Raw genomic sequence first — 63,592 nt, forward strand, 5'->3', positions numbered from 1 at the left:
ATGTACACGAGTTTTGACGTCACATAGCCCGCGAAGCAGCCCCCTACGGATGCCGTGTTTATGAAACAAATATACAAATAACGTAAAATAAAAGGTATAACAGCTTTTCTTGCCGTCTGCGCTGTTTTTCTCCTCCGTTTGCCTCAAATAAATAAGCAAGGAGTAAGCACCTTTGGCGCTAGAAATGATTGTAAATGAGCATACACCCCATAAGGTCCGACATGCTTTGTTTACATCAAACTACCACACAATTCCTTGCGCTCAGGCAGTTTGGCGTGACTTTGCCTGGAACACTACAAAGTCGTGAGTCGTGGTTTGAAGTTGTAATTTACGGGCTCAAAAACCTGCCTGGAACGCAGCAGAAGTATCATATAGATTCTGTAAAACGGGAACCAATAGACTAGGCTACTGTAATGACGCTGGCTTGTAAACGTGAGCATCGCGATCATTTGGCGTTTGAAAAAAATAAAACCCATGAAATTATATTCATATGACATGCTGAAACATATGCCACTGTACCTGGGATGAAGACATTTCACACACGACGCAAGCAGAACACCTGCATGTGAACTCCTGCAGTGTTCAGGGCTATCATAGTTGTCATGTCAACAAATGCACGTGCAATGCATCCGCTGATGTAGAATGACAGTTTACAACAGTAGTTGAGGACAATACTGTTTCACAACTGTAGGGGGAGCCCGAGAGCAAAAGTTACCTAGTGCTGCTTTAAAGCAATGTAAAGGCAGACTAATAGATTAATAGACAATTTGTAGCTAAATATTTTTGACATTCCAATTATTGGTAAAAGTGATGACTTGTAAATAAATAATCATACATTTCTCACTTTACACTACATATTACATATTGCTTAGCCTATCTGCACTTTACTAGAGCACCCTCAGTCATTTCAGAAGCACCCTCAGTGATTTGATTCTGTAACCGGGCCTGTAAGGTCCCACAGTTAACAGTGCATGTCAGAGCACAAACCAAGCCATGCAGTCCAAGGAATTTTCTGTAGACCTCTGAGACAGTATTGTATCGAGGCACAGATCTGGGGAAGGGTACAGAACAATTTCTGCAGCATTGAAGGTCCCAATGAGCACAGTGGCCTCCATCATCCTAAATGGAAGAAGTTTGGAACCACCAGGACTCTTCCTAGAGCTGGCCGCCCGGCCAAACTAAGCTATCGGGGGAAAAGGACCTTAGTCAGGGAGGTGACCAAGAACCCGATGGTCACTCTGAAGGAGCTCCAGTGTTTCTCTGTGGAGAGAGGAGAACCTTCCAGAAAAATAACCATCTCTGCAGCACTCCACCAATCAGGCCTGTATGGTAGAGTGGCCAGACGGAAGCAACTCCTCAGTAAAAGGCTGCCTGGAGTTTGCCAAAAGGCACCTGAAGAACTCTCATACCACGAAACAAAATTATCTGGTCTAATGAAACAAAGATTGAACTATTTGGCCTGAATGGCAAGCATCATGTATGGAGGAAACCAGGCACTGTTCATCACTTGGCCAATAACAACCATACGGTGAAGCATGGTGGTGGCAGCATCATGCTGTGGGGATTTTTTCAGTGGCAGGAACTGGAAGACTAGTCAGGATCGAGAGAAAGATGAATGCAGCAATGTACTGAGACATCCTTGATGAAAACCTGCTCCAGAGCAATCTGGACCTCAAACTGGGGCGAAGGTTCACCTTCCAACAAGGACAATGACCCTAAGCACACAGCCAAGATAACAAAGGAGTGGCTATGGGACAACTCTGTGAATGTCCTTAAGTGGCCCAGCCGGAGCCCAAACTTGAACCCAAATTAACATCTCTGGAGAGATCTGAAAATGGCTGTGCACTGACGCTCCCCATCCAAGCTGATGGAACATGAGAGGTCCTGCAAAGAAGAATGGGACAAAGTGTCCAAAAATAGGTGTATCAAGCTTGTAGCCTCATGCTCAAAAAGACTTGAGGTTGTAATGGGTGCCAAAGGTGCTTCAACGAAGTATAGAGCAAAGGCTGTGAATACTTATGTACATTTGATTTTTTTGCATTTTTTTATTTTTAATAAGGCTGTAACATAACAAAATGTGGAAAAAGTGATGCTCTGTGAATACTTCCTGGATGCACTGTGTGTGTGTATATATATATATATATATATATATATATATATATATATATATATATATATATATATATATATATATATATATATATATATATATATATATATATATATATATATATATATATATATATATATATATATATATATAGTTTTTGCATCAGGGCTATTGCTAAAAATTCAGGGGGGCAGGTACAATTTGTATTGGTAAGCCGCCTCTCCCCTAGGCTGATGGGTCCTGAGACAGTTACTGTCTTTGTAAATAATCAAATTTAAACTAAATGAATAGTTAAAATGACAAGACGTGGCTCAGTAGCTAAACATGACACGTGTTCTATGCAAATGAGAGAGTTCTATGAGGGTCTCCATTTGACTGCATGTGTCTCTGAATGACTTGAAAGATGTGAATCAATGATGCAGGCAGCAGCACTGAATTCATTCGCTACTCACATCCTGTCTGACAGACACTCCATCATTCTGACAGCTGTCGCTTTATCGGCTTCCACTTGGCACACACCCATAAACACACAGACACACACAAACTGCCTGTTGTGGATGATAGATGTGGATGTTGGAAATACTGTAGAAATAAAATGGAACTGTGCTCATGTTGACGTGCTTTTTTGCAAATATGTATCTGTGTTTGTAAATGTGTGGGTTTAGTTGGCTATCATTTGCGTATTTTGACAATTTAGTTAAATAATTGAATAACCGATGACTGACAAAGCAGAATCGCAGTAAAAGAGATTTATCTGAAAGGTAAAATTATTATAACTATGACATATACAAGCATAGGAATATTTTCATATTTAATTGCCCATATTTTAATTGAAGATGCACTATATTTGCAAAAGTTTTGGGATGCCTGCCTTTACATGCACATGAACTTTAATGACATCCCATTCTTAATCCGTAGGGTTTAATATGGAGTTGGCCCACCATTTGCAGCTATAACAGCTTCAACTCTTCTGGGAAGGCTTTCTTTCCACAAGGTTTTAGGAGTGTGTTTATGGGCATTTCTGACCATACTTCTAGAAGCGCATTTGTGAGATCAGGCACTGATTTTGGATGAGAAGGCCTGGCTTGCAGTCTCCGCTCTAATACATCCCAAAGGTGTTCAATCAGGTTGAGGTCAAGACTACACCAAACTCGCTCATTCATGTCTTTATGGACCTTGCTGTGTGCACTGGTGCGCAGTCATGTTGGAACAGGAAAGGGCCATCCCCAAACTGTTCCCACAAAGTTGGGAGCATGAAATTGTCCAAAATGTCTTGGTATGCTGAAGCATTAAGAGTTTCTTTCACTGGAACTAAGGGACCATGTCCAACCCCTGAAAAACAACCCCACACTATAATCCCCCCTCCACCAAACCTTACACATGGCACAATGTAGTCAGACAAGTACCGTTCTCCTGGCAACCGGCAAACCCAGACTCGTCCATCGGATTGCCAGACAGAGAAGCGTGACTCATCACTCCAGACTCCACTCCAGAGTCCAGTGCCGGTTTGCTTTACACCACTGCATCCGACGCTTTGCATTGCACTTGGTGATGTAAGGCTTGGATGCAGCTGCTCAGCCATGGAAACCCATTCCATGAAGCTCCCTCTACGCACTGTTCTTGAGCTAATCTGAAGGCCACACAAAGTTGGAGGTCTGTAGCTATTGACTCTGCATGCGCTGACCCCGCACTTCCTGGCTGAGTTGCTGTTGTTCCCAATTGTCTTGTACTTTGTTATAATACCACTAACAGTTGACCAATGAATATTTAGTAGTGAGGAAATTTCACGAATGGACTTGCACAGGTGGCAACCACTGTACCACGCTTGTATTCACTGAGCTCCTGAGAGCGACCCATTCTTTCACAAATCTTTGTAGTAGCAGTCTGCATGCCTAGGTGCTTGATGTTATATACCTGTGGCTATGAAAGTGATTGGAACACCAGAATTCAATGATTTGGAGTGGTGTCCCAATACTTTTGGTAATATAGTGTTTATGTCATGATAGCAACACTATGAATACAAATTAAAGGAGTTCACTCAACTAACCAGGTTTTAATGAAAAGTTAACTATCTTCAAGTCATTGATTAGGATATTCTTTCATGATAGTCTATAAATCGCTCATGTGGGAACCGTTGTAAAATGCCAACAGAGCCAGAGAATATATGCTGCATGAAGATAGAACAGGTATAGTTTAGTTTAATTACAGTTATAACTTATGTTGTCATCTTGCTTTTATGACATGCTATTGCATTTGTGTTATTTACTGTATTGCAATAAATGTGAAAATATGGATGCGACAGCTTGAGCAGACTCCTAAATGTGCTCTACTACAACTCTCAACATCTTCTCAACATGGCCTAACCCCCTTTGTTGTGTGTTCTCCTGGGGGCAGGGTTTATGTAAATTTAAGAGTTAGTGATGTCACTTACCCTGTGAAGAAGCTCATTGTAGTCCCAACCAGCCATTTGTTGTAGTCATAAAAAAGCGATTTCTTTAAAAGAAAATATCTCTTTGCTTTGAACTTTGAGTGCTGTGAACACAGATGATATTTTGAAGAATGTCAGTAACCAAACAGTTGATGGACCCCATTGACTTCCAAAATATATTTTCCCCCATACTATGGAAGTCAATGGGTCCCATCAACTGTTTGGTTACAGACATTCTTCAAAATATCTTCTTTTGTGTTCATCAGAAGAAAGAAATTCATACAGGTTTGTTACAAATTGAGGGTGAGTATGTGATGACAAATTTTATTTTGGGGTGAACAGTCCCTTAAATTGTAATCTTTAGCAAATCACAAAATATCTTTAAATGTTAAAAATTACAATGTTGTAATGTTTAAATGTATATAAATTAAAATGTTTTACTGTTTTAATTTAATGTATTTAGACAGAATTGTTTAGAATTTACCTTTATATAAAAACAATAGAAGTCTATGCTATGTCCTCTTTTTTAAATAGCTTGTTTGTGTAAAAGACAGGCAGCTCTACATGTAGCATGAGGGGCTTCAGACTTCCAGGAGCCCCTTAGGCCAGGGGGCTCGTTCCTGTATCCTGAACTTTTCCTTCCTTTTTTTCTTATGTCTTATCTCCTTTTCACTTTAACTTACTCTTTCCCTGATGTGCTCCTCCTCTAGCTGTCACTCTCACAGCTTTCTCACTCTCACCTTGTCTATCTCTTTTTCTCCTCTGTGTTTTATGTGGCTGAAAGAGAGAGCACAGTCAGCACAGGAGAAGTTAATGCTGCACTATTATAGCTCTGCCACCTATTGGGGAGCTTTCCAGCTGCTGACAGGGCAGTTTTACGCCTGCAGAGAAGCTGTGTCTGAGAGAAGCTGACCTCTGAATGACATTGCATACTCATTGTAAATGTATTATGATAATGAGCTACAGAAGAGCACATTGTAATTATTTCGACAACAGCAGGGGGAAGCAAGTTATTAAGTTCATTCTGTTACCACTCCTCCCCCTCTGTCTTTCACTCTCCAGATCTCAGTCGTCCTCTATCTCTCTTTTCCTCTCTGAAAACTTCCGTTTGAAAAGGTTTAATCAGCAAGAGAAAAATACAAACATATTGCTGAAAAAACTGATAGCCCGCAACATGATGTAGCGTTTATGTGTGAGAGAGAATGAACGTGTGTGTGTGTGTGTGTGTGTGTGTGTGTGTGTGTGTGTGTGTGTGTGTGTGTGTGTGTGTGTGTGTGTGTGTGTGTGTGTGTGTGTGTGTGTGTGTGTGTGTGTGTGTGTGTGTGTGTGTGTGTGTGTGTGTGCACATTTAAGTATAGAGTGATAGATGGTCGACAGGCTACATGGCAGCTCATTTCCTCCCGACTGGCAGAGAAAGATGTTACGGAGTTGCCACAGCAACTGCAGCCTGTCAGCTTGACAGACACAAAGATCTCTCTCTGTCTCTCTCGCTCTCTTTCTTTTGTTCTCTCCTTCCCTCTCTTTTCCCTTCTCAGGTAGGTGATGAAGTGTTGCCGTGAATCAGAGGATGACAGATTGATGGGAGATTTAAAAGGCTGCTGTACAGCCTAAAATTCCTATTTAAACTGACCCATGAATAATGCATTCATGTGCACTCGCCTTCACAGACACACACAAACACACAGACAGAAAATCTGTACAAGCTCTGTCTTGTCTTAATTGTCTTAATTGTACAATATGACAACAATATATTTGTATACACTTTTTGTGCAAAATAATGCCCATGCTGTGACTGGTAATGGTTGCTAACTTTATGCACCAGCCCATCTAATCAAAAGCTGTTTGCTTTGGAATGTATGCTTGTATTGTTGGAGCATCGCTTTAATTTTCAGCCTTGGCTGAATCTTATAGAATGTTTATTTAGCTCACATTTGCAGGCTATGCTATGAAACTGCTTTTGCATGAATTATATTTCCTAGAGGTATAGTCTGGCTGTGAATGGCATGGTTCAACTCCCACCCCACTGCACAAATCACTTCTGGGACTTTGTATTTAGTTGTATGTGTGATATTTACATACGTGATGTGATGCAGAGACTCTAACCTTTAGGTCTTCCTTCTGCTGTACTTTCAAGCACCTGATCTGTATTTTGTAATAAATAAAATAAAAATCTGTTATTGTCATGCTGTTTGTACATGATTATTTGTTCAATAAAAATAAAACAACAACAAACAAACAAAAAAACCTTTAGGTCTTCCTGCAGGAAATTGACCCCTCCCCTCTTCCTCCACCAGTGCCCTCTAGTGGTCTGGTCGTATTTCATGTCTCTGAAAGACCAATTTGTCTTGTTAAACTCTTTAAAATTAACATAAGGCTAATCGCTAAATTCATCTTTCACTTTCAGGCTTAACATATTCAGATCATATATTTAAAACATTTTTAAAACTTGTAATTCATGTCTCAATGGATGTATTTTTGGTACAACGATTAGAGAAATTGCACGTCTAAATCCATTTCCTTGGGTGTGATTCCTATGTGCACTGTAGGCTATGTGCTGTTGCGAAAATGAGGCTACTTCTATTGGTGTCATCCATGTCTTTAGGTTGTTTTAATATTAAGAATATTACATAGCATTAATTTTGACATTAGGCCTAATTTAAATGTTACCATCATTGACCATATTTATACTTTACATATTTTTTCAGCAGGGGTTTAGACTTAAAGGCACAATATTTAAGATTTTTGGATTTAAATATCCAAAAACCACTAGAACAATGTTATATATTTTGTTGACTTGTGTACTTACATTATCCCAAATGTTTCCAACAATGTTTAAATCCAGAGAAATAAGCTATTTTAACCAGGACATGGACCATGTACGTGCGTCACCTATCAATGACATCATACTGTTACCTTCGATTTCCGGTAACCAACATTTTTTGTTACCCTCAATTTTTATTTTGTTGAAACCATGGAAGCACGCTTTAATATATTATGTGTTTATGAGAGGGGCACAGCCTAAAGGCCTGTTCACACCGGGACGATTTTCGCGCTCGTTTATCGCCGACGTTTAACGCCTCGTGACTAAACAAAGGGCGCCATTGTGAGTGCACACCGACGTGCAAAACGGCAGGCGTAAAAGCGTCATTTAAAAAAAACGCCTCGGGTTAGTTTTTTTTTTATTTTGACGCGGCGCGTTAAAAACTGCCCGACCAATGAGATCAGCGCTTTTGTTCACGTGCCTGGAGCTGCTGAAGTGACAGTAAAACACGACTTGGTGGCGCTCAAGCACAAAACGGTCTTGCCGAGCACACATTGATACGACGAAGAAGTAGTGTGTAGACAAAGAAGAATATGAGCTGCTAATGCTGCCTGCCAGTTAGCAAAAACGTGTGTGAATGGTTTTGGCCATAGACATAATATGTCTATGGTTTTGATAAGCACGTAAATACTGTCTCTCTTCTTCTTCTGTGTGACAAGCGAGTGTCAGAAGCGTAAAGTGCTGCAGCACCACCTTGTGTACCGGGAGCGCATCTACTGAATGTGCACGTTCACTTGGCGCATCGCCAGTGAAAATCGCTTGGGTGTGAACACTCAAGACGCGCCGAAAAAACGTCACCAAAAACAGGCCTTAACTCTTTTTGTGGTTATGTGATTTTGTTTCATTAATACAGTGTATACTTTTTTCTTGATTTACACCGAAAGAATGGAAGAGAAATGTGACAACATGACCCATAGTTGTTGATATGGCAATTAGTAAAGTTTCATCATGCTAGAATGTGTGAAAAGTTTTAAACCATGTGTGTTACAACTAGTTAGGTTCTGCCGCGCTCACCCCTATTAGACAGGTGAGCAACTGTTTAGATACATTTATCAACAAAAAACTAATAAATGTTATATAGCTCAATACAGTTAGTCTTATTGTTTAAACCTCTTTTTCTTGATTTACCATGAGTATGTTTTACCATGCCTAATTATCGATCTAGTTTTCTGCAGTGTGCAACACTTAGTCGCCGCGTGAGCGCACTGAGTAGCATTAAGAGAAGTGGAAGCGGTCATCTGCTGCGCAATAAAAGCTCCGCGAAATGGAGGCGTCATCAAGCTACACCTTTGTTTTGAATAAGTGACCTCTAGCGGCGAAAAATTACACATTGTGGCTTTAATGTGACTACATTTTCGTGGCTTACCTTTTTATTTTTCACAAAAGTTCTCTAAAGACTTTCAGTTGTATTCAAAGCAGCAAATAAACTAAAAAAAAACACTGTATGTTGCACTTGAAGGAAAAGTAAAATACAGTCCTACCAGGTCTATAATGGCCACATTTAAAGACACTCAAGGCTTCTTGCGTCACAGAAAAATAATAGTGAGTCTACCAAAAACTAGCCCCACTTTTGCATAGTTTAACCTTTTAATACATCTTTATGTATCAAATCTGTCGGTGATAGCCCGTAAGACCTTCTAGTAGGCTAACCATAGCCTGCTGCCATTTCATAAGCCGATATTAAAAGCCTTTTAATTATTCGCTGACACTATGTAGCCCTAAAGAATATTCCCCACAACCCCTAAAGGCCCGCGGTCATATCGCCACGGTCATGAACTGATTTCATATGAGCACGCAGAGACAATTAAACCTCATCTGCCGCTTTGCCTATCTGCTGTGCGGGGCTTCATTTAACGACCATTTGTCTCCGTGATGGATTTCCTATTTTTACCGACAGCAACCCAGTCGAGGGACGCGTGAATTATAGATGTGGGGGGCTTAGCAGCTCGCGGTGAAATACTGTCAGGGTGAAAAAGAGAGAGAGGGCCCTTGCAAAAAAAGAAAAGTGGACAGCGGCTGTTTTTTAGCCCACGTTTCTCTTGAGAAGGACGTTTATCACCGGGGTCGCGGGAGGTGATGTATCGTTGCGAGGACGAGCGAAAGAATGGCAGCGTAATTATGGCATTAAAAGAGAGGCCGGACACAAAGCGAAAGGGAACGTAATTTAAATTGTTTTGTTTCCCTGGAGCTGGATCCTGCCCTTGAGTGACACACTGAAATTGGAAGCAGTTATTTATGTCTTCACACTAATTGGAGAATTTAATAGGATAAGGTCTCTGAGAAGCAGTCTCGATTTCGTCTGTTAGTAATAGATCGTCTGTTCCTTCCTTTCTCATTTTTTTTGTTTTGCCTGTTTTTCTCTTCTCTTCTCTTCTCTTCTCTTCTCTTCTCTTCTCTTCTCTTCTCTTCTCTTCTCTTCTCTTCTCTTCTCTTCTCTTCTCTTCTCTTCTCTTCTCTTCTCTTCTCTTCTCTTCTCTTCTCTTGTTTTTGGTGGTAGTCTATCTCTGAGTGATGCCTGCCATCAGGACCCATCTGTGCGGCCCAGCCCACAAATGAACGTCATTTCCTAAACTTGTCAAGGCTGTCATACTTATTCTATTTAGCTTGATGTTAATCATGAATTCTCTTTAATGTATTGTAATTGAACTGGCTGTTCTGCAGCATGTTTAAGTGTGTGTCTATCTCCCATCATGAATCTGAACTGAAGCGAGAGAGGGTTAGTTATTAGAAAGCAGAGGGGGTAAAACAAGGAGAGAGCAGAACAGATGGTCTCCCTCGCCTTTCCTCTCTGCGTCCCTCGGCCTCTCTCCGCCATTAGTCACTCAGTCGGTTATGCACATTTGCTCTTCCTCTGTCTGTATCCCTCTCTTTCATTATCAAATAGGAAATAAGATTACATTCTGCTGCCTGCAGCTGCATCATGCCCACTTTTATTAATATGTTTGTGCATGACTAACAGCCATTACAAGTCACTTTGTTACATCATTAACTAACCATGAGAATAATGTTTGTCACAATAAAAGCTGCTGTAAATATACTTGTATTTATTGGGTACTGTTGTGCAGTGTGTGAGGGATTGCTCATGCCAAAGAGGAGCTGTAATAGAATATATAACCTCTTTAATGAGCGCTGAGTCGGAGTTGCACTTCAAGCTAATGCTCATCAGTATTTTTATGCAAGGAAAAGTAAATGAAGGTAAACCAGTGCCATCATCAAGGGGGAAGCTGAAGCTGTGATAAAAGGCACCTAAAGAGTTCTTATATATGACACAATGATTTCTAACCAGAAGTAGCCTACTTAAAAAACATGTAAATTATACTTAATTTACTGTTTTGTTATTCTACATGTTTGTTATATTAATTTTGCAGACCTACATGATATCAACGTAAACCTATAAATTACAAATCAGTTAAAATTCTGTTTGAATTTACCACAGCTGCAATGCATGCTGGCTAATAGCACCCATTATTAAAGGAATGTTCCAGGTTCAATACAAGTTAAGCTCAATCGACAGCACTTCTGTTAAAGAATATTTGAAATGGGCTTCTCCCTCTTTTTCTCCTTTTCTTACCATCCCCAACTCAAATAATACACCAGTAATTGCTTTTATAAAATTGTAAGCTTCACATTTCTGCTTTGGTTCCCATTTTAAGTTCCTCACAGTAACCTTTGCTGTAGCAATGTGTCTGATTTGTCTTTGCACGGCTGTTAATATTCAATATTCCAATAATTAAGGATGTTTGTTTATTGACCAAATAAACTTAAATAAACAAAAAAAAATACACATTCGAAAAATGGACATCGCAGGAGATCATCACCATCATTAAGCTATATTATTGGAGCTTCAATTTCAACATTTTTGGAAATATTTAAATATTACATAACACGTATTAAATTCACAGTAATTGAATCAACATAAAATAAGAAATAAGTAACTTGCGGATCATACAACCTTGATTTCTGCTTTTAAACAATTAAATAAAATCTAATTATGCTAAATTGCTAATGCTAAATTATATGATATCCAATATATCACTTAAAAAAGAAACGCATTTCAAGTTTGATGTTGATGAAGCCGTGCCTATGGGAGTAGATCAGGCAAAAAGGTTGGGAAACACTTGTATAGCCATCCACCCCTTTAAACCAGCCCTCAAATAAATCACTAAAACCTTAAAAAGTAAAGTGCACAATTTCTCACTCACTCTTTTCTTTGCTTTTTTATTTTATGGGTGATATTGCCCAAGCTGCAGTTGGGTATATCCTACATGCCAGCACACTCCTGAACTCAGAGCAGTTGTCATAGCAACAGAAACCCCACCTGCTCAGTAGCTGTCAACCCAAGGTTAAGAGCCAATAAACCAGAGAAACATAGCAATTACTGCACAATATAACACACATGCACATGCACACACACAAAGTAATCCATCTGTTCCTTCTCCCCAGTTGATCAGTGGCAACTGGGTTTGGATTAGGTTCACCCATCAGGGTCCATTAAGGAGTGTTCATTTAGACCGGTTATGGCAGTTCAACCAATGAGCACCAGGGAAGTCTTTATGGGAGGTTTGTGATAATACCCTTGCCAATGGAGTGACCGCCATGTGCTATTTCAAAGCAAATGATTAAAATGACAGGTAAGGGTAATCGCAATGGGGCATGTTTTGATGTAACCTTAAAATATGAAACACAGATCACAATATAAACACAAAATAAATGTATCTCAAAATCCCACCAGACCTAAACAGATTAAAGTCTTCTCATTTGCAACAAACACAGCATGCTCATAAAATAAAGTTTTATTTGGCCAATAGGCCTCATGTTGTTTCTGATATTGGGTATAAAAGGGCAGATGTGGCTGATTTATCACAGTCTCTGTTTTACTTGATGGTTAGCTTACCAGACAGCCAGTAAAAATGGCCAATCCTTGTCATCTCAAATATCAAAATCAGACGTGGCAGTGATTGGTGGGCTGAATAGAGAATATGAGCGTGTGACCGCACTGGAGGTGCATTTTATTGCTGTGTGTGAGGAACGATTAGCTGGCGTTGCACAGCAAGAAGAATCCGATTCGTTCAGTTGTTTAATCCATCAGCCTGTGCCGAGTTCTGATCACTGTATTGACGGACCGCAGGGCAATGACAGCCATTCAGTGGTAATACAAGACTCTGCTACTGGCCTCTGGGACATGGCACTCATATAAGTGGTTTATTTTATAGAATATTAGAAAAATGAAACAAAAAGTGACATGTCTAGTTTAAAGAGCAAGTCCATTCAGAGTGATCAGATACTCCTAATTCGCTGCTTTTCTTTGGATCTGGCTCCGTCTTTCCTTTCGGCCATATTTCCCCTCTCACTCTCCCTCTCTCTTTGTTTCTCTAAGCCTCCATTATCGGCTGTGGGGAGTCAGGTAATCAGTGCTGATTAATTCTCTTTATTGTTGGTCGTTTGTCTGCAGAGTCTGCGCTGTCTTTTCCACTCAGCCTCACTATGAAACAGCCGGTGATAAATGACCGTCTCTTCCCTCACCCAACCCCACCATCACCACAGCAACCCCTGCTCAGCCTAAGTGCTTCTGATTAGTGACCCATGACTTGAAGGTAGAGGTGGCTCTTTGTTTTATTTCCTAATGCGACCAGTTTTGCCCCCCTACCGTGCCCTTAAGGACTTATTTGGTTCTCAGATGCTTTTTGGATACATTATACACAGTCCTGTCATCACTGGTCATGAACAGGAAGATGAGAGAGATGATTGTGTGTCTTTATGACTAAAGTGGAGATATTTGGCCATAATGCACATCGCCACGTTTGGAGAAAAACAAACACAGCATATCAGCACAAACACCTCATACCAACTGTCAAGCACTGTGGTGAAAGGGTGATGATTTGGGCTTTTTTTTTGTTTTGAGCATGAACTCCTCTGCATACTAAAGTATTCTAGAGTCAAATGTGAGGCCATCTGTTCGACAGCTAAAGCTTGACCGAAATTGGGAAGTGCAAAAGGACAATGATCCCATGCACACCAGCAAATCTACACCAGAATGGCTGAAAAAGAAGACCTCAACCCGATTGAAATGCTGTGGCGGGACCTTAAGAGAGCTGTGCATAAACAGATGCCCACAAACCTCAAAGAAATGAAGCAACATTGTTAAGAAGAGTGGGAAAAAATTCCTGCACAACGATGTGAGAGACTGATAAAGTCATACAGAAGAGGATTATTTCAAGTTATTGCTACTACAAGCAATTCAATCATAGGGAGGACTTAGTTTGTCACACATGGTTTCCTGTTTAAGACTGTGAAGCTGCTATGAAACAATCTGCATTGTAAAAAGCGCTATACAAATAAAGTTGACATGTTTTCTACATTTCAGCTTTATTTTTGTTAAATAAATAATGACACGGTTGTATGACTGAGGTTGTATTTACCTCATTTTAAGACCAGATTGTATTTTTATTATTATGGCCTGATACTAAAAACCATAGAATTCAAAAGGGCGTACTGTCTTTTTCCCAAAAAAATTTAATAGTATTTCTTATATTTTTGCATTGATAATATTGTTATACATTATGTAATACAGGCCTAATAAGTATACTTTATATTATAACAGAATGGGTTTTAGTCTAGTTTGGCCACCACAGTGATGGTGATTGGCAGCGGCAGAGATTGGTGGGGTTTTGTGATCCTGGTGATCTGGATGACAATACTGAAAGTGTTTATCGGCTGCTGCTAGATGCTGATGAATCTACACCTACGCAGATCGAACAGAACCCCAATCAGACCACCGGTTTCAACAAAACATTTCTGTCAAAAACTTCATCCCTCATTTATAGAGAATTTAATCTCTCTCTTAAACAACGATTAGATACTGGAAAAGTGCTGTGTTGTGCGTGGAGAGAGAGATAAAGACAACCATTTAGCATGTGGCCAGGTTAAGTGCAACATCTACCCTTAATCTTTCAAACAAGCAAGTCCATGTTAGAGGAAACACAGTTGCATCCAGTTCTTATACACCAACGACCTTCGCAATTTTTTATGTTGCTCATACTGATGATGCCCTTTATCCTTAAATGATCAATCCTAAAATTAAAAAAATTAAAGGCATTTAATATAACTTAAATGTTGTGAACAGGCAGAAACTAATCTTTTTCTGAAAACGTATTTTTTGAAAATTAATTTTAGCATTTATGTTTTTATTTAGATAATAGCAACATTTCCACAACATTTCATCAAAAGTTCTATATGGCACCAAAATGGTACTTGGCTCGTAATCATAGGGGAACCTTTTTAAGTGCTATATAGTACCAATTTTGGTGCTTAAGTGGTTCTTCAGCAGTTCTACAAAGGTTCTTCACCGGTTCTTTGACTAAGGTGCTGTATAGCACCGGTAACTATGGTGCTATATAGCACTGCTACCATATACAGAACATGTTAAGATATGGTGCTATATAGCACCAAAAGTGGTTCCTCTATGATTACGACAAAGAACCATTTTTGGTGCCATATAGAACCTTTTTTTTTTGAGTGAACAAATTCCATTCACAACTAGATAAAAAGAAAACATTTATTTGTTTATCGGTAAATATACACTAAATCATCATAAAAATTTACTTAAAACACTTTTCCCTCACACATTTTCAGCAATGTTAATATAAGATTTTTTTAAGAAACATTTAATGTAATAAATGATATTATACAACTTTCTGATATTTTAAAATCTGTTAAACAAAAGCACATCTTTAAAGAAAATGCTGAAGCAATTTAAAAAGCTTCTTTTTCAGGCACACATTAAACGCATGCAATGGACTCCCGTCTACTTTACTCCAATTGTTGTTTTTTCTTCCCATGTCAGCACTTTAGTTATGGAGGATGATTTAATATGATGACCAAAGGAAATTAAATAAAGAAAATATATATAGATTAAAACAACAACATGGACACAAATACAACATGTAATAAAAAAAATAATCAAGACCTTTTTTCACTCATTATCCATCCAAATATAACTCTGGAGGCTGTAAGCAGCAACTGGGGCTCTCTTTGACAGAGTATATGTATGTGTGTGCGTGTATATGTACATCTTTTGGTTCATATAACCGAGTCCACATCAAGGCTGCAGGGTTGCGGGTTGCTAGGAGATGAAGACAGGCTGCTAAAGAGTTCTGCCTCAGAGGATGAGTTCAACCCAGAGGATATTGTACTGCAAAAAAGAAATAAAGTGCCATTAAAAAAAAAAGAACTGGATTGGATTATTCATGTTGTGCATCACAATTTCTGTATACATGTATTGAAAGTAATCCATACATACATTATTTGAATCAATCTACATATTTAAAATGCCCCTTTTATTTATTAATGGCCAAATGTCTCTTTTTCTTAACATCTATGTATATATGGTTGTAAAGTTCTGCCATAATTATAGATGAATAAAACATTTTACATTAAAATAAAGCAATTTACATATCTAAATAATACTGCGGAAGTTTATGATATTTGTGAGACATAGGCACGCACCTGTCACAGTCTGAGTCGCAGCATATTTTGTTGTCTTCTTGATTCTGTTCCTCCACAGGGAAACGTGCATCGCCGATACATCGCTGTATTGCCTGTGCAACGGTGTAATGCGTCAGTCCCTGTGCACAAGCGTCCATTTTTGCAATGCTCAGTTGTGACTGCAAGAACAGGTGCAGTCGACTGTCTGACAGCAGTAATGGTGTCTGTAGAACTCTGTAAACACAAACAATTCAATAAAACTACATGGAATATAATGATTTTTAGAAATTGGTGATGAGGCCATTTAAAGAAGAGCAGTTAATTTAGAAAAAGAATAAATATCAAAAAGAGAAAAGAATAAAAAGGTTCCCAATAAAACAACAATAATGCTATACAATAAAACACTGCATTAGTATAATTTCTATATTGTTTTATATGATTAAATATTGGACAAATATATACACTGTATGTTTGAGGGAAAAAAATATAATATATAATCTTCTATACATTTCTATTATATTCACTCTATCTAAAGGTTTATAGGGAATGTGTCTCTTTGAAGCAGCCACTAGATGGCAAAAAATACTGCATTTCCTTCATGTCTAATCGACAACAGAATGTATTAATTACTGAATGTTGCAATTATTTTTATATTAAGTTCATCATAAATGATGACCAAAATAAGAAGACTGCGTAAAGGAGTGACAGAAGAAACTCACGCCTCAAGAAACTGTTGCAGCCCCTGCATCCGTTGAATGATCTGAATGTCATTATTGAGATTGAAGAAAGGATTCCAGGGAGGGAGTTTAGGTAACTCTCTACAGAAACAAAAGACATTGCAAAGAAAGGGAGAGATTAGACTCATATCCTTAATCAAATTTATACATGCAGTTTTTATGGCCCCGTTTACACCTGGTATTAAGAAGCATTTTGGTCGGTCGGATCACAAGTAAGGGCCTAGACGAAGGGAAACCCATTCCCGTTTACACCAGGGGCCGTATTCACAAAACATATTAAAGCAAAAAGTAGCTCTTAACTTGCAGATTTAGGAATCTTTAGGAATACTCTTAAAAATAATGCATGTGTCAGTCCTAATTTTAGGACTCCTACATTTTTGTTCTAAGAGTTTTTCACAAAGCATTTTAGTGCTAAAACCAGCTCCTAAATTAGTGAAAAGTTAAGAGTAGTCAAGAGGACTCTTAAGTCACTAAGACCAAATCACAAACAATCCTTCCGATCCATGGAGGCCCATACTCGCAACTTACAGGACTTAAAGGATCTGCTGCTAACATCTTGGTGCCAGATACCACAGCACACCTTCAGGGGTCTAGTGGAGTAAATGCCTCGACACGTCAGGGCTGTTTTGGCAGCAAAAGGGGGACCAACATAATATAAGGTCATAATGTTACGCCTGATCGGTGTATAGTTTGTAAGCTTGATGGCATCATTCATAGCAATGAGGTCAACCCCACCCTTACTCTTAGCTTAATACTTCTCTATTCTTCGAGGGCAGGATCTATGGGTGGGTAAATCTATGGGCTTTTTCAGATCTTTCGATCTAATGGACAAAAGCTTGCACAATGTACATTTGAACGCGAACAGAGAGGACAGAAACAGACAGCGGTACGCGAGTCAACTTGCGCTAAAAGAGTTACCCCGACGCTACGTTTTGTTTTGCTCTATCCTTAGCGCTTCTCATTCATCAATAAGCATGGGTCAAGGCGGGTTACTCTTTTAGTGCAAGCGACTCGCATACCGCTGACCGCCAAAAGCGAATTATTTTAGTCTATAAAGTTTTAAATATATTTGTCTACTTTTATGGACTTCAAAAATGACATAACCATTCACTGCCATTATAAAGCTTTGAAGAGCCAGGACACTTTTAATATAATTCCTAAAAAAAAATTTATAAAATATAATCATTTTATTCGTCTGAAAGAAGAATGTCATATACACCTAGGATGACTTGAGGGTGAGTAAAACCATGGGCTAATTTTCATTTTTGGTTGAACTATCCCTTTAAAACCTGGTGTAAACAAGGCCTATAAGACCCTTAATAATGGCCAAATGACTATGCAGTACTGATTTTTCTGCATTTCTTTTCTTTTTTTTAAATAAAAATATAATATTCTATTGCCCTGAATGTTGTACCCTCAAATGTACTTACATGAGCGAAGCGTTGTTCTGTAGTTTCTGCCGCAGCCAAACAAACTCACTATACCTCCTCCTCACACAAGAGGTCTTCTTCCGGAAACACATACTATTGGTCTATAATCAAGAAAAATATATTGAAACGAATGTTCTCATCGGTAAATGTGGCAATGGAAAAAAATACAGACAGAGAGCCAATCATCCATAAGAAAAAAATGTCTAATCAACAACATTCCCCAGTAACAACAGTGCATAGTAAACATGTGGGTACTGCACTCACGTGAAGACCGATCTCATAGTTGATGTACGCATGCCAGAAATCCTCCTTGTGTATCTGAGGATCTCGTACCCATACACTTATAAACTCCTGCAACAAGAGAAACAGTCAGAGTTAAACGTTTATGATCACTTATGCATTTCATATTGAACAAGGAAGTGACTCAGCAGAAAGTGTGCTTGTACTTTTTCCCATTAAGACTCTGCCCTTTCAGCCACCTTTCACACTAACTGGAATTTTGGAGGGTATTTGGCACGTGTTTGTAATGTGCAATTGGAATTTCTCAAATAAACACACTTTACTGTATCACAGCCAACAAATCCACTTGAGGTCAAACAGAACACTTCCCAAAAATACCTTCTTAGACATTTCAAGGGTTTTTTTTACAGGAACTTACAAAAAAAAAAAAAAAAAAAAAAAAATCACATGAACAAACAGGAAAACAGGTCTCGTTGTAACTGCTTGTCAGAGAAAGTGTTAACAGCAGTATAAGCTGATGGTGATATCAATGGACTTTTAAGGCAATCAGCTAACCTAGCTAGTCATTTTTATTGTTGGCATTTTATTCAGTTTTAATATTTTAATATCCATATGTGATGGACATTGTTTATGCTCAACTTTGCTCGCCACTTTGAAAACAGCTCTATATTTAATAAAGCACATACAAAAACTATGGAAGAATATGGACGTTTGTTGGGCATAACCCGTATTGCACCTTAGAGACATTTAAAAAAAATAACTATTATTTATGAATAAACATATCCCAAAATGTAATAATAAAAAATAATGTTGATGCAAGCAAGCCTTTATAGTATTGCATGGTTGTGAAAAAAACATTTGATAAACAAATGAAACGTTGCTAGTGAAATTATGTGCTGCCAGTTTCCTCTTGAAAAATTCCAGGCATGATGCAATTGCAGTTCAGTTACAAAATGTAATTAAAAACTTGTTTCCACCAAAGCAGCTTTCATTTTCTTTTTCCCTTACAATGATCAAGTGAACATTTATCTAAAAAGGCATTGGGATTAAAGGTACTAGTTAAATGCTGCAAACATAGGGATAGTTCACCCAAAAAATTCTGTCATCATTTACTCACCCGCAAGTTGTTCCAAAACTGTGTAAAAAAAAAAAATTCTGCTGAACACAAAGGAAGATATTTGGAAGAATGTTTGTAACCAATCAGACCTCGGCAGCCATTGACTACCATAGTATTTTTTTCTCCCACTATGGTAGTCAATGGCTGCCAAGATCTGCTTGGTTACAAACATTCTTCCAAATATCTTAATTTGTGTTCAGCAGAACAAAGACATACAGGTTTGGAACAACTTGAGCGTGACTAAATGCTGACAGAATTTGTATTTGTGGGTGAACTGTCCCTTTAATTTTAGCAACAAAAAAAGAATCCATTTGAGTAGACTTAATCTGTATTTGAATATAATTTTGCACATCAGAACACCAACATGAAGAGACTAATTTCAAATGACTGTTTATGAAAGTTGTGGTTTCATTTAAAAAACAAAAACAGCTTACCAAGGATTGCCGAGTCATACAAATTAAAACCATAGATGAACATGCAATATAAAGAAAAACAAGACACTGACCTTCTTCACAAGGCTTGTATTTTCCATCTCAGAGATTTGACTGGGGGAGGCAAAGAAAGAGATTTTGAGTGTTGGAACATTTTAGCAGGTACTTGGGTTGTTTTGGTTCTCTTGGACTAAGAGTAGAAAACATGACTTAAATTAGAAAATGGTCTAAAAAATAACAACTAACAAGTTGTTGTGCAGCAGTAAACCCAAATATAACTCTTTCAGTGAAATCAGGCTTTGTTTTGCTGAACCATAAAGCAGATCACTTTTTTTGTCCATTCTAAAATGGAAGTTCTATCAGCATTTGTCCAAACAAACATGCCAACTGTGACTTTCATTCATACTCAAACTAATACGCTATGATGATAACTGAATTACTTAGTTTTACTATGAATCCCAGACTACTTGACCAGCAGACAGCAAATATATACACACATAATATACATACACATACACACATACACACACACACACACACACACACACACACACACACACATATATATGCATAGCCTACACACATACATAGACTGATTTATACATTGTGACAACTTAAAACTAATGACAATATATTCTAATCTGCGTTTCTTATTTTTTGTGATTATAGATCAATCATATGGACATTTTTATAAGCTGAAACCAAAGCTGGAAACGTGGCATTGTATTTTAAAGAAAATTCCACATTTTAAAGAAAAACAACTTAACTACAGAGTGACAAAAGAACCACCCCACGGTAATGTTCTGTTAGAAAATCATGTTTCACTGAAACTCTTGAACAGCAGCTGTAGCCTACTTCGTGTCAACATCACAAGCGTTATCTGCCGTTTCTATACTCTAGTGTTTCGTTCACATTCATTATGAATAAATTCATTAGTAAAGCCTATGTTTATATATAACTTCACGTCATACAAACTGAGATAGCCTACATTAGTTTGTTATTCTCACCTTTTCTGTCGTGTTTTACGGCTTGGTGTTTTGTAACTCTTCCGCTACTCTCCAGGTGCTCCTGAGACTGATGTGATTAAAAAGTGGCAACAAGATCGCATGGGGAAATGAAAGTTTTTTCTCGGACTTTCAGACTTTGATGTGCGCATGCGCGGCTCTCAAATCTGAAAATACTTCTCTACTTACGTTTGTTGTTCATGTATAATATCCGCAGGTGCGTCAACGTTGTTATTGTTACACATAATAAAGGTGGTGGAGATTATGATAATAATAATAATTATTATCATTAATAAACAAATGTTAATATGTGAGTTGGTAATATTTTCGGACATTTTCAGAAGCAAACCACTATCAATGACTCCTACCAAAACCATTGGGCTTGACTAAGTACTGATATTTAGAGAACCTCTTTCTAAATATAACAGCTGTTTTTTAATAATGTTTTACACTGACTGCCAATTGCTCAATAAATTACTAGGAAAATTCTGGAAAATTATAGTCGAGACATCTGCCATGGAACCAGGTTATTATTTGTTAATCCATACCTTGAAAAACAGGTTTTTCTTGCTTTTTTGATCATGCTGAACATTCAAAATAATTTGCGCCCTCCCTAATACACCCATACTGGAACAAAGTTACAAAAATGTTGATATGACCATATAAACAAAAGGCCTTCTACTTTTACATGTTTCCATCTTATTACTTCATCCCAAACAATAAAAAAAAAAAAAATCCATTATAGATGTGGGATAAATCATTGTGATGTTCTTGCCAGGAGATCTCAGCATTAGACTCAAATGGCCATAGTTTATTTGACCAATGTCCCTGATCAGTTCAGTCTGATGTCCAATGTTTATGCATATTGTTTTGTTAACCTGTGACAATGTTGTAGGACTTGCAAAGAGACCCTTAAGGAAGGATGGGTCGTTACAAACTAAATGGGCAGTATAAAGCCACAACCCATAACTGTTATTAGCCTACTTAGTTCACATGCAAAGTCAATCATAGCCAAGGATAATGAAGGCCATTTGCATGTAGAAATATTAAAAAGGCTGATATAAGCAAAAATAGCCATGCAGTAATAAGAATGTTTCCAGAATTTCAGAAGGCAGGTCACATGACAAGTTGTGGTCTGTGGCTGGTGGTGGTCCAAGTGTCAGAAACAAGTAGAATATTCACTATTTTGCAAAACCATTCTCCAAAGACAAAAAAATACACATCATTTATATTTAGTCTTAACAAAAAAATAAACCATCAAAATATTTTTTATGTGGAGTTTAGGTATTTACTATTATGTACACAAACATTTCTTTCATAATTGTATATATTTTCAGCAAGCATATTAATGTAATGTATTACAGTAAGGAACTTCTTAGTTAATATGGTGACTGACAGACATATAAAATAATATATGGTATATCTCAAGGATCAATTCTTGTGCCACTTTTACTTTCATAATACATGCTCCCTTTGGGCGACATAATTCAGAAATATGACATGAATTAGCATTTTTATGCTGATGATATACAATTATGCATTTCAGTTGAGTGCAGAGATACTGTTTACAACCTAAAAAAAAAGTAAAGAACTTGGGTGTCATTTTGGACTGTGACCCGAGTTTTAAGTCTCAAATTAATCACGTGGGAAAAAAAGTTATCTTTGAATGATGCTAAGGAATTAATTCATGCATTTATCTCTCCTCCTCTTGATTATTGTAATGCTACTGGCTTGCCTAAGGGTTATAAAGCTAAGCTACAATTTATACAAAATGCAGCAGCCAGAGTACTGATGAAATTTAAAAGGATAAAGCATATTACACCAATAGAATTACATTGGTTGCCAGTTCACCAAAATATTGTTTTTAAGGATCTTTTATTAGTTTATAAAACACTGCATAATCTGGCACCTTTATATTTTACTGACTGTCAGTCAAGATTTGTTCCAAACATGTCATAGACATATCCTTTTAAAGTCCTTTAAATTGAATAATTAGTATCCAGGATTCTGCAATCTGCACATTGTAGATTATCTGATAGAATGGATCATTTACCATAAAAATGTATAATCTAAACAATAGCACATTTTCAGATGTAGTGGGCAGTATCAGGTATTTAAAACAGATTGGAAGTTTGAGGTCTATTTGAGATATTAATAGGCTGTTTATTAGATTTTGCATAGTTCATATACACTTTCATATTTAACATATAGTTTTTACCTTCCATTGTCTTGGTCCTTGTCTTGATCCTCCATGTGCTGATGTGCATGACTGGTTTTCAGTGGTTGGTCGCTTGCAATATTCCTCTCCTCTGGTAAGAGCTGACTCTGCTGCTCTCCAGAATTCTCTACTTCATTTGTTGACATTGTCTATCACATTCAGCTATTCTTCAGCTATGCATGAACAAAATTCTAATAAAAAAAGATTGATTTGTTTTGAAATTCCATTCCACTTTCATTAATAATTAGATGTATACTTAAAAAAAATGTGAATAAACATATAAAGCATTTTTATCCTGTTCAGTTCTTTAATTTTGCAATTTATGTATTTTTCTTACCCTGTCTGGGAAATCCACATGGGAAATAAATGTGCAGCACGTCTGACACAAACATACATTCACTCAGCAGACCCAGTTTACATAACTGTTTTCTGACTTATATACGGTTAGAGGAAGGGATACATGGGCAGCCCCAGTGGGTGGAGTGTGTGAGTTAAAATGTAGGACATACAAAACTTGAGTACTGAGTGCTGCTTTTGACATTTTCCCCCCTTAATATTATTTTTTCCCAATATAATATTTAACCGAAAAACATTGCTAAAAATCACGTGGAGTTGTTTAAAAGTAATCGGCTATCGGATTGGATCAAATCTTGAAAATCGGTTGTTCAAAAGAAGAAGAAAAAAAAGGATTCTGAAATCAGATTAGATCACAAAATCCAATATTGGTTTTGATCTGGATGAAATCATCAGTTTGTGTTACATTTTTTTTGTAAAATTGGGACCTTTGATCCAAAAAGATTATACTGGATTATACTGATCCCAACAGAAGGGTGGATTTCAGGGACAAAAATGTAATAAACCTTTGAAACTGGTCAAAACATACAACATTTGTATCATCTAATGCACACACACACACACAGACACACATGCTCTTGATAAGTTGAACTGTTAAAGTAATAAATTAGAAATGGACATTAGGCTACCTATTAAGCCTTTCGTTAGCCTACAGTAAATTAAAAAAATCTTTATATATTTTGGCGCCTGCCAAAACGGAAATCACTGTTTGTAAACTATATTGGCACAATCATAAGAGATGAACCAGTAAAAAAAAAAATTGCTAACACAAAGTTTCTCAGGTAAATGGTATGTGAAACTTTTCTGAAAGAACACAAAAGCATTGAAGTATTTGCTCAATAGTCCGGTTGGAAAGCTGGACTTTTCTCTATCAATACCAAACCCAGTGACATAATGCAGTCGAGACATCACCTCTACCACAACATCCAAAATGATTTCCTAATTCAGAAATCAATAAAGTACTTGTGTCAATAAGGAAGTACATTGGATTGTACCCTTGTTGAATAGAGCATACGAGACACTCAGGACTGTCTGTCAAGATGTTATATAATATAGGGCTTATTTTAAGTAGCCAGTCTAAACACACACACACACACACACAAACACACACACACACACACTCTCAACCACACACACACACACACACGAGCCAAGAACCAATGGAGTTATTTCTTTTTTTTAAATTATAACTGTAAAGGGTGTTTTCAGTTTGTCATCTGACCTGTTTATTTCAGGATGACTTTACAAAAACAGGTTCTTGAGAGGAAAATACCTCAGAACTCAAAGTTCATCTCTATACTGCTAATCTTGGTCATGAGACCCACAACCGATGGTAATAAATGTCTCTTCTGTGGTCATAATCCTTTGTTAGTAGGCAGTGAGGTTACAGATGTCAGGCAGCTATTTTCCCTTTTCTTGTTTGTTTCAATATATACAGTGGGGAGAACAAGTATTTGATACACTGCCAATTTTGCAGGTTTGCTCACTTACAAAGCATGTAGAAGTCTGTAATTTTTATCATAGGTAACCTTCAACTGTGAGTAACGGAATCTAAAACAAAAATCCAGAAAATCACATTTGATGATTTTGGAGTAATTAATTTACATTATATTGCATGTCATACGTATTTGATACATCAGAAAAACACTTAATATTTTGTACAGAAACCTTTGTTTTCAATTACAGAGATCATACGTTTCCTGTAGTTCTTGACCAGGTTTGCACACACTGCAGCAGGGATTTTGGCCCACTCCTCCATACAGACCTTCTCCTTCAGGTTTCGGGGCTGTCGCTGGGCAATACGGACTTTCAGCTCCCTCCAAAGATTTTCTATTGGGTTTAGTTCAGGTCTGGAGAGCACTCCAGGACCTTGAGATGCTTCTTACGGAGCCACTCCTTAGTTGCCCTGGCTGTGTGTTTTGGGTCGTTGTCATGCTGGAAGACCCAGCCACAACCCATCTTCAATGCTCTTACTGAGGGAAGGAGGTTGTTGGCCATGATCTCGCAATACATCCTCCCCTCAATATGGTGCAGTCGTCCTGTACCCTTTGCAGAAAAGCATCCCCAAAGAATGATGTTTCCACCTCCATGCTTCACGGTTGGGATGGTGTCCTTGGGGTTGTACTCATCCTTCTTCTTCCTCCAAACACAGCGAGTGGAGTTTAGACTAAAAAGCTCTATTTTTGTCTCATCAGACCACATGACCTTCTCCCATTCCTCCTCTGGATCATCCAGATGGTCATTGGGAAACTTCAGACGGGCCTGGACATGCGCTGGCTGCAGGATTTTAATCCATGACGGTGTAGTGTGTTGTGCTCTTCAGGTCATTGACCAGGTCCTGTCGTGTAGTTCTGGGCGTGATCCCTCACCTTCCTCATGATCATTGATGCCCCACAAGGTGAGATCTTGCATGGTGCCCTAGACCGAGGGAGATTGACCGTCATCTTGAACTTCTTCCATTTTCTAATAATTGCGCCAACAGTTGTTGCTTTCTCACCAAGCTGCTTGCCTATTGTCCTGTAGCCCATCCCAGCCTTGTGCAGGTCAACAATTTTATCCTGACGTCCTCACATGGCTCTCTGGTCTTGACCATTGTGGAGAGGTTGGAGTCTGTTTGATTGAGTGTGTGGACAGGTGTCTTTTATACAGGTAACGAGTTGAAACAGGTGCAGTTAATACAGGTAATGAGTGGAGAACAAGGAGGGCTTCTTAAAGAAAAACTACAGGTCTGTGAGAGCGGAATTCTTACTGGTTGGTAGGTGATCAAATACTTACGTCATGCAATAAAATGCAAGTTAATTACTTATAAATCATACAATGTGATTTTTTGGATTTTTTGTTTTAGATTCCGTCACTCACAGTTGAAGGTTACCTATGATAAGTATTACAGACTTCTACATGCTTTGTAAGTGGGCAAACCTGCAAAATCAGCAGTGTATCAAATACTTGTTCTCCCCACTGTACATATACATGGTTCATGACTGCTTTTTATCAATTTAATAACATGTCTACAACCCAGATATTAAATTTTTAGGCAAATTGCCCTGATGTACACCTGTATTTAAGAAGGAGGAGATAATTGTATTTCGGTATTTTTCTTCTCAAAAAGGAGGAGGCATCCTACGTCTGATAAAGTGTACAGAACATGAACTCTTGAACTCTGACCCTGAAGGTGAGAAAGCAATGCGTCAGGAACTGTAATTGCATTATTGGTCACATTGCTTTCTCCATGGCTAACTGACTATCTCTGTGTATTTTAGATATGCAGAATACATGTCTAACATATTCTAGCTAATGTCTGGGAAAGCAATTTCTGAGTTGTGTGATTGATGCAGAAGTTTTAGGAAAGAAACCTCCGAAAGACAAAACGGGCAGAAAATTAATGATTCTGTCTCTGGAAAATTTATGACTCAACTAAATTGTGCAATTAAACATTTATGAGTCATTTGTCGCTCTGATTACAAAATGTGGGAAATTTTTAATCTACTTCCTAAATTCTCAAATGACTGGATGAAAAGCATGTTGTACTTTGAAAAGAGCACAAATTAGCTTACATAAACAGTAAAGGCAATCAGAATTTGTTTAAAAAAGGCAACCCACAATTCTGTTGGAGACTATATTCAATTGAGTGAGATACACTGGTACAAACTCACTCACATTAACTTTCTGCAAAATACTCCTTAATCCTATAAAGTTAACGAAAAGAAAAACTAAATCCAATACAGAAGAGAGACTACCCCGAGTGGAAGCAATTGCATTGTGAAATAAAAACATCCTTCCTCATTAAATTACCAATTGGTAAGGAGCGTCATTTAAAGGTAGGCGTACACTATGTAACTTTTACCGCTCTGGCGGTTAAACAAAACTGCATGCGACTTGCCTAAGAACATTGTAGCCGGATCTACTTCTCTCTGTTTATGTCTTTAGTTTTTCCGAAGAAGCTACTCGCAACCAAGACAAAGCGTTAAAATAGCAGAATGCGGCAAACACGTTTTGCGAATGTTAGAGATTCTCCCATTTAATAGAGTTGTAGGCTACACACATTTAATCCCATCGGTCACAATAGTGCCAGTAAAGAGTGTTTTCATTTATAACGCTCTAAAAATTTTACTGACTGGTGTTTTAGTGCATTTCCTGAAAATATGGACAAAATAAAGGGTCTCAAATATGTGCAGTGCCATATGGTTAGTGCGAATTGTCACATGACCAGAGCAGTTTACTTCTTGTTTGCACCATGATGATAGCTGCATCTAAACTCCAAAACAAAAGTTTAATAAAGTATGTTAACAAAGATTTTTGGTTCACATTAACTTTAAGGTGCCTAGGAGTAATAGCCTATATGAATTCACAATTATTCAGTTTTGAGTGTGGTCATAGAATGAGTAAACATTTGGACGGCAACAATAGTGACCGCTGGGATAATACAGTGCATACACGTCCAATGAACTATCCAATTACAGTTGTCAGAGGTTGCACTAAAATGTTGCAATGACAAAATAACAGGGAATAATACACTCAAATGTTATACATAAGTTACAATGTTGATGTTAATACTGGTTGCACTAATATAACAATGACATGATACATGATGAATTTTGAAATGCATTGATGGTTGTATTATTTTCTTTTCTCAGTATTCCTATCAGTGTTGTATAACGGCTATGCATAATAGTATCCCTAGAAGGTGATGAAACCGTTTAAAATGTGTTAATAGCTGTGCTGAGAAGAATTTTGATGACTGATGAAATGTTAAGTCAGTATGTCCCACCGGTCACAATTGTGACCAACCATAAAACAATTTTTCACACTTTTCCATAAAAATAAAAAGTAATTTTAAGGGGTAACTAATGACACATTTGGATATTTTCATGTCTAGGAACAATTTGGGATTAAATGGGTTAATAGCAGTACCAAAGTCTGTCAAATACAAAAACAAAAGTCATGCCACTCAGTTGACATGTGGTGGAAAACGGCTCACTATAGCAAACGACAAAAAAAAGCACATTGCATGCTAACATCTCCAAGAAAAGCACTCACAACCATGTTTTAAGCCAGATAGTAAAGGCCCCATAGCCATAAATATCTGACAAAACATCTACTTTGGATAGTCAAGACCCATGCAAGCAGATTAAAAGCAGGCATATAAACCTTTATTGAACTAAAAAATAAGAAATATTTACACAAACATTTACATAAACAGACAGTTCCAATATTCATGTAAACAATAAGAATTAAAAAGAAAAATTACTACAATGACAACATTGCCAACCAAAAGAAACTATGAACATGAATAGAAATATCTCCGAATGACAAGATGAGTGGAGGAAAAACAAGCCAATGCATTAATGATGAACAGCACCGCTGTGACACCTAGTTCAAAGAAACCGTTAAAGCATCCTATATAGTAACTTTTAAAAACACTCATCTCATTTGCGCAAACTTTCATTGGTTCACTACAGTCATGCACATAGCTTCCAGCCAAATCTCAATACATTTAAAATTCCTCCACCATCAGACTATCAACACTTCTGCTAATACTGTACAGGTGGAAGACACTAACGTATGCTTCAATGAGATTTGGGGTGCTACTGCTGCTCATCCTCAGGACAGGAATGCCAAGTTAGTCTTTCCTCATAAAAGGCAATGACTATCTGTGGGCAACGAGTGTTGGCCTCTCGTGCAGGCACCAGGTCTGCCTCATCAGAGTCCTTCCTGTGAACAAAACATATCTCTGGTTAGAGAGCTATGAGATGAAACAGACTCTGACAATTAGAATAGGAAGTAGTGTTGAACGCAAGCGATTATATCTCAACTAAAGCCCTATTTGGACGGTAATTATTTATCGTCGGGTCATAAGGTATTTTCATAATTTACAGGGGATAGTCTGTGGTTTTATTGCCGTCCGAATTCATAATGTCTGTTTTTCTCCCACCACCCGCTTAAAAATCCCCGGCCGAATTACCTACTGTTTTTAGACAAACACCAGTCGCAGTCCAAATCCACCTATGAGTTTTCAAAAGAGATCGCTTCAAAATGCAGTTTATATCCTTTTTGACCAGTGCAGAGCACCGTATCGTTGCGGTTCACTGTAATTTGGATGCATTTTAAAGATCTAGTCTATTCTTTTATTACTGAAATGCTGGAAAGTATTTACAAGAATAATATTTTATTGCCCCTCAAAAGAGAACGAAGAAAAAACGCATAAACATTTGAAATGGGCTGTTATTACGGCAGCAAATTAACATTATATACGCTACATTAGCAGCCTTATGATTACCTCATGTAAATAAGAGGCTGTATTAACTTATTTCCACAATTAAAATTACATCCCATCTTCCTATTTTTTAAACAGGAGACTTAGATTAAAAAATGTCCTATTAAATTAAATATGAATTTATTCTCATTATTCCAAGCCGACATTTTATTAACAGCAAACAATAATTTGACTGACCACGTGAGCAGCACGTTCCCAGGATCGTATCATAAAACTTGCTCCTCCACTGTGTGAATAAATCGCCATCCGAATGCACAAGTTTATTTTTTACGGATGTCCACATGAGAAACCATTACCATCAGAATCGGGCTTTAGAAAAGCTTTGCATGTGGGCATGCTGCCCCCTACAGGTCTTTATAAGTATCTTAACGTGATAGTTCACCCTAAAGTGAAAATTCTGTCATTTTTTCCTCATGTTGTTCCAAACCTGTATGACTACATTCTAACGGAACACAGATGTTTTTGAAAGGAAGAGGGGGAAAAAAAAGTATATTTGCAAATACAATTAAGATAAAGGAGAACCAAAATAGTTTGTGCCTTAACTCTTTTTTGGGACAAAAACAGTTGAAACATTCCTCAAAATAGATTTTTTTATGTTCCACTGAAGAAATACAGGGTTGGAGCAACACAATGGTAAAGAAACTTACATTTTATTTAAGGTTATGTTCTAATTCCCAGTGAATTAATTTAGAAAACGACATGGGTTTCTTACCACTTCATGAGGAACATGAGCTCCCCACTGCTGTCAGTCGCCCCAATGATCCTCTCTGGCTCAAGGTTTCTTGCAAACCCTCTTGGCTTGTCAGACTGCAGCAACACATTAGTTTTAGCAATAAGAAGCCATGTTAAAATCAATCACAGCAGCTAGATAAGAGCCTTCAAAAGACAAACTAATAAATTGATGACCAACACAATCTTACCATTTCCTTCTTTCTCTTCGCCTTGCTCTCCTCTGATTCTGGTTCATCAGTGGAGGATTTTCTTTTTACAGCCTCTGGTTTCTCCACGACTCCTTTCTGAGACTCCAGGAATGCAGAGATCAGTTCAGGACAGTCTAAATTCTCTTCAGGTTCCCAGGTATTGTCAGCACTGAAAAAACATCAGCATATAGTGTTACTCTCATCACATAAAGAAAAATTCCATTAGGGGTACAACAGCTTTTCGCTGAGGGAGTACCCTTAACAGGGCTTTTTTTTTATCACAAAAAGGTTCATAATACCTTAAGGTACGTAGTTGTACATAATATGCACTTTTAGGAGTAAAAAAGTAAAAATAAAAATCCTTTTAAGGGTACTGCCCCAGCAACAAGCTGTTGTACAGCTTTTTTGACACCCTTTTTTCTGTGTGTAAAACCGAAACAATCGTTTCTCTCTTTCATTATACCTGCAAGAAATCAAAGGAACTTTAAAGAATAATTTCAAAAAGTACTCACTCTGTGAAGCCTTTCCACTTGAGGAAAAACTCAACTTTTCCATTGACCACTCGCTGGTCCATAACCTTCTCCACCACAAACTCCTCCACCTCTTGAACTTCTTTCTTTGATTTGCTTCCCTGCTTCTTACCCATGTCGATCTGAAAAGTACAAAAAGACTGATATGATGAATCAGGAACCTGATGTGCGCTTTAAATGAATGTAAAACTTAAAATATATAAAATGAATGTTCCTTTAAAAAAAAGATGCAACACTTGTGACTTGCACAACAGTGCTAAAATGGCAATTGTTTTGCACATTTACTGAAAAAAATAGTTCAAGTCCGTTCATAAATGCTCTGGGATATTAAGAATCCACAGAAGACTTTACGCTCATCGTCAAAACAAATTAGTTATGTGGTGCCTTTTATGTGTGCTAGCATGTTAACGAGCTAACTACGCATGCATGAACAGGCCAGAGGCCCGAACGCAGTTTAAACAATTTTAAATTTTAAATATATATATTATTATTATTATTATATCTAAATAACCATGCTGTCCGAAATGATGTTTGACTGTTTCACAAAATCGTTGTTTGCTTAATAGTCGCTAAAAAGAGCTGATTTTAGATAGCCAGTGTTAGCTTAATTGCTAACTTAGTTGGAAATACACACGCGCACACACACAACACTGTTATAAGACATATAGGTTATAAAACTTCGTGCATGTTTGCATCTTACATACATGCAAACTGAAATAATTAAAAACACTATACAACATTTCAAGAAAATACGTATTGCAACAAATGAGGCTGCAGTTCTAACAGCAAACTACAATGGACGCTGGTGCTGCAGCACGAGATGCATGCGCGCGAAAACTCACCCTCACAATGGAAAAGGATTGAAGTGTGATTTACAAATCTTCACGCGTCCCGGCCTACAAATAACTGCAGCGAAAAAGTATCGACCTTTAACGAGGCACAAACTTTAAAAACTTTTACTCTCTTGGTACACTATAAATCAATGAAAGAGAAATCGACTGAGGCTCGACGAAGGCCAGCCCGAATCTTACGCGAGGACGTAAAGCAACGCCTATGCCCGGTCACGTGTGTCCAATGAGGGTTTTTAACAGGGCGGGGCAACCGTGATTTAAAAAAAAAAAACATTTTCGTCCACAGGTCATTCAAAATATTTAATTCAGCACACTATATCATTTAATATCACCTTCAAGTTCCTCAGAACACTAAAAGTAGGCTCTAGTCTAAATCTGTTCATTGTTCTATTTCCAGAACATGTGAACTGCACACACATTCTTCGTGGTGGAAGACTTATTGCAATAATTAAATAACTTGTAAATAACTGAATTTTACTAACAATGCTAACAGTTTGAACATCTAAAATGTATAATGCACTTCTGATGTGATCTTGAATCTGCAAAATTGTCACACTTAAAGGGATTACAAATAAATTGGGTTTAATGAGGTCATTGCAAAATTCACACAACATATTTCAAGAACAAAACTCTTTTGCCAGAAATGTCAGCCTTTTAATGAGACTTGTTCAGATAGTTACACGGTACACCAACTACAATTTGACTTCTGACATCTCTAAAAGCGGAACCAACCATACCTCAGAATTTATTTGCGATGAAACGGAGTGAGCATTCCACGACATGAACAAGGTGGTAGTCTTTCCCTCAGCAACCTTCCAAGATCCTTTGGCATCACAGTATGAAAGTGACAGTGAGTTTATCACACCGAATTATGTCAATCCACTTTTAGCGCGTTTCCTGATCTGTAGGGAAACCGTGAAAACGTAGGACTTTGCGGAAGCTTGCCACGATGAGACACGACATTATTCGTTCGTTCAGCTATTCTCCCGATTTAGGAACTTCAACTTTTTGGAACTCATAATTTTTAGAACTTAAAGAGTTGCATTTGAGTTTGACGACTAAACCGAGATCGGTATTCCCAATAATGTTTTGCTGAAGAGCTTTATTTTGAAAGTAACAGTGTAGTAGGCTAAGTAGAGGAGGAGTCAGTCTTCAGCCACACCTATTCTTCCATATAAAAATCTACTTTTTTTATTTTTATTAAACAATTCGTCTGTACAAACTATATGACAATATCAGTAGGCCTACATCTTTGCATTAGAATATACAGAACAGGTACTTAAAATAAATACAACAGGAAAATCATAATAATAATAATAGTAGTAAAAACAAACAGAAAACAAGGGGCTATAGGGTTTTGTTTGTAAATCATATTCTTCTATAATGGAAAAAATATTGATTGCATTTTTCCATCACTTAGAGGGCTTTTGTATAAGAAATAAACCCATGAAATGCAAAAAACATTGGTTTCACCTTCAAGTAGCCTACTTAGATTTGTGTATATCAAATTTTCCCAGCATGAGAATGTTGTTAACCAGGAAGTTATCTTTGTTATTGTTCATTACAAGTCCATATATAACGTCCTTTACAATAAAGTCTCCAAGGTGAAGTACCTTTGGGAAAAGCAAGCGATAAATATCAGACCATATGCCTCCACATATATAAGCCCCAAGACTTCTTGCTTTAGGATTTTGAGACAGGTTGCATGCTACCGCCACCAACAATTACCAGGAAGAAATGACACACACACACACAATATATATATATATATATATATATATATATATATATATATATATATATATATATATATATATACACACACACACATTAGCCTAGCAGTTGGCTGTATTGAAAATGGCTGCTGCCAAATATTTTAGCTTTTATTTTTGTCTGAACTGAAATCAACTTGCACTGACATATCTTAAAACATGTCACTGCCATTGTTTTGTCTCAAGATGCACACCAGTATTTTTTTTTTTAAGGCACGTTCATAAAAAAAAAAGCTACTTAAATGGCCTAATTTAAGGCCTACTCCAGGCTTAATCTAAAACCTGTCTGTGAAACCAGGCCACTATTTCCTGGTTTAATGACCCCCTTAGCAATTGTATCGGTTTCTTTGCCTTTAATCCCAATATGTGCTGGCACCCATAAAAAACTAATGCACTGATCAATGCAATTCAATTACACATTAAAAACACTGTAGGCATGTATATTGTCACTTGTGAAGAACCTATATAGTATCTGTTATAGAGCCACCAAAAGTCACCATGAATGAATAAATGGGAGAAAAAGTCATAATTGCAATATGTAACAAACTGACCAGTATTGTGATCATATTTAAAGGAACTTTTTTATTTTATTTTTTTAACCTTTTTCACATTTAATAAATCTTTTTCATTTCAAAAACAAAATCAACATTTCAAAATCATTATTTCAAAAATATAAAAATTCAAAACCAGTGCATGATGTTGCAAACACCTTTATATTGATGATTGTGTTCATGTTTTCGCAGAGCTTTTATTATACCGCAGATGACTGCTTCCGCTTTTATCTGTCATGTGTACGCAGTTCAATTTATGTTATAATATATATATATATATATATATATCTTTTTTTTTTATATTTATTTATGCATTTTTTTATTTTTATTTTGGCAGACATGGCATTCCATATAAAACATGGTATTCACGGTAAATCATAAAAATGAGATTTAAACAATAAGACTGTTGGGCTTTATAACAATGATTCATTTGTCAATGGAGATAAAATGCAAAATTTAGAAAACAGAATTCAGCGTGATGCTGCTTTGTCAAATGCGGCATTGCATGGAATGTTTCTCTAAAAACATCTATGAAATAGGATCCATAAAACAAAAAAAAAGAATAAACTCAACAGTAACTTCATTGTCCTCCTTTATTCATTTTAAAATATATAAAAGCCAGATTTTGAATATCCTCGTTTAAAATTAAAGGTATTCCAACCCCTTACACACACACACATACATACACAAATAATTGCTCAAAAACACACAAAATAGAAAAATGTAAGAAAAACAGAGGAAAAAAAAGAGAAAGAGAAACCGCTTCTACTAACAAACACAAATCAAACCACTCTGCCAATAAAGGAAATAAACAAGAGGATCATTTGCTTGGGCCCAGTATTACTTTTTATACTAATTCACTAATTACTCAGTCATTAAGCTGATTTAGTAATTGCTTTTTCCAAATTATAACTGTGCTATGAGGTAGACCAAAACTCGCCAATGTTGTTTTCTTTTAATTAGTTCCACTTTATTTGTTTTTAGTTTGACTTCACTTCAAAGATGACCACTTCTATATGTATAATATGTGACAGTGTGCAAAAAATAAAAAGGAAAATCAAGTTGAAACCATAACTGCAATCCAACCTTATAAAGCCTTTATAAAAAGCTATCAGAACACATTATAATTGTTCTTTGCAAGTGCATAAATGTAAAATGCAAATGTAATTTGACTGTAATGTATTATACAGGAACGATTTAAGCAGAGTAATCTTGTTTGTCATGAATATACAATCACATTTTAATTGTGTATCGTTTTATTTATCTCAGTGGTGAGAAAAACTTAAATCGGGGTGTGAAGGTAATAACTGCAGTTGTCTTCTTAGATGAAAGTTGTATTTTACTAATGTTTGCAAATAGTTTAAATTGAATTAGGGTCATTGCTGTGGGGTTCTTTGTTTCCAAGGGATAGTTCACCCAAACATTTTAACTCACCCTCATGTCATTCCAAACCTGCATGCCTTTCTTTCTTCTGTGGAACACAAAAGAAGAAAGACAATGACAAACAACATTTGACTGACTTTCATTGTACGGACATTTTTCAAAATATTTTATTTTTGTGTTCTGCAGAAAAAGAAAGCCATACAGGTTTGGACCGACACGAGAGTGAGTAAATGACAGAACCATCCCTTCACCCAAAAGTGAAATAGCGAGGCACATTTTTAACACGGTCCCCCAGTGACCATATTCAAACATTCTTTACTTAGTAACTTGCCATTTAAATTAACAGTTAAAAGAAAAGCAACATGAATTTTTTTTTATTTTTTTTAAATGTGCTCTTTAGAAATACTCTTTATACAAACTCTTACTATACACAACATCCAGTGTTTTCAGTACATTCTCTCCTGCAAGCGAACAAGGCTACTCCCATCCTGTAAGTGTAGTATTTTTTACAGTATTCTTTTTGCCCTCCACTTGAGTTACGAATGGCTTTTAGGAACAAAGAAGAGCCAGAAATGCCCCAAAACATCTTCTCTCAAGGATAAAAACTCACCTTTCAGAAAACAAAAATATTTGTATGTAAACACAAACACGCATGCACACACTCAAAAATGTTTCTTAGGGTTTCTTGACTTTCTTTCTCTTCACTGTCTTACTCCCAGACATTGTCCTTGACGTTGTGTTTGTGCGAGGCTGAACCATCACCCGTCCGTTAGCACTGCAGTGCAGCGTGTAGTGCTCAGGGTTCATAGGATGTCCATATTCATCCCGGATATGGCTCAACACCGTTCTCGAGAGCGCCTCGAAATGTTCTGCAGCAGCAGAAAGTGCCTTGGCTGTGTGGGCTCTCTGGCGCAGGAGAGCATCCCGCTGCACTGAAAGGCCCTCAACCTCACCCTGCAGGCCCATGATCGCATCCAACTTCCTCTTGCGGCAATTCTGCGCGGCGAGCTTGTTTTTACCTCTTCTGCGCACATCACGCAAGAGCGTGACTTCTGATCCTGAAAGATTCTGCCTGTCCAGAAGCTCCAGGAAGTTTTCTACAGGCATGTTGACAATCTGAAAGGCTGAAAATGGAAGACCCAACGCCTGCACCCGACGTTCGTCACGACTCATCTCTTCAGGTTCAGACTCATCTTCGCTCATCACTTCCTGTTTGATAGTTGTGATCCAGCTAGATGATGTCGAATTTTGAGCCTGTGGGGCTGAATAGGTATGATCATGCCAGATGTTGTCATGAAGGTTCACAGGTGACCAATCACGGTAAGCAGCTGCACAAGCACCGCCTTTTGAAGAAAAAGACTCCACTTCACTGCTATAGCCTGTAGCTCCACCCTCATCCTCACAAAATGAATCGGACGAAGTAGACGGGGATGCGGCGCTCCTAGAACTGCTCTCCAAAGACAGGCCAGAGTCTGAATCCTCCAGCCATGGAGTGTCCATGTCACTTTGCACACCATCCAGCATCTGAGGGTCGATCGTACCAAGATTACCCAGATCCAACATATTGATGTGCTCAAAAACAGCCTCATCTAGAAAGCCTCCCATCTGTGAAGGAGAGGTTTCATTACGAGAGCTGTTCCCAGACAAACAGAAGAGCGATGAAGGGATTGCCCCTGCTGAGCTCTGAGGCGGGTCTGAGTTAGAAGAGTTTGTGGATTCCAGACGGAAGAGGGGTGCTCGGGGAGATTCCGGCCTGCAATTTGCTGAATCTCCCCTGGTTACCATGGCATCTTGAAGGCTTACATCATAGCTGATGGGATTAGGAAGGTCGGCTTCTAAATCTGACATGCGTTGGGGGACCATGGAGTCAAAATCCTGTAGATGGAATAGAAAAAGATTGTCAATGTAAACATTTTCAAAATTCTTATTCGGTACAAATGTGGACAACAAACAAGTATCAGAAAAAAAGGACACACACTTATTTGGTTTAGTATTGTTCGGTGTCTACTGGCAGCATTTGTTGCATAATGGAGATTTCCAATGAAAATAATTACATTTTTCAATAATCAAGCTTACAGTAACTAACACACTTAGGGTGGGTTGCACCAACAAGGATTAAATTAAACTCAGTTGAGAGCTAATCTAGGATTTGTTGATCTAGGCTTTATTTAAAATCGAGTTGTGTTGCACCACTTAATTTTAAACCCAGATTAACAAATCTGGGATTAGAATTAACCTGCAATTAAAACCTCCATTTACGATAAATTTTCGCCACCATGATGGCTTCACCATTGACAGCAACAATACTAATATTCAATTTCCTTCCTCTCTGACATAAGTAGCACTTGCCGATAAAGTAAATAAACTTGTAAAATGTCAGCTGTCTTTATAAAGCGCTACATAGAGACCTTTAGCCTACTGATCAAGCAGGCAATGAAAACATTGCGGCAGCACGTGCGGATTTCATAAGCCTGGAAATATATTTATAGTATCAATTAATGGAATATATTGTGGCAGCGTAATTTATGACAAAACAACTGTCATGATTGGCGGAGTGACTATCTCCGGTCTTGACAGCGCTGCCCATTCTGTTTGATCGAGTGGAGCGGGCATGAGAAACGCGAGGCACGGCGTAGCCGTGATCACTGGCGCTCACCTCATCATCTCTGCTGCCGTTAAATGCTAAATATACTCCTCTCTTCTTTTCTTTGTCCGACACCGAGGTGCACCGAGATGAGTGACGGATCTGCATCCCAGACTCGATAGCAGGTGTAAACTCACGGGCCGCCACGACCCTCACACTCTGACAGCTCAATTCGCTTTATTTTTCATTTTTATTAGTAATAAACACCTCTCTGAGACCAGACAACACACCCACTGTTTCTATCTCTGTTCAATCATCTGCATCGTTTAATTGTAGGTGCACTTTATTTTAATTAAACCTCCTCACATGTAAGTTTAAAATTAATCCATAATTGAGATTTAAATCTGAGTTTAAAATGATGGAGCTACAGGATTAAAGTTAATCTATCTTAAATATAAATTAAATCCAGGATCAAAATGATGGTTTAAATTATTACATTTTTAAACAAGGTTTAAAGTTTGGTGCAACAGAATTATTAGATAAACCTTGATTTAATCTAGATTTAAGATTAATCCTTTTTGGTGCAACCCACCCTTAGAAGTAAATGTGATTATCATATTTTAAGTGGTAATCATTCTACCATAACTGATGTCGATATAGTTGTACTGAACAACTTGAAATGGAGGACAAAGCATCCACACTTACATCAAATTCAGAGAGGAAGTCCTGCCACTGCGGAGGAAGCGCAAGACCAGAAAGAGGTGGGGGAAGGGTACTACCCAGCAAATCCTGGAAAGAGAAGCAGCAAAAAATGTTTTACATCTCACACCAACAACCGTTAATATGTTGAATTGACCAGAAACATAACCAAATGTAACTTCTCGCATTCATCATTGAGCTGGTAAAATATTAAGTAAATTACCGTTAAGAGATATACACTATATTGCCAAAAGTATTGGGACACCACTCCAAATCATTGAATTCAGGTGTTCTAATCACTCCCATGGTCACAGGTGTATAAAATCAAGCACCTAATGCAGACTGCTTCTACAAACATTTGTGAAAGAATGGGTCGCTCACTTGAGCTCAGTGAATTCAAGCGTGGTATCGTGATAGGTTGCCAGGTTGTGCAATAACTCCATTTGTGAAATTTCCTCACTACTAATTACTCCACGGTCAACTGTTAGTGATATTATAACAAAGTGGAAGCAATTGGGAACAACAGCAAATCAGCCACGAAGTGGTAGGCCATGTAAAAATCCCAGAGCGGGTTCAGCACATGCTGAGGCTGTGCGCACAGTACGCAGAAGTCATCAACTTTCTGAGTCAATAGCTACAGACCTCCAAACTTCGTGTGGCCTTCAGATTAGCTCAAGAACCGTGCGTAGAGAGCTTCATGGAATGGGTTTCCATGGCCGAGCAGCTGCATCCAAGCCTTACATCACCAAGTGCAATGCAAAGCTTCGGATGCAGTGGTGTAAATCATGCTTCTCTGTCTGGCAATCTGATGGACTAGTCTGGGTTTGTCAGCTGAGAATGGTACTTGCCTGACTGCATTGTGCCAAGTGTAAAGTTTGGTGGAGGAGGGATTATGGTGCGGGGTTGTTTTTCAGGGGTTAGGCTTGGCCCCTTAGTTCCAGTGAAAGAAACTCTTATACCCCATTTCCACCAGAATGAATCGGTGCTAGTTCAGGGCCGGTGCTAGTACCAGTTCGGAGTTGGTTCGACTGACGAGCCTTCTAAGAACCGGTTTGCCTTTCCACGGGCTAGAGAGCCACCACAGAGCCAGGTCTTACGACACTGTATACGTCTCATCTTTCTTATATGTCCCACGTTCACGACTTAAAACGAAAGGTGATCGAGCCTTTGCAGTTGCTGCTCCACGATTATGGAATCAGTTGCCACCCGACATTAAGAGTGCTCCTTCTGTTTCTGTTTTTAAATCTAGACTTAAGACACATCTCAACGTTTTAGCATTTCCTGCTTATTAAATTATGGATTAGTAACTGTTTTCTTGTTTTTTCTTATTCTAATTTTGACTGTTAATTTTATTATTATTTTTATTTTATCTTTATTGTATTTTATGATTGTGTTGTACAGCACTTTGGTCAGTGTAAGCTGAATTTAAATGTGCTTTATAAATAAATTTACTTACTTACTTTCTTTACTCAGCAACTCTAGCGAGGCAGCGGGAAACACAAACACACCAGGCTTGTTCGAGATGCATCAGCGCTGCGCAGACCGATCAGCGCATGATATCAAAATACCACATGAGCGATTCAAAAGCATAAGGAGTCGTATGCTCTCGCTGTACTTTGATGTCATTTTGCGATCGGTCTGCGCAGCACCGATGCATCTCGAACAAGCCTTCCATCAACAATGGCAAACGTGGAGTTACTACTGATGCTCATGGCTTTATGATCCTACATCTGCATCGAAACACAGCAAATCCAAAGCATTCGTGCAGCTCGCCGTAAATTGTATAGACAGAGATTACAACCGAGACGCTATTAGCTCCATTAGCTGCTATTTCAAAAATGGTGGTCACAAGTTTGTGTTGGTCTTGTTGGTCACGGTAACCCCGCCACCAGCCCCTGACCCAAGCGGTTCTTACTTCTAGTCCAGCAATGTTTTGGTGCTACTTAAGAACCACTTTTCCTGGTTTAGAGCTGGTGCTTTGGGTGTGGAAAGACAAAGCACCGATTTGAAACTAGGCTCTGGCTCTCAACCAGCACCAGCACTGCCTCGGTGGAAAAGGCCGGGTTTTAATGCTTCAGCATACCAAGACATTTTGGACAATTTCATGCTCCCAACTTTGTGGGAACAGTTTGGGGATGGCCCCTTTTCCAACATGACTGCACACCAGTGCACAAAGCAAGGTTCATAAAGACATGGATGAGCGAGTTTGTGCAGGCCAGTCAAGTTCCTCCACACCAGAGTCCTGACCTCAACCTGTTAGAACACCTTTGGGATGAATTAGAGCAGAGACTGCGAGCCAGGCCTTCTCGTCCAACATCAGTGCCTGACCTCACAAATGCGCTTCTAGAAGATTGGTCAACATTCACATAAACACACTCCTAAACCTTATGGAAAGCCTTCCCAGAAGAGTTAAAGCTGTAATAGCTGCAAAGGGTGGACCAACTCCATATTAAAACCTATGGATTAAGAATGGATGTCATTAAAGTTCATGTGCATGTAAAGGCAGACACCCCAAAACTTTTGGCAATATAGTGTAACTTGTTTAGATGGAAAGGATCTCAAGCTGACTAGCAAAAGACGTTACTGTAACTATAACCATTAATATACACAGTACTTCCTTGAAAATAAATTCCAGCACAGCACTACAATAATTAAGTGACCCTTCACAATAAATAATAGGAATGCAACATATCGTTATTGGCCGATAAATTATCATTTTTGATGTTATCGTTATCGATCAGATAAGAAAATTTGGCCGATATATAATGCATTTCCTTCAGCTGAGACACTTCAGACATGCTGTCCGCCATGATGGGTTGGAACTGCTCAAAATATGATTGGAATCACTTCAAAAAGGAAAATACAGTTATGTGCAACGTAAGTCTAACATATAAGCTACATAAAATTATGAGAACACGACTGTAAAAGAACGTTGTGTTCAGCGCATTTGTTGAGGGAAGAGCGTGTCCACTGAGTTACACCTTCATGACAAGCAAGTCAAGTTTCACTTGTGCATTTGCAGCCTTCTGTGCCCTTGTAAGTTGCAATATTATATTTATTCGGTGTATATAATCTCAACGTAGTAAAGCACTTCATTGTACCGGTCTTTAGCTTCAGCGTGCGCAGTTCAAACAGAAATGCACAGCTTTAATAACTACTGGGACTGTAATATAACACTGTAATTAGAATTTTTTTAATATAAAACGTTGTGAATTATCTGGGTTTAGTAGCTGTTATGGCCTTCTGACCAGCACAGTCAAGTTCGCTTGTGCATTTGCGTCATTTTAAGCATATATAAAGTCGTAATATTAAGTTTATGTAGTATAAACATCTGATTAATCTCATATAGGATGCGTTTCGTTGAGTTAATAACCCGCAGCGCTTCATTGTACCGGTGATCATCTTCAGTTTCAGCGCGCGCGCTCAAACGGGAAGAGCGCATCCACAGGAGTTATAGGCCTTCTGACTACGTAACTTAGTTCACCTGTGCCTGATTTTGTACAAATATAAGTTGTAATATTATATTTATTTTGTATAAATATCTGATTGTTCTCATATATGATACATTTAGTTGTTAATTAACCTTCTAATGGTGTGTTCACACCGGACGCGATTCGCGTGAGTGATTTACATGTTAAGTCAATGCAGAGACGCGAAATGGCATTCTGCGGCGCGATTCGCGCGAATGAGGCGGCGCGAAGGATGAGAGTTGAGCGTTTTCGAATCGCTCAAGTTGAAAAATCTGAACTTTGCCGGATATTTCGCGCCGCGTTAACCAATCAGGAGCTTGCTCTAGTAGTGACAACAATGAGGAGAAAATCTGTATATTAATATCTGGTTCAGACAATATGATTATCACTGTGATAACATTAAATGACATGAAACACAACCCAGTCTCTTTTTGTTAAATGCAAGTTTATGTATGATCAATAATACAAAAGTTTAAGTAATGTATAACAAGCTATACATGAAAAAGCAAACAATGCAGTCAAACATTCAAAGTTAGTGCTAGTAGGCTAACGTTACAACTGCAACGTACAGTTATAGCCTAAAAATATAAAGTAATGAAACTTCTTTGCCCTCAGCCTAAACGATTTGCCAGGGAACAAATTATAAATCCATGAGACCAAAGATCGGCCGTTACAAGACTAATTATAGCTCGAGACACACCACAGAGTCATCAGAGCCAGCGGCAGACGGCAGAAGGACTAGCCGAGGAAAGGTTGCCCTCGCCGGCTTTGACGAGCGCTGAGCGCCGCTGTCCGGCGGAGCTCACAACTCCGAAAACGGCAGATAAAATGTTCAAATAGGCACTCATTATATAAATAAACCACAGATTTGAGCTTTAAACAACTACATTATCGACTGAAAAAGTCTTAAAACAATGTTTTGTCACACATTAACAGTAGATTTTAACAAAAAAAAAGACATGTAAACACAGCTCATGTCAGCCATTTCTCAACGAGACGAGCCGATGGCGGAAGCACCTCCCATGACGCAAATTCGCGTTTGTTGTGCAGTGAATGTCACACGCGATTCGCACGAATTTCACGTGATTCGCGCGAGTAAACTCAAAATGTACAAGCGTCCACCTTCGCGCGATTCCGGTGTGAACGCCACATAAGTGCTTCAGTTCACAGTTGTTCATTCTCTTCAGCTTCAGTGCGCGCTCTAAAATAGCAATGTTATTTGATAGACTAATATTAAAGATGTTTACCATTACTGTAATATTAAACTTTTTTCTCTTTTCAAAAACACCGAAGCGCTATTAATAACTAGCAGGTTTATTGTTCTCGTATTATTTTCATCAACAAAATGGTTTGATTAAAACCATTACCTTATTTTCCGTGCGGAGGCTATTTGATGCATGGCACATGCATTTTGATTCTTTATATGCAGCCTAAATAATGCGGTCCTTAAATAACCTTTGTTAATGATAGTAATAAAATTGTGTTTATTAACAGTCCATTCACAGTGCATTACCTAATTAACACACACACACACACACACACACACACACACACACACACACACACACACACACACACACACACACACACACACACACACACACACACACACACACACACACACACACACACACACACACACACACACACACACACACACACACACACACACACACACACACACACACACACACACACACACACACACACACACACACACACACACACACACACACACACACACACACACACACACACACACACACACACACACACACACACACACACACACACACACACACACACACAACTTTGGATCTGAAAATGTTGATATATTAATAAATCCTGTAGAAGTATTTTTCATTCATTGTTGATTAATGCAAACAAAAATTAAACCTTACTGTAAAGTGTTGCCATTTTTTAATAAAGTAAGTTGTAATTTGAAAAGTTAAGGAATCTTACATTGGTTCAATTGGCTACTGTGCTGTAAAGGTTTGATTCATGTTGAAGTGTTTGTGACATGGCTTTTAATGGTGAGCCTTTTGATTTTGTAATCAGGCTCTCAAAGTTTATTAAAATTTGTATTTAGATTTATCGACATTTCTCGCCATATCCAAAAAGCCACGCCAATGTTCAATCTATATTATTACAAGCTATGTCGCAGATTCTCCTCTGTTTAGCATTTGGGTGCAAAATGGGTGAATCCCCAGAGGTTCGAGATTTAGCAGCTCCATCATGTCAACCTTTCGCACTCGTTGTTACAAATAACCTATGCCATTCCCACACCATACACAATGTCAAAGTAATCAGAGCAACTTTTCTCTATTTACGGATATTACGAGATGCACAAAGACACGTGATGCATGTACACAAATTCCCGTGAAAACCATCCCGTTGGGTCTAAAATTTAAACACTTATAATAGACTTACCACAGTAAATCATGTTAAGACAAAAACACATTTTGGAAGGAGGATTGATGATGTATCGGCTCATATAAATTATTAATTTTGAAAAAAAAAAAAAAAAAGTACATAATGTACCTCTAAGTTTTACATCTAACCTGATAGACACACCATTCCAGTTAAACAGGTAGTAAAGTTAGTGTTTGTTTACCTCCTGCTCTAATGCTGAGCTTTGTGTCAGCTGGTTCAGCGAAGCAGGGCCGGTTTCCTCCTGCCCTCTCTCGTCTTTCGCATTCTCCTCCTCATTCTCTTGCTTCAGTAAAGTCTCCTGGAGAGAAAGAAATTGTGATATCAAAAAGGCTTAAAATGTTTTTCCTTTACATTTGTTTATAAAAAATTGCATTTAAAAAAGTGCAATCAAGAGTAATTCCAACATAGTAAAGAAATACTCAAACTACAGTGCACCTGTTTAAAACAAATGTATTCTTAGTGCTTCGCTACTTAGTCAATAAATTAATTTTATTCAAAGAACTTTATGAACTTTACTTGCACCTGTGGTAGTAAGTTAGTTAAAAGAAAAATATTTGCATAACATGCATGGTTTAAATGGCTCTAGGGATAATACATGACTTAACTAGGTTGAGCTCTGTCAAGACATGATCAAGTAACGAACATTTCCGAAAGAGCAGGTTTGGGCTGGACCAAAGGGTAATTTACCACTCTTCTCTAAGACAATCTCTATTACAAAACAAACGATGTATCCATTTTAAAAAAAGAAGAAAATTCTCTTATCAAATAAATACTTAAGATTTTTTTTTAAACATGTACTTTGATAAATTTTCACATTCTTGACATTAAAACCTATGGTTTAAATTCAAAGTTTGCCTGACGCACCTGACCGACACCTGTACCTGTCTAGTTACCATTGTAAATTACATTTAAACTAACAGGTAAACAGATAAAGTTACCTCTTAAAAAACTTTTTTTTTCTTTAAAAAAAAACTTGAATTAAAAGGTAGGGTAGGCAATTCCGGAGAGGCTAACAATAGCAAGCTAGCTTTGAAAGCATTAGATCCCATCATCCCTTCAGAGCGCTCTCCAAAGCCACGCCTCCTTCAAAACATACGACTCTGCAAACCGTCACGAGACAAGAGATGCTGTGAAATTACCTTATGTCTCAATGCACATAACATTAAAATAATAGTTCATGTAAACAACTAAGCTCTTATTTATGAAAGCTGGTTTCCGGCGTGGAATAAAATATTTTAAAAAGGTCCCATGGCATGTATTTTTTATTTTATTTTATAATGTATTCTGAGGTGTACTTATATTGTTAGTAGGATTTTTACATCATAAAATGTCAATTTCGAAATAAAAGGTATTTTTTCTATACTGATGTTTGCCCTCTGGCTGAATGCCCTGTTTCGAGGGGCGTGTCTGCTGTGAGACTTCAGTAAAAACGCCCACTGTTGTGATTGGCTGACATCTTTGCATTTGAAATGAGCGGAGGGGGCGTGGTTTAACAAGGTCTACGAGGCACAAGGCTGCCAGAGAGACGGATGTCACTTCTCATCAGTTCTCTCAGCACGTCTCAGTTCAGTGAACTGTTGTAGTTACTAGCATATACTTCAGGTTATCCGTTTATTTCTAGTCGGAGGGACTGTCACTCATGTCAGAAAGTTAGTAACTTTAGTAAATGATGGATCAGCACTGACTCGAGACACGAACCGTTTATAACGATTCGGTCCGATTTGGTGAACTGGTTCGACCGGTTCACTAAAAAGAACCGGTTCACTAAAAAGAACCGGTTCAAAAGAACGATTCGTTCATCAATGGACCAGAGACGGAGAGATTGCTAACAAAGTGATATTGATATTGAGTTGTGAGAGCGCTGTCAGCGCGAGTTTATTTTGTTTGTATCAGAGTTCTGAATAAACACGAGTCTCAGTCACGCCGAGCCCGTCTTCCTCCTTATTCTACCAACTTTGTTACACATGTAATGTACCATTATAGCTGTCGAGATGAACGGGTTACGAGTAAGTAGGGCTGTAATCTCCCAGTCGATTAGTCGATTATTGGTCGATACGTTCTGGCTCGACCAAAATTTTGATTGGTCGATTTTTTTGCAGCGTTCATTTAATTAGTTTTTGCCGCGTTCATTTAATCAGTTTTGCTGCGCCGCGTTCATTTAATCAGGTGGAAAGCACTAATTGCTAATGGGGGTGTTTTCAGAGCACCCCTGTTTCACTGGTATCAGTCTGCCTTCAGAACACCCCCATTGTTTTCACTTCTTTTGGATTAGCCCAACCAACTGGCGAAGAGAAGTCTCTCGCCCGTCCTTTGTTTTTCATTCCCCGCTGGCTCAAACGCACGCCAATAGCGGTAAACTTGAGGAACGCCCATCAACATACAGCGTCACAACACCACGCTTCAGTCGTGCCGCAAAAGTGGATCTGTACTGTCCGTTTTGCAGCGTTCATTTCATCAGTTTTGCCGCGTTCATTTCATCAGTTTTGCCGCGCCGCGTTCATTTCATCAGGTGGAAAGCACTAATTGCTAATGGGGGTGTTTTCAGAGCACCCCTGTTTCACAGGTAACAGTCTGTCTTCAAAACACCCCCATTGTTTTCACTTTTGGATTAGCCCAACCCACTGGAGAAGAGAGACAGATTGAAGAAGGCTAGTTTTCTGTAACTTATATTATTTATTTAATTGTGAGAGCGTTTTTTCTGCTCTTGATCTGGCTTGTTTAATAAATATTCATTTTTTTATTAAAGTGGACGTGCCTTTTGTGTTTAAGAGTAAAAACTTTAAGTTAATAGTCTATTCGTGTCTCAGCCGCGAAGCTGAGCTCAGCTCCTGTTCGAGCTGCACAGAGCGGCTGAAATTGTACTGTCTGTCAGTTATTATAATACATATGACAAAAACAATTGTCTAAATTATGTTGCATATTCCTCAAAAGTTATTGTGATGATATCTAGCTGACAATAGTACTATATTTTGGGAAATCATAGGCTATGATATTGCGCAGGTGCACGTGATGCAACGCTGTCAGAGCCGACAGACTCGTGTGTCAGACTCATTTCAGTGCAAAATAATCAGCTCAAAAACTATTTAATATACTGCAAATAGCCTACTAGTTTTTTATGTTTATTTATAATTCATTTATGCAGACAACAAGGCTACCAAGTACTGCGCACAGTGCGCAGCTAATTAATTTAACGTTTTTTTCCCTAACGTCATTTTTAGTCGATTTTTAGTCGAAAATTTCAGGACTTCAGTCGACCAAGATTTTCTTTGGTTGATTACAGCCCTACGAGTAAGTGTTGATTATAGCATTATTTTTAGATATTTTTCTATCATATGAAAAGCGTCAGTGACGCGCACTGAGTACACAGCGCAAACAAAGACACAACAGGTCAGTAATCGAATGTAATCCAGTTTATAGTGGGTATAGCTGGCTAGCCTAGCCTGGATACGCTCACGCTTACCCCCTGTCTGCTCAATCTCGCGCCGCGTTTGGTGCCTCCGCTGTGGGCAAGATGCAGTACTGGGGATCGGTGATGTTGAAGGCCGACTGGCCAGTGCAGCCCGAGCCTCGCTTGCATGCGTGAGGTTTATCTCTAAAGATGTGGCTCTGCGGATGTTGAGCAGAAACTCACAACTGTATGCACATTTTAGAACAGATAGACGCGACGAGGACGTACAAAACACTGACTCACAAGATAGAAAACACGTAAACACCGTTCTGTCTGGAGAGAGAGAAGCCGCAGCACTAATAATAAAATTCTGTGTGAACTTGAATAATTAGCTACACATCAGAAATCACTGATCACAGATCGGAAAGAACAGAAAAAAGACTTCCGTTTTCATTTGTACATCCAAACACTGAGAAACTGCCAGCATTCACTCGTTCACAAGCCATGATCTCTTGAGGACAAACAAATATGGCGCTGGCAATTCTCTGGGCGGAAGAAAGGGAGGTAACCGTTCCTGTTATGACATCATAACAGGAAAATTCAAGATCAGCTCGTCGGGGCTGTCATTTTCTCAAAGGCAGAGAAAGACAGCCAGAACTCTGTTTACATCGATCAAAATTTCTAGCCACTTATAATCTAGGACAATATTCAGGCTAGGGGAACTCATATTAATGTTGAAAAACCTCATAAAATGAAAATGTCATGCCATGGGACCTTTAAAGGATAATTGCGCTTTTTTTAAACTCACAATTGTGACTTTTTTCTTAGAATTACTTGATATAATCTCGCAATTTTGATCCAATTCTGAGAGGAAGAAAGTAAGAAACAAGGCAGAAACAAGCTTCCATACTTGTACTAGTTAGGGGGGCAGCAGTGGCCTAATGGTAAGAGGGTCGGACTTGTAACCGGAAGGTTGCAGGTTCAAGTCTAAGGTCCGGCAGGAATTGTCGGTGGGGGAAGTGAATAACCAGCGCCCTCCTCCACCCTCAATACCACAACTGAGGTGAGACCCTTGAGCAAGGCACCGAACTCCGAACTGTTCCCCGGGCAATATGGCTGCCCACTGCTCCGGGTGTGTGTTCACGGTGTGTGTGTGTTCACTACTGTGTGTGTGCACTTGGATGGGTTAAATGTAGAGCACAAATTCCAAGTATGGGTCACCATACTTGGCCCACGTCACTTCACTTTTTCACCACCTGACTGCTGCAGATTCATTTTGGTGTTGATAGTATTGACAAGTCTGAGGAAGAAAACAGCTCCTGGTTAGTGTTGTCAAAACTACCACCTTCGGTACTAAGTTGGTACTGTAATTTAAAAAATGTGATGCTTTGAGTGCTGTTGAGCGGAATCGTAAACACCTCTGATTGGGCATTGTGTTCACGCACTCATTGGATGCGTCACATTTCAGTACCGACTTGATGGCGTGAACGCAGCGTAAACTTTCTAGTTTTTCTTCAGGAGAAACTGTAAAATGTGGCTGCTGTTTGTTAGTGGGACTGGGTTACTGTCAACAACTCTGCACATCCTCATGAAACACGCTGATGATGTGATGGAAAAACGTTTTGGCAGGCAGGTAAAACATCATATCATTGCATTCGGACCGAGTGCAATGATTGGACAAACATGTTTTGGTCCTGAGACTTCCACAGAAGATATGTACTTTTTAATATTTACCAGTTCAATTACTGATTGTTATCAGGATGTGAAGAGTTTCAATCAGTATAACAAAAATTGTTTATAAAACCTACCCTACCTTTAAATTTGCTGATGAAAAACGACGTAAATACACACAAAACCATAGCCTAAAGAGAAGTACAGATCAATTGAATCTAAATATAATCTATAGATATAGTCGATCTAATTTGACTATATATTTAACAACATTTAATCTGTAACATTAAACTGCTTATAGATGGGACACCTATTGTTTCGCTTTCGCCTTTAGTTGCTCACGAGTGCAAACACACCACTTGCCATGAAGCTAACTGGCTAACTCAGCCAAATTCAAACAAACAAATACTTAAAGCATTTAACATGTAGCTACTGTGTGTCCCATGAGGAGAAAATAATGTAACTGTTAAGTATGGAAAGTATACAATACAGCACTGCATTGTTACCTCTTTGGAAAGTTCGCCAGCTGCACAGCAAGGCCTTGAAACAGTGCAGTCCTGAGATACTGTCAGACCGAAGCCCTCTGCAGTCCTGTGATCATCCTCTTCCCGGAGATTTTCGGTATTTACGTCCTCGTTATCAGGGTCTCCTGACAGGTCGTGTGCCTCAATGACATCAGAACCATCATCAGGCACCAGGTGCACCAGCCATGCGCTGACACGCGTGGGGAAGCGGGCCGGGGACCCGAGCGCACGCACTTCATTCAGCAGCCTGCGGCTGGTGAAAAAATAGTCCAACTCGGGACATTTTGGATGCACTTGATGGCCCGCCGCGGTGTCCCGATAGTGGTGAAACGGTGTCTGTATGAAAGCCGAGCTCGGCCCTCCGTCCGTCTCTATCAACGGCGAGAAGTAGCCGCTAAAATAAGTGTCGACATCCACGCGAACACCTATCAAACTAAGCAGAATCGTAAACTGAATGAGTCCCTCTGTGAAATATTTCTTCATATGATGCATGTTTTAAAACAACTATTTCAACCTCGGGAGGCCTGACGAGAACAAAAATCGCCCGCTTGCAGTTACACAAAGACAAAACCCCAAACAAAAGAGCACGCGTTGACTACTCTCCGTGTCAGACAAAGAGCAGCCCCGACCGGCTAAACTGTTCGCTGCACTTACACACTACCGGCTTTTCATAATTTCCTGGCCTATAACATCATAATGCGGAGATATGGTGCCTTCTTCTAATATCGAAACACACAACGAGCCATTCTCATCTTATATATTCTGTAACGGACGAAAAAAGATTAAACTTTTTATCCTATTAAAAGAACAATAAAACTCCCTGGCTATCCTGAATCGAGCCTCTCATCCGAGGAGGGGAACAACTGCTCAAATTTGCATAATTCATAAAATCCCACTCACATGCGACGGAATTACCTTCGCAACAAGCCCTGATTGGGCCATTTCTGTTGTCGTTCATTTAAAGAGCCAATCACAAGCAAGCATGCTTACGTCACTTCCTTTAGCCCTTCCGCTCTTGGATAAAATATTTTTTATAAAATAATAAAACATTTAACTGGACAGTTTTATCCATCATTGATTCAAACAATATAATATATAATTGTATAATATATACTCTTCTATCAAGAACGGAAAAAGTAGCGTTTTGCGTTGATCTGTCAAAACATACTGCTACTACTCCCTCTTCTGTTTGACCTACTAAACCGGTGCACTCTTCAAATACTTTCAACGGTGCCGTCATGAGTTAACTGTCAACGAACACGAGGGGAAAACCAATTCATTACCACACTTACAGTGCGCGATAGTCTGTCTGTCTACAAACACAGACAGTAACTGTTAGCCTACCATGCAAACACCCAACAAAAAGTTGACTTTTTTGCATAAACAAAACAGATATGGGTAGATCCGTTCGTCCCATTATAAATACTTAAAAACATATCAAAGTGGCATGTTTGGTCGAAGAGATATTAACATCGAAAAATACTTTCAGGAAGAAAAATGTGAAGGTCGGACTTGGCTAAATCAACTAGTAAAGTCAATTAGTTATTCCTTCCCGCCCTCTACTGTTTTAAAAGGGAACTGCACACTATCGGAATAGTTTTCGAAATGCACTGATGATGATTATAGTTATTATAGTTTAGCCTACTTATACAACTCAGGATATTGCTAAGAGGAGGTGGTGAATGATTCGCAGTGCAGATTATAGTGCATCTCAGGAGCATATTTTGTGTCAGGTATCACTCCATAAATGATTTTTTTTTTTTTTTTTTTTTTTTTTTTTTTTTTACTGTGGATGCGATTCTATAACTAAGTGAAATATGCAGCTACATGTAAAAACGAGAAAGGAGGTTTTACAATCTATGACCATGTATTTGGTATTCTGTGTATTCCAGCATTGGTTTGATTTCCCCCCCTTTTTGCAACGTTAACAATAAGAAAGAGGATAACATCAACAGCAGCAGTGACAACAATAATTCGCCTATTATAGCCTACTTATAATCAAAGACCTCAGCTCCGAAGGGTCTTTTTAAATCCATCGTCTGATCTTCCTGTAAATAGGCTACTATCTTACACGTAGGCTACGTAAAATCCTTCATCTGAGATCTTAGAATTAGCCTCATCCTGAAAATCGACAAATGTTTGGAAAAAATACTTCTTGCACAGTTTAAATCATTCACAGCCCGGAAAGACTTTAACATCCCTCAGCTATGTCCAACACGGTGTTATCCTTTAGAAACTTCAGCTTGTGTCTGGTCTTGACAGTGAAATGACATAGGTGTGTTACAGCATCCAAAGTGATCGTTGCTTGGCATTTCTGTAAACTCACTCATTTAAAGTGAAAATTGGGAGGAGTCTCTCTCTCTCTCTCTCTCTCTCTCTCTCTCTCTCTCTCTCTCTCTCTCTCTCTCTCTCTCTCTCTCTCTCTCTCTCTCTCTCTCTCTCTCTCTCTCTCTCTCTCTCTCTCTCTCTCTCACTCACTCACACACACACACACACACACACACACACACACACACACACACACACACACACACACACACACACACTGATTTCTCATTAGTGACGATCATTTTCTCATCAGGGAAATTAATGATCTCAACTTATAATTTATATAACCGATAATCAATAGGCTAACTAATTTTACAATCTTAATATAGCCTATGTTGACTAGCATGTGTTGGCTATAATAAATTGACGATTTCTCATGGAGGAGCAAATCATATGGAGGCATGAGAGAGAGAGAGAGAGAGAGAGAGAGAGAGAGAGAGAGAGAGAGAGAGAGAGAGAGAGAGAGAGAGAGAGAGAGAGAGAGAGAGAGCGCGCATCTCTTTTCTGTTTTCAGATGAAGGATCTCTAGGATAGGGTAAAGAATTTCGACGTCACAAACGAACTGCTGGACATGCGCACAAGCTTACGTTGGCTCCGTGAGATTGTGTGGGATCGCAAATTAATGGAGAAGCGAAAATGAAGTCGTTTTCAGTGGGCCGTCTGTGGAAAAAATGACATTTCCCAAACAAAATGATACAATGTATATGCTCAAGCACACATCTTTTTTTTTCAAGACCGTTAACACCACCCCCATCAAGGCCTAGCCTATATTATGTAGGCAATAGCCTACTTGCAAAAACGGTTGTGCGTAGCCTATAGCCTACACATAAATAATGTTAAATCTTTATGCAATTCTTCGAAAATCCCAACTGAACCTAGTTTTGGAGGTTTTAAAGAGCAAAACTAAATTATGACCCTTTAAAACTTTTTATTTGTCATAAGGCTACACACACACACACACACACACACACACACACACACACACACACACTGAACACGTGTGTGTTCTACTTTTATCATTTATGCCTATTATAACTCAGAAATCAATCTTTTTTTGCAATAACAACAATTATGCTAATAATACTAATTATACTAACAATTATATAATAATTGTAGTCAATAATGGCAACAGAAATAATAGAGGTAGCATGCAACAAATAGGCCTCTTGTAAATGCAGCTGTGTTAATTATATTTGTGACAACCAATAAAATGCAACTGATTATTTTATAAAGTATTTATAATTAAAAATGTACAGAAATGTATTATAATTATAATTATTATTACTGGTTATAAAATCTAATTTCTAATCTTTTCACTAAATTCTAAAAATAAAATAAACATATTACAATATATTAATAATGATATTATATTAAACGAATAATATTGTTTTATTAATATCATTTTAAAATTAAATAAAATGTTAAATTATTTTAGTAAAGAATAACTAACTGACTAAATCTCTGCTTTGTGAGAGCGCTGAGTTGTTGCCTGTAGTCGTCCACATTTTCAACTGACGACATCATGCTTCTTTGGGCATTGCAAGCCTTGATTGACAGATCAACTATATCCAATCAGAGCTGCGCAGTTTTAGAACAATTTCATTGGTCCAATGTTGAATACGCCATCACTCAAAATAGCCAATGGCAAACACCTGAAAATGTCCGGATATGACGAATTTCAAGATAATGGAAAACTCTTTAGCGCCCCGCTGTGGATGCTTTTTTTTTTTAAGTTCCAAACAAACATTATGCGATCAATTTAAACTGCCACAAGGAGTCGCTGTTATGTTCAACATAATATAGGTTCATATGAATCTGCTCTAAACGTTATTCATTCTGTTGGTTTTCAACTTAGTTTAAGTGTTTATGTTTCCTGACGTTTTTTCAATTACAGACATTCTCCATCTCTTGTGTGCATAGCTGTATATTATTAGATGTTGGTCAGGAAATTTCTCAATGTGCATTGAAGCTTGGGGTTTTTGGTGGGGGACTGTCGATGACCAGCTCGATAACTACGTTTGCCAAGGTTGCCAGGCTTCTCAAAAGAAACAAAAACAAAGATACACAGTTTTCACAAAAAGGAACTGACTGACTCTAAGCTAAACTTTATTTTAACAAAATTTGTGTTAATTGCATTCCAACTTCTATTATAGCTTTTTGCCATTGTTTATCAGGTTGCTCAAAACTAGTACTCTCAATGGGATTGTTTAGGGTATTAAGGATAGCTGGATCCCTGAACTGCACTTTATCTGTTTCAAGAGAGTGTGCACATGTGCATGAAAGAGCATTTGTGTCTTTGACTCCTGATCGATACAGGATCACCTGTATTCTTCCCCCTCACCAAACGCTAATGTGTCTGTTATTGATTTTGAGGGCAAGTAGAATGAGACAATGAAATGCACTCAAAGACACTGAAGAAGGATGATGTATACTGACAATAAGTCAAGGTGGACAAGATGAGAGTGGAAAAGTGGATAAAATGTATGCGGAGTAAATCATAACACAAAATTAAAGGGGAAAAAAAGAGGACTATAGAGATGTTCAAGGAAAAATATAGAGGTCTCATAAATACTTTAAAGGTGACTGTATGAATGTAGTTTAAAGTCTCTTATTTTTCTAACAAAATATAGCCTTTTCAAAACTAAAGAAACATACTAATACCAATGTCACACTGATGTGGCATTGAAAGCACCAGTAAAAGGATTTCACTTCATAAGACAAATATGATTTAGCTTTTTCACTAATTATACATGCATAAAAAAATATTTTTAAAGTATTTGACAGATAATTCTGTGTTTCAAGTAAGAGAGAAAAACAAAGAGAGAGAGAGAGAGAGAGAGAGAGAGAGAGAGAGTGGCTGGAAATAAGGGGGCACCATTAAGTGGAGCTCTGCTTTGGGTCAGGGGTGAAAAGTTGTTTCTCGAGCCATTGCCTAGGGGTGAGGGGGAAGGGTCCGTAATGACTGACAGATGTTTTACGGGTGGGGGTGGAATTTGTGATGCGTTAATGTTTTTCTTAAAACACTGAAACTGTCAGACACACACACACAGGAGTCCAGCGTACTCAAATGTCGACCGGTCCAGCACAAATCGTGTCTGCTCTGTTATTTTTGAATGCCCTGACAAGCACATGAGACTTTTACTTTACCTATAGATCCCTGAAAATATGTACTTAAACCATCATCAAGTAGCTGTCAAGAGAATAACCAGACGCTGTGAAATCACTCTAGTCATTTTACAGTTTGACCTGAAAATCGCAGACAAACCCACAGCCATTTAAACACTGTGCCAATGGGGGGAAAAAAGCATGATGTGTGCGGACATACGTGAAAATTGACTAAATGTTTTTATTAGAAAATCTTTCTCCTTTTCTCAGAAAGAAATCGGGAGTAAGTGCAGAGGTGTTGTGTGCGCTGTGTGAACATGATGCTTATTGTAGTTCTAGACTAAATGTGAGCAGGCATTTACTCATCTCGTGCACTTGCCTTAAAATGAATAAAACACTGAAACAAACTCAGAAAATACAAACTGGCAATAATTAAACAATATATTTTATGTACTTAATCTCACTTTAACCATTATGTTTGCTGTTGACATGATCCAATTCAACCATACAAATATGCAAATATGACTTTAGATAAACCTCACATTTGACAGACAATTGTTCTACAATATGGCAGCACAGCTGAAAGGTTTGTGGTGTGAATTTGCATTTCCTTCAACCTGAGGCTTATTAATTTTACTTTTGGTGTGAAAAGGCCTTTTACATTTTAGTAGATTTTTAAAAAATAAAAGAAATCAAACAAACAAGCAAGCCCAGGTGAGAAAAAGTAACACAAAAGTATCAGATTACTTTCCAGAAAAAGTAACTAAGTAACACAATTAGTTACTTTTTAAGGGAGTAATGCAATATTGTAATGCATTACTTTTAAAAATAGCTTTCCCCAACACTGTTAAAATGTTTTCAGTTACTGACTTAGTAATACCTGATTCACAGTCAGCGATGATTAATTTATTCCATGCGCTTTTTCAAAAGTATTATAATTGTCTTTGTTTGTGAAACATTTTAATGATAAATAAATACTGCACCTTTTAAGTTTTCATGAACTGTGTATAGTAGTTCAGACTGTAAGTATAGTCAGTAGGCAAGTTGAATTAAACATCTTAATCTTTTTCTTCTCTCAGTCTCTATCTTGCTCTGAGGTTCTTTGAGAGAAGCCTTTCAAACACTAGTCTGCAAAATCAGCACCCAGAAGGATGAAAAGAAAAGGAAGAACCACAAAAGAGAGGCAAATAAAGGAAGAAAAGAAAAGTGAGGACAGCAGCTGGAAAAGGGGCCTCGGGTTCCCATTCCCACACACACACTCCAGCCACCCAGACTCCAGCTAAGACTTCTCTATAGATCTGGATGGACTCTTCTTTCCTCTGGAAAGAATATATATATAAATATTAGAAGAAAAAAATCCATATTGATACTTTCCAAAACTTTGAATAAACACATACATCCTCGAAAAATGTCAGTTTGTTTCGTCATCTCCGTAGTCAATGGGTTCCATTTCTCGCAAACACAAATGTATTGTTCACACAATTGTCTTTTTTTTTCTTTCTTTTTTTTTTACAATTATGTATAAGTGTATAAGTGTGCAAAAAAATTCACATTTCGTGTATGTGCAAAAAAACTAGACTTGATATCCTAAAGTAAAATTTGAGCTGTAAGCATCTGTAGTGATGCATAAAATGGACTAAAATAAATAGTCTAAACTATAAAGTAACATAAATATTTATGTTTAGTGTGCCTAGCTGTGTATGTTTGTGAAAAAGAAGGAAGTGCTCTGCTCTTTCCGTGAGTATGAGTGTTGATGTTGACATAAGATTATGGGTGTGTCTTTAGTATATATTTATTTTTTGATTGCGCTAGATTGTTCGGGATGTGTGTGTGTGGAAGAGGCAGAGGGAAAGAAAGGGTCAGGGCAGCTGGGCTGTGTTCCACTTCTTGTCGTGATATCCCAGCAGCTGCTGGGTGGTTGAAAGACAAGTTCCGCCCGGCGACATGGGCCCCTGTGGTTCGCCTGCCACTTAGATTGACGACTGAGTGACACCACTGAGAGTTCACCATCCCTCCTCTGTTTAAGGGTTGCTGACTGACCGAGAAACTAACCTCTCATCAAGTAGTTTAATCTCTCGTTCTCCCACACTCTTTTGGCTCACTTGAAGATTCCAATGTCTTTTCAGTGCGTAATGCTTTCTATCCATCTTTTGTATCCATGTTTTCCTCACTTGAAGCAAATCTCAAACTTTTCTGCATATCTGTGCACTATCCAACAGATTTAGTTTTAATTTACTTTATTTACCTTTCTTAACATAAAGACAATAACATCAAATGTCCAAAATGTATTTAGATAATATCACAGTAAAACGAACGATGTGTAGGCTACACTAAAAATGCATTTTTGTAAAAGTATTTTTAAACGTGTAAAAAGGGGGGTAGAAGTTATGACATAACCCAAGGATACAGTGTGTGTGTGTGTGTGTGTGTGTGTGTGTGTGTGTGTGTGTGTGTGTGTGTGTGTGTGTGTGTGTGTGTGTGTGTGTGTGTGTGTGTGTGTGTGTGTCTGTGTGTGAGTGTATGAGTGTTGAGGGACACTTGTGTGCAGATGACATGAGCGGTTTAGTGTTTCTAGCGCTAAGAGGTTTGGGCAATCAGGTTTATTTACAAATCTAGTTTCCTGACACCAAATCTCCTTTAGCCTTGCTATCAAAACAGCCTTTTTTCGATCAGTTAGAGATGAAGAAAGAAAGAGAAATGCACTGATGTCAGCTATCTCTCATTAGAGTATTAGTATTAGTGTCTGCTTAATTTTTGCTAACTCTTTAGTGTGATGGTCCTCCAACAGACATTCTACTGACTATAAATAACTTTGCAACTACATGTCAACTTATTCTAGCCCTAACCCTATTCTACTAATAATGAGAGTTAGTAGACATGTATGTGCAACGTTACGTAGTCAAAAGAATGTGTTAAAGGGACAATCAAAATAAAGTGAAATCAAAAGTTTTGGTCAGTAACCTTTAAAAAATAAATAAATAAATAAATAAATAAATAAATAAATGTATCCTTTTATTCCGCATGATTGCATTAAATATTTAAAGTGAGACTACAGATATTTCTGTTTCTAATAAATGCTGTTCTTTTTAACTTTCTTTTCATTGAAGAATTCTAAAAAAACTTTCTTGATTTATAAAAAACTGTGTTTTCAACATTGATAATAGTAAGAAATGTTTCTTGAGCACCAAATCAGCATATCAGAATGATTTCTGAAGAATCATGTGACAGAAGAAATGCAATATTAGCCATCTCAGGAATACACATTTAAAAAATAATTAAATAGAAGTTTATATTATAGTAATATTAAATTATAAAAATTATTTTACAATATTACTGTTTTACTATATTTCTGTTCAAATAAATGCAGTCATAGCAAAATAGACTTCTTTCAGAAACATAAACAATATTACCAACCCCAAACTTTTGAACGATAACACAAGTGAGAGTGTCATTGGTAAGCAACCGAGAAACACAACTAAACATCTTCCATCAGTGGTATATGTACTGCTATTCTTGCAGAAGCAAGCTCAGTGTCTTCATGCTGTTACATCAACTGAACTGTCTAATCTTAACCGCCAATCAATGGCTGGCACCTTGTACCGATGTTGAAAAACTAGAAAACCTCATATTAATTTAAAACAGATGCAAAACTCCTGGCAACAAAAAGTTGACCCTGATTCACATCAAGGTCACGCATTGGATACATGATTGTTGTTTATGACAGTGTTTCTTCTTATACAAAACACTTGAATATAGGGCTGTTTTTTATGCAGCTTCAGAAGTCTGTGTGTGTGTGTGTGTGTGTGTGTGTGTGTGTGTGTGTGTGTGTGTGTGTGTGTGTGTGTGTGTGTGTGTGTGTGTGTGTGTGTGTGTGTGTGTTCTCAGGATGTGGAACCAGTAGACATCTGTGGTTTCTTATCAGATTATCACTTAACATAATTAAGCCAATTAACCTTATTTAAAGTCCATTATAGCAGTTTAGTGTGCAGAAGATTCTAGAGTCATGGTCATGTGGCTTTTCACTTTTCTTTCTTTCTTTCTCTCTCTCTCTCTCTCTCTCTCTCTCTCTCTCTCTCTCTATCTCGCTCTTTCTTCATGTATGTTAATATGATTGTGGTCTTTATCCCCATAAAATATTGCGCTAACATGCACAGCACTCAGAGCCATATTTGTAAATGCTATAGAAAGTTATAGCCTACGTTGAATGATCACTCTGCCAGAGTAAATATATATATTTTAAAACATAGATACACACTTCATTACACACATGCACACTCTAAGCCATTCAAAAATGAACAGACATTATGTGCTACACGGTATGTGAGTTTTGGACTGACTGATGTTATTCTGTTAAACCACTGAGTTGTCTATAAAACCTCTCACCCTGGCGACCGGTCAACTGTTTCTGTCCTTCAACTCTCACTGTTGATCTGATATTTTCATCAAAGTGACTCTTATATTCTCTAGCATATCTCTGTCATCAACAGAAATTACCAGTGTTTTTCTTTATGCAATATGCAATCAAGTCTTATTTTAATCTCTTGTGCGGGTGTTATCGTGGAGTGAGTCATATTTATGTTTCCATGCACATTTCTGCCAAAGTAAAGACAGTAGTACGGCTTTCCTTTTGATTTTTATTATTGCACGTCTAACAGAAATCCAGAAATAAAACAGTTCCCCGTATCTCTCTCTTAGAAAACTCAAAATTGTAAAATTAGTGAGGACTTCTGATAAGTAATGATATTTGATATACGCGAATACTAAACACAATCCTTTCACAGACCATGTTGGCATTATTATGATTTAAAGCAAATATGACTGCCTTTCAAACAGTGCGGACCACTTCAAATGTCCCCACAAGTTGGATTTGAAATGTTTCAACGAGGAAGGTCAGAAACTTTGAATGTTGGCTTAAGAAGGTTAGGCAAGTCTTGTAATGTGAAGATTACAGGACTTTTGATAGAAAGAAAGATAAAATGGGCAAAAAATGTACTATTTGTATTATTATTAAAATATTTTTCATTATATTTACTGTAATTAACTCATTCAATTTATAATACAAAATAAATCAACTGTATATACACTACCATTCAAAAATGTGGGGTCAATACATTTATGTTTTTGAGAGAAGGCTCACCAAGGCAGTTCTTTTTAACTTTCTATTCATCAAAGAATCATGAAAAAAATTTGTACACAACTGTCTTCAACATTCATAATAATCATAAATGTTTCTTGAGCAGCACATCATCATATTAGAAGGATTTCTGAAGAATCATGTGACACTGAAGACTGAAAATTCAGCCTTCACAGAAATACATTTCATTTTAAAATATATTTGTGGATTTGGCAGACGCTTGCAGCGACAGTGCACTTATTCAAATAGAAAACAGTTATTTTAAATTTGATTAATATTTCACAATATTATTATTATTGTTTTTTAATCAAATAAATGCAGTCTTGGTGAGCATAGGAGACTTATTCTAAAACCATGAATAATATTTCTTTTGAATGGCAGTGTATACCGGTACGATTATTATACCAGCATGTTATATCATATTATATCATCTTGTATGTGATGAGATTCAGGAAGTGTGTATGTGATAAGATGTTTGGAAATTCATCACTAAATTAATAATTTGACTTCCAAATCCAAACATCTTATCACATACACACTTCCTGAATCTCATCACATACAAGATGTGCAAAGCTTCATGAGCTCTACATGCATGCTTTTCACTGTTTCTCATGCTGATTTTCTTCCTTCTGCTTTTTTTTGGTGGCCAAAATTTTGGTGCATCCCTATTTAATGTGATGTCATGCATAGCGCTGGAGAAACATTCAAATTTCACTATTCCTCAACAGGAAAAGGGAGTGCTGATGGCAATCCTTGATATGAAGTCCAAGCATCATGGAAAATTTGTAATGGCAGAGCTATGGTATTTGTCATTGTCAACATAGACAGTCCTACAAGCATTTTACCATTTTTGATCTTTTTAATACCAGTGAAAATAATCCTGAGCATACCCGAGAAATAAATCCAAATAATTATCCTGAATCCCAATACAAATTAGATGTATTCTTTTAAACTCTTGAATGTCTTGTAAAATATTGCATTATATAATTATGTACAATCCTTTTTAATGATATTAGTTGATTGTACAGTATATGTCTGTCTGTTGTTTATGTGGCATCCATTTATTCTTATATTAGACTATAGTATTAACATGGTTTCAGTTATAGCACTTTTACCTTTTATTAGACAAAAAATATGATTTTTACAGTAGCTACAGTTTGGACTGTCAGAATGGACTGTCTATAATTTGCTACTGTTTCAATTAGGGTTTCATGGAAAAAAGGGGACAGACACTCTTGTAGGCTACACTGTAAAAAAAATCCTCGTAAAATTGATGGTAAAAAAATGGCAGCTGTGGTTGCCAGAACTTTACCGTAAAAAATACGGCAGTAACGTTTTAGGTTTTTAGGGAAAGCACCATATAATTTAAAAGTTTATAATTATGGTTAAAAATGTTTTATTTTACCGTTCAAAACCGTATAATTTAAAGGTTTATAATGTAATAATTATGGTTTAAAAAATATATATTTTACAGTTCAAAGCTGTATAATTTAAAGGTTTATATTGTAATGATTATGTTTACACTGTTAACAATTTACGGTAAAAAAAACCATATTGCATTAACTGATATAATGTTAAATTACCAACCTATTGAAATACTAATATCTGTTGTGTACCTTTGATATATACGGACAGTGGTGATGAGAATCATGTGATGAATCACAAGCAGCTTTTAAGAGGACAATACTAATATATAGAAGGTGCTCAGCGTCATTTACACAAACACAAAACACCATCATGTTAAAACACATGAAATTTAAAAAATGCAATAAACATTATTTAACAACATCAGATGTAACATAAAACCCTAATGTACATAACTGATTACAAAAAACAAAGAAGAAACATAGTTATTGCAATGAAAATACATCAAATGCGAAGTGTCATGCAGGGAATTCTGTGAATGTCAATTTACGGGTTTTCACTGTAAATTACACAATGGCTTGTTCTTTTTCACTTCCAAAAACTGTAAATTTAACGGTATTTTACTGTAAAATTAAATTAAATGTAGGTTAGATCTATTACAGTTATTCACCGTATATATACGGAAACGTTCTGTTAACCAATTAACTGTTTTTCACCATAGCATTCTTACAGTAAAATACCGTTAAAATCACAATCATTTTTACAGTGTATGGTTTTGTTTCTGACGTTTTAATATCTGCTAATATAAACTTGTAATACAAGGGGTTTGGTCTCATTTACTTTAAAAACCGAGCAATAATGAATACTCATTTTGCTTTTTGTAAACATTTTCATAAATATATCTGTCCCTTGGATGGATGGAACTGGTTGCAGAAAATGGCAGATGAACTTCTAAAACAATTGGTAACAATATTGTTTGAATCTGGGCAGATGTTCGTGGAGAAATAGAAAATCAACAGCGTTAGGGAAGTTTTAGGTACTCTTAACCTATGGTTTATTAGCTACTTTTAAAAATGACAATATGGTTAAAGACACTTCATTGTTCAGTGAATAATTACAGTCATTGATATTCACAATTCTTAATATAGTTACTATTGGTTTTATTTGCTGTTATGAACATGTTTACAAAAAGCTAAATGAGTATTCAAAAGATTGCTTGATTTTTAAAGTAAATGA

General features: G+C 37.7%; 2 protein-coding genes across 4 annotated transcripts; both read right to left on the reverse strand.

Moving 5' to 3' along the window:
* Positions 1-14,901: 14,901 nt before the first annotated feature.
* snx10a (sorting nexin 10a) lies at positions 14,902-23,492 on the reverse strand. Of its 3 annotated transcripts, XM_079828993.1 has the most exons (8): positions 23,358-23,492; positions 23,021-23,211; positions 19,873-19,912; positions 18,275-18,361; positions 18,011-18,111; positions 16,563-16,661; positions 15,865-16,077; positions 14,902-15,550 (listed from the first exon to the last, which is right to left on the reverse strand). In XM_079828993.1, the coding sequence occupies exons 2-8, from the start codon at positions 23,164-23,166 to the stop codon at positions 15,439-15,441; spliced, it is 798 nt and encodes a 265-aa protein (XP_079685119.1). In that variant the 5' UTR covers positions 23,167-23,211; positions 23,358-23,492; the 3' UTR covers positions 14,902-15,438. The 3 variants fall into 3 exon arrangements, with proteins under 3 accessions (XP_079685119.1, XP_079685120.1, XP_079685121.1); XM_079828994.1 differs by lacking the exons at positions 23,021-23,211; positions 23,358-23,492 and adding an exon at positions 20,806-20,883; XM_079828995.1 differs by lacking the exons at positions 23,021-23,211; positions 23,358-23,492 and adding an exon at positions 20,806-20,874 and having other exon boundaries at positions 19,873-19,988.
* A 5,010-nt stretch (positions 23,493-28,502) lies between these two features.
* Positions 28,503-51,066, reverse strand: nfe2l3 (nfe2 like bZIP transcription factor 3). The gene is made up of 8 exons (XM_079828541.1): positions 50,407-51,066; positions 45,023-45,139; positions 38,945-39,028; positions 36,334-37,530; positions 31,081-31,220; positions 30,569-30,737; positions 30,361-30,455; positions 28,503-29,086 (listed from the first exon to the last, which is right to left on the reverse strand). The coding sequence occupies exons 1-8, from the start codon at positions 50,914-50,916 to the stop codon at positions 28,960-28,962; spliced, it is 2,439 nt and encodes an 812-aa protein (XP_079684667.1). The 5' UTR covers positions 50,917-51,066; the 3' UTR covers positions 28,503-28,959.
* Between the last annotated feature and the right edge of the window lie 12,526 nt (positions 51,067-63,592).

The sequence above is a fragment of the Gobio gobio genome (genome assembly GCF_949357685.1).
Source record: "Gobio gobio genome assembly, chromosome: 11".
Lineage (NCBI taxonomy): Eukaryota > Metazoa > Chordata > Actinopteri > Cypriniformes > Gobionidae > Gobio > Gobio gobio.

Coding starts and splice junctions, on each gene's coding strand:
- snx10a (XM_079828993.1), bottom strand. CDS start 23,166: ATGTCAACAAATGAAGTAGAGAATTCTGGAGAGCAGCAGAGTCAGCTC. Junction 16,662..18,010: donor CAGAACAACGCTTCGCTCAT/GTAAGTACATTT, acceptor TTGTTTCTGTAG/AGAGTTACCTAAACTCCCTC. Junction 15,551..15,864: donor TGCGACTCAGACTGTGACAG/GTGCGTGCCTAT, acceptor TCTTTTTTGCAG/TACAATATCCTCTGGGTTGA.
- nfe2l3 (XM_079828541.1), bottom strand. CDS start 50,916: ATGCATCATATGAAGAAATATTTCACAGAGGGACTCATTCAGTTTACG. Junction 45,140..50,406: donor CTGGCGAACTTTCCAAAGAG/GTAACAATGCAG, acceptor CTTTCTCTCCAG/GAGACTTTACTGAAGCAAGA. Junction 29,087..30,360: donor CTCATGTTCCTCATGAAGTG/GTAAGAAACCCA, acceptor TTTTGTTCACAG/GAAGGACTCTGATGAGGCAG.